This window comes from Macrosteles quadrilineatus, unplaced genomic scaffold, assembly GCF_028750875.1.
Source record: "Macrosteles quadrilineatus isolate MER2022 unplaced genomic scaffold, UCM_ALF_1.0 Scaffold_9__3_contigs__length_116548681, whole genome shotgun sequence".
Lineage (NCBI taxonomy): Eukaryota > Metazoa > Arthropoda > Insecta > Hemiptera > Cicadellidae > Macrosteles > Macrosteles quadrilineatus.
The window spans coordinates 63,140,405-63,194,102 of NW_026542602.1; the positions used below are offsets into that span (position 1 = coordinate 63,140,405).

Here is a 53,698-nt window from a genome sequence, read left to right on the forward strand (position 1 = left end):
ATGGTGATGAGTCTCAAAAATGATGAGTGGGATATGAGTTGGTCTTTACCACTACATTTAGCTCCTCGTCTTCGACTCTTTATTGAAAAAATAACAAATATTAAATAACATAGGACTTTTGTTATGAGACTGCTTTAATTTGATAAAGTTTGCTGACGAGATTTAAAAATGATGAGCAGAACTGGAGTTGGTCCTCACCGCCAAATTCAGCCCATTTTCTTCGATTCCATCCACTTATTGAAAAAATAACAAATATTGAATGATGTAGGACTTTGATATGAGACTGCTTGAATTTGATAAAGTTTTCTGATGAGATTCAACAATAATGAGCAGAACTGGAGTCGGTCCTTACCTTTACACTCAATTCCTCGGCTTTTACTCTATCAGGAAACTTAAAAATAGAAAATATTGAATCGGATAGGAAATTTGTTATGATCCTGCTGAAGCGTGATCAAGTACGCTGATGAGACTCAATGGAAATATTTTAGTATAGTAAAAAATCCAATCACAAGAATATAAATTCGCTTAGTATGCAGGTTTGCTGCAGTGGGGTACTTGTTTCAACCCAATCAGCTTATATTCTAAAAAATAAGAAGATACAAATATAAGAATTGTTCTATGAGGTAGGTAAATAGTGAAGAGAACGACCGAATTGTTTACATTAAGCTGATGAGAGTCAACACGATTAGAGTTTAAGAACTGTTCACTAATTAGCTCTTTCTAAAGACTCGTTCTTCTTCGGATCAATGATTAAGTCTACTTAGCTAGCTCTGGCAGGTCGATAACGAACATGATAAGCTCTCAAAGAACTCACACTCGCTCTACAAATTGGACCTGACAAAACAGCTGTGTTGTGACGTGTTATCACCGATATCAGCTAGTGCTGCCAACGGACAGACTCAATCACCAGGGAAATACCATAGGTCATGTGATGACGTAATGGTACAATAAGGTTGGCAGGATTGTCTATCAGGTAAATTATAGTGAGAAGTGTGGGTCTGCGATTGCGATAGAACGATTTAACCGTTCATTTAAGGAAATCTTTCGTTGTCATCATCCTCGTAGAGCAGAAACGGTATGGGTCATAAACATAAACAAATTACGTCACCAGCACAAAAGTAAACATGTATTTAAAAGTACTTAAATGCAACTGTCAAAAAACGTCCATACCAGCTGTTACGGGCTTAGCATAGACATTCGGGCCAGTGACATCATTTGTTCATTTGTATAATCCATACTACTCTACTTTTTCTGTTCTAATGTTCGTGGTTCGTCCAACATTATGTCGATACCTAAGATTGTAAGACCACGTGGTATTATGTTAACCGGTATATGTGCCTTCGTCATAAGTTTTAGCTCAACAGATAATGAAAAAATCATTTAGTTGTAAAATAAAAAAAAATAAACAAAACATATATTTTTAAGCATTTCCAGACACTTATATCCTTTTCTATGGACTGTTTAGAAACATATAACATCTATAATTCATCTAGGTATCTGTGCTGCAGACTATTTACGATAAAAGCTCAGTCACATAGGTAACCAGTAAAACACTTTTAACGTAGCAATTATTAACTTGGAATCCAAAATCAGATCCCGGTTTAGAAACTGTTGAAAGCCCCTTACTAGTCTCAACGTGTACTAGTGTCAACTATTATTTTAAAGGCCTTTTAAATCCCGAAACAGTAGTATACATATATATGCCTAGAAGTGTGATATTATTACTAAGAATTTTACACCCTTGTCTACGTCATAACCAACAAACCAGAATTTCACTCAGCTAAAAACATATTAAAAACTCATGATATAAAAATTATCATAGCATTTCTCCGTGTTTTTCACTTCCAATACTTTTTTTATATTTTTTTTATATTTTCCGAGTCATCTTTGTTCTGATCTTTGAGACCAATAAAATGTTGGATCGGTAGACAGTTTTGGTCACCTCCGAAGTGAAAGGATTCACATTCGGGTAATCGACCTGTGATCCGTGGATATCCGACCTGTGATCCGTGGATATCCGACCAGTGATCCGTGGATATCCGACATCGACGCCACTGATCCTTTCACTGGTTTCAATACTAAACAGTTTATTTTATGCGGTCAAGATAGTAAAGATTTTGTGCTGAAACAGTGCGATATTGATGAAAAGTGTTTCCAATAATGAAAAACGTGTTTAGTTTCAAACGGGATGGATCCGATGTTTAATTGTACCTTAGTAAATAGCAACTTAAGTAAAGAAGGTTTAAATTTCCCGGTTACTGTCAAAATGATCTGTAGTTTGAACTTCTACAGCTGTTTCATGCTGCGAATTGAGCTCATCACCAGGTCAGAATGTCAGCTGATATTTACAAATTCCTCAAGGTGGAGTTGGTGAAAAGTTTTAAATAACACGAAACATATGAAACGTAAACGTTGATAAGTCTTGTTAAAACTCTATTAGAAGAAGCGAAAAAAGTAAAGCTACATGTAAATTAACAGATAATACGATAATATCGGTAACCTCTTAAAAGTAGAGCATTTTACATTTGAAAGAGTGGCAGGATTTTAAATATTTGGGAGTAAATATTTACATACATAGCATTTTATATATCAGATAGAGTCCCCAAACTTCATCATAGAATAACAACATTATAACAGAGCTTTTTAACTGCCTCCCGTCTATGGTACGATCTCCCTACCTTATTTGCTTTAGGGTTGTTTTTAGCTTTTGTAGATCTGACCAAGTGTGTGATAGTGGTAAGTTTGTTATTTTTATTTTATTTAGAAGTGTATGCTATTTATGTCGTGTATAAATTCAGGTAGAGTAAAAAAGGCTACATGAACAAAAATGGCTCTGTTGAACAAGATTTTTTCATTTCAATTTCTCATTAAATGTTTAATATATTTTACAACTATTGTTAGCCTCAAATGGTAATAGTTTTATTCAATACCTCTTTGCCTGCGAAGGTTTGTCAAATATCTTCCAGGATACAGCCTTTTTATTGTTTATTTAAAATTCTCAAAATCCATTAATCCGTCAACAACCTAAGTCGAGGAAAATTTCAGCCAATTTATCCTTATCCACAGGCACTTACCGTATTTATCGCCTAATCGACTGCTTACGGACACATCCACCACCTTATTGCCCCATCAACATTGTAAACATATAAACTGACGAAAACAGATTAACGACTCAACCTGTGCCCAAACATGCTAATAATCGCCGCGGGCGCCACTTACTGCGGACAGCTGTTGATCAGCTGTTGGTTGGTTTGGAGGGAACCTGATTGGTCGGTATAACCAGTGGCCAATCAATGCTCCAATATTCTGTCATAACAGCTGATCCGATATAGCTTTGGCAGGCTGCTACTAGGCGCGCTACCTGCCATGTCTGCGTGTAAATGTAGTTTAATAATTCTAAAGGTTTTCTAGATTGAAACAATATATTCATTTAAACATGTCTCAGACAATAATGGGTAGAAGTAAGATCAGCTGAAAAGCACTTGTGAAAAGTAAACTTAACCTTACTTAAATATAGAATATCAAGAATCTGTTTCTATGAATTTTAGGATTTTTTACAGAAACAATACACACAGAACAGAAACAATCGTATAGGTAATTGTTCATTGATAATTTTACTCCACATACATTTTGAAATTACAAAGATATTATATATTTATAATTATTTTATTTTTAACTCAATACACTGTGATAACAGGTGTATCAAACTAATATAAGCCATATTAAGTGGAAAAATTAAAAAAATTGTTTATTTAAATGCAATCAGAACAGATAAAACTATAGTAAATATTGATACTAATTAATTATAATCCACGCATGTTATTTTTGAACCTACAAACGTGTAAAACTTTATTGTAGTACTAGCTGAGTACCCGTCCTTCGTACGGGGTTGGCATATAACGATAAAATGCTTATTGCAGTTATAGCTTTGCGTTTGCAATGGGGGGAGGAGACAATTTGATAAAATTCGCTTCTTTAAATTTACGTTATACTATAGTATTACACATTTCCCATAGCTATAACGGTCTACCTCTTCACCTAAACAATAGATAAATATAAATAAAATTATTAAAAATCCGCAAAATATCACAAATTTTCAGGAAATTAAAAACATAAACATAACTGTAAACAATCCTGCTTTACAGTTTTTTGTTGACCCTTAGTTCAAATTAGCTGTTCATAAATGCAAAAAATTATAGTGCTGCACCCTGTTGGTAAATTTTGTAATTTTTTAATGCTTTTGCATATCATAGAACCAATTTTTTTAGTTGAAACAGCTGACTAAATTCATCAATTCCCTTTAAATATGAATACTTATAAGGTTAACATGGGGAACTGAAGAGCCACTGGGGCGGAGCCCGAAAGGATTCTTGAGATAAGAATATGCCTATATGTTAATCGGGAATGTGACGTATCATCATGCCAAATTTCAGCCCAATCCATCCAGTAGTTAATGCGTGATTGAACTTCAAACAAACAAACAAACAAATACACAAACTTTCACATTTATAATATTAGTAAGATTACCGCAACACTCTATTTAAAATAATCCACAATAGACCATATTAAAATATACATACTCTTGTCGCATGTTAAATACTTTAAGTACTAATAGTGTTATGAACCAGCTGGTATTTTAAGGCCTATACGATGGTTTTAATGAAAATTGGGCGTTGAAATGTTTTAAAGGTAACAATCGGGAAAAATCATTGTAATCAAAAACCTATAACTAAATGTTTCTATAACCCGATCTTGCTGGTTCACGAATACATTTAACAGTGTATCCTTTCTACGTCCATGCCAAAATTAATCAAAATCGGACCAAATATTGGATTATCGCGTTCACGAACATACACATACAAAATGTGTATATATTTGGAAGAATCGTTTTTGTTTTGCCTCAGGGCATAAAAACAAAAAAGTAAACTGACCCTGATATCCAAGTTCTATGAGACCTACGGTAATACCTTACCCCTATACAGCAAATTCGCAAAAATTTTGTGAAACTGAAGGAAACAATTTGTCAGTCCGTTGATCCTTAAGACCCACAGTAGCCTAATCAGCCTCAAGTCACTCAGCTGATATACAACGTGTCCTTTCATCTTTAGGTGTCCCATCCCTTTTATGTCAACCACTGTCTTCAACATAACGGTTCCCACCGCCCAAGTTTGGGTTTGAGGAACCACCCCGTAGGATTGAGGTCACTTTCGTCTTCGTTTTTTACCTGCAACCCTAACACTCCTTCGGCCAAAAAAGAGTGCGAATCGGAAACCGTTAGGGGTAGTTTCTGCACGAGATACTAATTAAGTTGTAAAACCAGAGGGTGGAAATCTGGCGGCATCTTTGTCCCTTGAAAAAAGTCACTTGAAGGTCGTTTCTAGATGTTCAAATTGGTCGGACTTTTTTATTTCATATACCGTATTAAATATTTTGTTAGTATTATATGACCTTGATTTTTTAGGTATAACCAAACATTTTTAAATTCGCAACCCGTAAATAGTTCATATCAGTTGTAATTTATATTATTAGAAAATCTGCATAGAATTGTCTCTTAGTTGTTAGAATTAAATTAAAATGCACACTATTTCGACAAAATGGAAACAAAACGACGACGTTATCACAATCTAGTAGAAAATAAATACTTGCTTCACTTGAAGGTAATTTGTATATCATCAGATACATTTTATATTTTGTTAATAACATTAATTTTTTTGAAAATAAAATATAAATATGTTTCCCGTAAGTTCTAAGAAGCATTTTAAAATTTAAAATTGTGATTTTAAATTGTATAAAGAAATTGTAGATAACTTTGAGAAGATTGTGATTTTTTAGTTTGATTTTTGACCAATTTAATTACATATAATGTAACTACTGTATTTCTTATTAACCTATAATTCTGAATTGTTGATCATTGATGACTCTAAATTTCACTCTTTCTTTGAATTACATTTTCTCGTGATCCATTAATTTATTTATTTTCGTTTCCCTATTGATTTTTCCTGTACAAGAAGTTAAAACAAAGGGTCAACTCTACTTTTGAACTCATATTTGATCATAAGTGATGGTATCAGTGGTCATGGAATAATCCTATTTGAAAGAGGAAAAACACATTGTTTTTTGTATTAATAATCATTTATAGCCCTGGTAATATCAAATGTTTTTATATAATTGGAAATATTTCCACTATTATGATCATATTGCCAAAACACTAACTTGTTTACAAAGATTTAGAGATGGTTGAGATAAGATATTTCTCGGAAATTTTAAATATGAACACATTGAATCTGAAAAACAACCAAACGATTTGGGAATTGTATAATTATCCTGCATGATTTGATTCAAATTGATTTTGTAATTCAATACTTTTATTGCCATCACACATATTTAACAATGGCTAAAATATAGAACAATGAATATATAACATGGAAATTGAGCTAAACATGTTAGAATATTGACTCTTAATATGAACATATTTAGATTTTTTTTGCTATTGATAAATGTCTGACACCCAGGATTAAAGTTATATCAGCAGTCAAATCATATTATTTTAGTTTTAGTTATAATAGTTTTATGATTCAATACTCGTATTGTTTTTTATGAGACTCATCAGTATGATTATTCCACTTTTAATTATTTTTAAATTGATGTAAATGAAGCTGCAGATTTAAGTTCAAAATCTAAATCTGGGGTTTATAAATTTACATTTTAACTTTTACTAAACCCATTCAATTATTTGGACCTGGTTGACATAGTCTACGATATATTTTTATCTTGGCTTTATTTCCAGATTGAATAGGCCTACTGATTTTAAAATAGATTTTGACTTATTATTAATTGAGTAGTAACTGGAAAACTGGTAATTGATTTTTTAACTGCGAAATATATAGAAAGATATTTTTGCGAAATAATGACAATAAAAAGGTGCATCTAACTATTTGCAGCTGATTTCCCCCCAAAAACCTGAAAATGTGCATTTTATATTTAGCCTATTTATACTTTTTATTTTTACAAGGCTCCGCTGCAACTTGAAGAATACGATTCATTCATTGTTTGTACATTGTTATTTATGAAATGTTTAACATGACAATATAAAGGACACTAATTAATTATTTTACTCAAACTATAGATTTAATAAATTGGAACTACAGACAAAACAGAAGTTTATTATATACATCAAGTTTCAATATATGATCCATCTTAAGCAAGAAATCCCCAAAACTTCAAGAACATTGATCTTCTTATCATTTATTCATTTTATAAATAATATTTCTGGAATTATTTTATGACTAGCTGTTGTACCCTGGCTTTGCAACGGGAAGAGAACAAAAAATAGAAACATTTTGATCTTTACATCTGTTGATAAAATAGTTACACATAAGCCTTTAAAAAACAAAATTTAACCTTTATGGCCTTTATAGGAGAGATGTTTTCATAAATGTACAAAAATAATAGTACTGTACCCTGTTGGTAACCCTTGTAACTTTTTAATGCTATTCAATATCATAGAACCAACTTGTGTAGTTGAAACAGCTGACTAAATTCTTTAATTCCCTTTAAATATGATTACTTATATGGTTAACAAGGGAAACTCCAGAGCCACTGGGGCGGAGCCCGAAAGGACTTCTGAGATAAAAATGTGTCTATATGTTAATTGTGAATGTGAGCTATCATCATACCAAATTTCAGCCCAATCCGACCAGTATTTTTCGCGTTTACTTGTCACAAACATACATACATCCATACATCCATACTTTTTCATTTAAAATATTAGTAGGATTTTTATAGTTATTATTTTATTTTTATAAATGTTTATAATATAAGTTTTATGTTTTTTAGTTTAACGCAACCCCCCGAAAAATTTAATTATTTTATCTTTCAATGCAATTAAAACATTTATGCTAATAAAAAATAAAAATGTTTTCAATTTGTTTTAATTAATGTTATACATTATTTATTTTAGTTTAATTATCATTCCAACCGTAACCGTAGCTTCCAAGCTTACAAATTTGTAAACGTCTAAAAGGTGAAAACAAAATTTTATATAATTAATAAAAACACAATCGGTTTCTACAGTACAATATTGTCTTATACGATTTTCCAATTAATTACAACCAAAACACCAAACTTTCCTACACAATTAATTTCACAAACAAAATCAACCTTAATCGTATGCATTAGGAAATCACCTTGCAATAGGTCACCACGGACTCTCGGTGGGGGGGTCTCCTTGGCTCCTCCCCTTCCCCCCTCCCGTGGTACATCCCTAACAGCTAACACTACAGTGGCATAGATCAAATACCAACGCGGCGTTGTGGTGAGAGTTGTACACAGTACAGCGTTAGTGTTTGTGATCCCGGGCCTGGTGACCCACTGGGACATGTGCGCCATCTAGTGGACCTCTTGTGCATCTCATTGACTGGACTTGTGATATTGTGTTTGTGTTGGCCTACTTAGCTAAGGTAAGCACTTTTGATATTTAGCCTTTTTTATAGATGAATTAATTTAAGAGATGTCTACTAGCTGCTGATTAAAAGTTCGAATAATTTTATATTCGTGAAAAAATAAATACTATTAAATTCAAGAACCTAAAATTATTACAATCATCTGCTAGCAAACTAAATTGGAGAAATATTTTTTTATTTTTATTTTTGCACTAGACGTTGTCCCCTGGCTACTAACGAACTATAATTTTAATTTTAACTACTAACTTTTAGCGGTAAAACTATTTTTCTATTTGTAAAAGTACCTTACATTTATTTTATTAAAACAACTTGCAAAACTTAAAGGTTTTTGACAAGGTTATTCGTTTGAAAGATAAAATTTAATCAACAAATGATAACATTTCTAAAGTGATTGTATGTGATAATGAATGGAGAAGGCCCGTTAAAATGCAAAATATTTATAAATGTACACCATTTGTTTTATTATTCTAGTGAATAAATACTAGCAAATATCACTTTAGGTACTACTGTAGTTGTACTTTTCGCTGAATTAATATTTTACATTTGATTAGGGTAACAGTATTATTCTTCAAGATAAAACCAAACGTCGTTGCAATTTATAAACCACTAAAGCTGATAAAGGTTTGATATGAGTTCAAGAAAATATTATAGTTTATAAAGATGATTAAAGGTTTATGACTTCAACAATATCCTAATAACTATTTTGTTAACACAAAATATTTATTTAAAAATTGATCCATCATACTATTTAAATATTGGTTAACGATGATGTAAACAATTCTTGTATAGACAACAATTTATTATTGTGTCTGTAAAGTGAATACTATTTATGAGTATTTAAAGTCTTGAATTAACGTTGAAAACTGTTTTATTTGGGTTTCTTATGAAGTTTAATTGTAGACTGATAAATTTAATAGTTAATTATAACCCTTAAATTAACAGCAGTACTGTAAATAAAAATCACAGAAGAGTCAATATTATCAATAACAGAGCGTGATTCAGTTTTTCCATGCGTTGAAGTCTCATTTAACGTAATTTGTGCAAAAGATTGAAGCTATACATTATGTACTTTAGGTAAATATACCGTAAGTTACACTAAATTTGTATACATGTATTTTTGTGAATTTTCTGGATGAAATCGTTTACTGTCGCATTTTGTGGACTTGCAGTTTCAAAATCATTTGGTGCATAATTTATTGTTTTACCACACTCTCGATTAATTTGTGTATTTTCACACCATTTTATGAGTGACCAACCAATTAAATTACATTTGTTCAAATCAAATCATAAGAAAAAAGCACCAAAGAGTTAAAACTATCTTTAAAAAAGGGTTTGCTTCTATTTCTTATTCCGTTTCCATTAATTTAGAATGACCTTTTCATCCACAAACTATGACAGTACGACATATTCGTAACATTTCAAATTGACTCGAATGACGCAATGAGCGAAACAACCAGACCATGTCCACATTTGGCGCCCAATAATGTCCCACATTAACTTAATGAGAAGTGTTAATTACTCAATTACCAAACCTATTAGGTCATGTTCTAATCGACGCATTATCGTGTTATCCGGTTATAGAAGCATCTCTGATTATTGTGAAACCTACCGAAGGATTAGTTCTGCAAACCCATTAGAAGAAAGGCTTTCAGGTGAAACATTTGAATATAGAAGTCATTGTAGTCGACTTAAAGGATTACCTTTAATACGATTACGGAGCTTGTGATTGTTTGAACTATTCCACTATGGGATTACTGGTCTAAATATTTATGTTAATTATAATTAGTTGTAAGGTAGACAGAATTTGTAAAAGAGTAACGAAAGCTCTCAACGAACTAAATAAGTTGGATAAAAGACAGGCTATTGCATTGTCATAAAACTATGTGGTGATCATTGGTTAATAATTTTTGTAGTTCGTACGGAGTTAAATTTATTTAAAAGAATTGGCATTGATTTTTGTATGATTACTAATTTGTCTATCTATATTCGATTACACTGCGAGAGAAAAAATTACTTTGTTCAAATATTATCAATAATGTTAATATTATTATTTGGACTTTTCTAACATTTATTGTATTTAAAATTATAAATACCACGTTTCTGAAGGTGGATCGACTCCTCCCATTTTCAAGTGAAATTACTGCATTAATAGTAATTAGCCCTTAAGATTAATTAAGTAAATAGTAATTTCACTTGAAAAATTGAAGATTTGATCCACCTTCAGAAACGTCGTGTAGTTTAAAACACAAGAAACATTGGAAAAGTCCAGATAATAATATTAACATTTCAGAACCAACCTCATAATGATTTTTTTTACTAGAAGATTGTAGCCAAACAATTATACAGGTTATTTACTACGTTATTTACGTTAATTATACAGGTTATAAACGTAGCGTCACCATAATTATTACTGTACTGTTTTACAATAAGTAACATAGTAATCGAGGAAATAAAATTAATTTACGCGACTTTAAAATATTGCATATTTCATTGTTATGCAATTATCGAAAACTAGAATCGTATTCATCGTGGCTTACAAATTAGTCCAACCCCAACCCATAATGATCTATTTTAATTTTGGAGTACGTTAATTTTACAATCCATTTGCTACTGAGGAAAGTGTCCTGTAGAACTTTGACCCGGTCGGGACGGTTCGCAGAAAGTCGAAGCCCCCAGAGAATACAAATTTTGGAGTACCGTTTTGGAATGTTCACGCCTTTTGCCCAATTGGATCAAAATGTTTCCTTATGCCTACCTGGAAATGTGGGCTCTAGTTTAAATTGCCTGTAGTCCACTCAAATAGTTTTGTATAATAGCATGGTATGTTGTTCGTTTTACTTGTTATGGCATAACTATTAGCACAGATTTATAATCAGAATTTGTTCAGCCAAAAACTCTGAAAGATAAAACAATTCGTTATGCACCAGAAACAATATATTAGTCATTAAAAATCGCAATTTTCACACATACTCTCTTATTGTCTAATTTAATTTGACAATGATTTTACTGTTAAACTCAAAAGTAGTATTTAATTTTTCAATTCAAACTTACAACTGTTAGATTGTTTGCTAATTTGTTTATTGCTTATGGGTTCTCTCATCCCATATCAGGAGGATTTAATTCGTCTCTCCCAAATTTTAGATTATTTAATATTACTTTTTGGGTACATTAAATTACCCTAAGCTCGCTGCAAGGGAGAAATTATGGCTTAGCTTAACGAATAAACCGATTAATAGTGTTTTGGAACGCAATGTAAAGAAAGCGCAACAAAATAACTTTTCTCTAATTTTTCTCAGTCCATAAAATTCCTTCAGAGATGTTTCACGTCAGCTTGCGTGGTGGATCAGGTGTTTGTGGAAGGGGAGGATGTAAAATTACGTCACTTAGAAGTCAAAGGTTCACATTGTCCAAGCCAAGAAGGTCAGCATCGACTGTCGTCCTAAACACAAGTCTTACGTCACCCACTCTTCAAATCATTCTGTATGACCAATAGTTTTTGGGCATTGGATAGTTGGACATTACTCATTTTTCGTTAGCGTGAAATTAATTATTAACTATTTTACGGTAAGATCGACTAAGTTTAAAGGATGGTTAATATTTTTTGGCGAATGTCTTAATATGTTAAAAGTGAAATATGCTATTTTTCTATGGACAAAGTAAAAACTAATGTGTATAATGATATTTTTCTGAAAAAAATGCATTAGCTATATTTATTAGAGTGAAAATCATTACCATTTAATTTAAATGGCTTAAAATAATTAAATAAATTGGCAACTTAACTAAATTAATTAATTAAAATTACGAATTAGCTCGATTATTATTAATTATTGATAACTAAACAAATAAATAAACAATAACGAGGAAATTTATCAAAACTACTTGTTAGACGAGTGTCGAATTATTTTCGTAATTATAATAATTAATTACATGCAACAACAAGTAATTAATTACAAGTTAATTAGCAAACCTAATTAACAACTTTGTTTACAAAATAGCATTAACTAATAAAATAATTAGCGAATTAGTTTTCACAGGCAAACAAACATTGTACCCGTCCCATTCCTTATTTTAGCCAGCTGCCGTTTTTGACAGCCAGCGCTATCAGTCGGCAAAACGTTGAACCATCGCTTTTGCGTAGCATTCGTTATAGTCAACATTGTAACATTTTAATATTCAGAATATTTAAGTCTTGTAGATGTAACGAATTCTCAAACTGAAATGGTAAACATTAGTCACACAACTGACATTATAATTTAGCTAGTTTTTCAATTGTTTTGCTGTCAAAATAATAAATGAATTGACATTAAAGTGAAGATAAAGAAAATGCATTAAACATTCTAAATAATGGGTTTTAAATTATGTTTGCATATTGTAATGCGTTTATTTGAGTTAAATAATTTAATATTTATACCGTTATTTGCATTAAAAGTGCGATTATTTGACATGACTGCGTTAACTTCAAAAAGTGTTTATGCAATTAAAAGAGATTTTTTCAAAAATATTGGGAATTAAAAATCAAATTTGTAGCGTATATTAAATAAATTAATCATATATTAAACTCAATTAACCAAATAAAATGTCGTTTATTAACGCAATTGTTATAAGTTTATAATTATTAAAGAAACAATAATAGATAAATCGGTGATGAATGTGCCAATCAATTAGATTTTAATAGATAAAAATGCAAATCAATCTATTATATTATACTTTCATGACACCGACACGAATGCGTCGAAGACATTCAAGTTTATTAAACACACTAACTCCCAACATATTTAATCTATTTGTATAGTTTGGAATCCCATCCCTTAACACAAATCTATCGTTTTCTCCTAGCTAAGGACGATATATTTTCCACACTATACTTTATATTTTTGATACTTAGAATCCACCCCGTTAACATAAATTGATAGATTTTTTATTGACAAACTTCCCTCACTGAAATAAATTTCAAAATGTTCAAGTAAGCCACAGAGGACCACAGGTGTCCAGCTCTCATTGTCTTCGAGAGTGCGATCGCCGCGCAGATAGCGCTAGTGTCACGATCTCACTATTACACCCTCTATTATTTATACGCACGATCTTCAAAACTAAATGAGTCTGGCGCTCCAGTTCGGCCCCCAATTAGGGGTCAGAGAAGAATGCCCCACGTCAACCCGGGCGTCTATTAATTTTGGGGCTATTTAGACCTTAATTGGATCACGAAGATTATGACGCGCTGGATTTATTGGGATTCTCACAAGTTTCCCTTCTTTTGTTGGAAGATTAATTTTTGTTGTGCGTTAACATTTTGTGGATTTGTATTGGAATTTGTAAATTACCCATATTGAAAGTAGTTTGATTATTGCCGATTATGGATGTAAATAAGGGTTTGCATTTTATTGTTTCCACTTAACTTAGACTTGTTTAGTAGAGTGTGCCCGTGTCAATAATCGAAGACTACTTTTTATTGGTTTGACGCAAAACATTCGATTAAAGAGAATATATTTTCTACCCTTACGTCGTAGAAAACAGGATTATAGTCTACTACCTCACTCTTTACGCGAACGTCAATTTTTAGTAATAGATAGCTTGATGGCTAGTGCAATCCAGAATAATTTCAGCTAAAGCGATTCCTAAAAATTGTATTTTGAAATGCAAATTCTCTTATAGTTTGGTTGCAAAAATAAGTAAAATATTTTTCCAGATAATAAAATGTCGAAAGAAATTGGTACAATACAACATAGACGAAGTCAGATTCCTCATTATATACATTTAATCTATTCTATCTCAAAAGTAATAAGCGTTTTCCGGATAATTATTATGAATTAGTTTTGGAAAACATACAGTTAACGTAGAAGATTTTCAAGATTCCAACGACACATTTCAACTCATTTGCAAATAAACGGGAAATACCAAAACGTTAAATTAAACATGTTAGGTCAAAATCAATACTGTGATTCCATAAATACGATTTCCGAACCGATTCCGATTCCCTGATTCAATTCAATCACCGTCGTGCCCGTGTAGTCGCCCCGACTCACGTTTTTCGGTTCTCACACAAACCCGACAGCTTGGAGTGTCTGGAATCGAGAATCAATTTGCTCGCGGACAACCAGTTCCCTAATGATTGTGATTTGCCTCCGATTATTCACATTACCTTGCTATTCATCGCACGGCGGTCTGCTCTACTTAGCTTATAGCTCATTATTGGCTTATCGGCTATACTTATTGGTCACTTATTGGCTATTCAGCTAATCGATGAGTTATAGTGGACAATTAGCGGGGAATTGACCAATCAGGTGGCCACGCCTACGACTCACGCCCATGTGTGGACGGTTGTATGTTGTATAAGATATTGGAGTTATATGTTTTTTTGGAGATTTTATATAGAGATCATGTAGAGGAGAAAAACAAATGTACATAAAGAAGTGAAGTCTACAACCTTAAAATTTTAAGGGGGATAGAGGTCCAGAGGGAAAGATCGTAAACTATCTTAAGAGTTTACTTGAAATGATGTAGAGTTCGTGATGAAGGTTAAAATATGCCACGACTGCATTTCATTTAATTGTAGGCCTACACCCATATATTTCTTGCCAGGGGAGATAAATACAATTTTGGGAAGAATGTTCCACTTATTGGAAAAACTGAATTGTTCTTAGGGGGTGGGGGGGGGATTCTTTGATGTTAAGCTATAATCCGGCAAAAAATTTTAGCTCACAATCTGTTTTATTGGGCACCGATTTATTCCTAGAATTAACTGACCCACGGCTAGTCATTTATGCTTTGCAACTATTTTACTTTAATTGTTTTACCGGGAAATTCAATTAGGGAACAAAATAAAGCATTTCCGTATCACTAATGATTTAAATTGACGATCACCATCCAAACGATTTACATTTTTTATCATTGCAATGTCAACTGATAAGGATTGCCGAAAACAACCTGGTGCTTTTTAACCTCTTTAGCACACACGGAATGACAAGGCATTGTATCGTAAATGGAACGTCCTTGCAAAAAACGCTCAAGCTGGGAAACGGAGCGTCTTGAACAATGAGCCTGTTATCAGCTGCGACTTTATCGCCCAAGGCCGCAGAGTTGGCCAACAATTCACATTGTGTACTGGGCATCCTGCAGAAACGCCATAACTGCGACGAGGCATTGCCAAACTATCGCTGATGGATACACTTTTATGCTTATAGGCCTGGAATTTTATTGTTTTCCACATTAATTTTGGCTAGGTCAAGAGGTGGTCGTAGACAAATCATCACAAATCCATTTGTGATTGGCAGGATTTGAACCCGTGACCTCGGGGACTGAAGTCCTGTGCTCTACCACTAGCCTAGCTCGCTCCCCTTGGACTTTTATTTGTTTATTCTACTAGGTTCCAGCCTCAAAAATCGATTGGTGATTGGCAAGATTTGAATCCATGAACTCCGAGACCGAAGCCCAACGCTCTACCACTAGACCAGCTTGTTCCTTTTCCTGTATAGGCAAGAGTGGAGATATTTTTTTGTTAGGCGAGCTGTTAAGAGAGATGAGTGAAACCTGCAATGATCTAAAATCAAACTATCGCTGCCATAGGAGAAGCTAATAGATCAGAATATCTACAGGGTGTATATGAGCACAAGAGTAAAAATATTCCGAATTTGTAAGGAGCTGCAAAGAAAATTATAGGTATTAAGGGAGATGACCGAGACATCAAATAAAAAAAGATGTTAACTCGTGTTCGCTATATCAAAAGTTTCAAGTATTTCAGTTACCTACAATATTCAGTTGAATTCCTTTGGCTGGGTTATAAACTAAATGGATACTGAAATCTGATCTGATGATGCCCAGAGATCAATAAAATCCAAAGATATAAGATCAAATGCGGGAAAGTCAATGTTCTACACAACTGTATATCAAACATATTTACGATATTCAATTAATTACTCGTTACCAAATTCAATTTTATTTCTTCCTAGCTGTCTTTAGAATCAAATTGAAAATGGAAATACTTTTAGTGAAGTTACATCCATCTAAACAAAAATAACTGGTGAAATCATGGACAAGAGAGGTTTACACCCGTTATCCTGTATAAAAAGTTCTTGAAGATTTTTCCGACACGCTGAAGTTAACAATCGGAAAAAAAAAGCTTTGGTGTGTGCCGACATCCCAGCCCAACTGGAACCCACAGGTCTTGACCGAAACGATGGGAAACGGCCAGATGGAGCCACAATCATCCCCTGGAGCAAGGGCCAATGTCTAATCTGGGATTTCACTTGCTCTGATATTTACGCAGTGAGTTATATAAATCAAACAAAAAAAACAAACCGGAGCAGCAGCTGAAATGGCCACCCAGAGAAAACATACAAAATAACTCAAATATTACGTCAAAAGGATACCAGTTAATCGTCCTGGGTGTGGAAACTGCTGGGCCATGGTGCAAGGAAGGCAAGAACTGGGTTAATGAAATAGGCCGCAAGCTAATTGAAAAAAACGGGTGACTATAAAGCGAGGAGCTACCTAGTTCAAAGAATTGCCATGGCCATACAAAAAGGAAATGTCACCAGCATAATTGGTTCCTCAGCCGCAGACGACGACCTTTCTTCAATATTTTATCTAAAAAATTATTGTAAAAATTGGTATATTGAAACATTCTCTATTTTGTAAAAGAAAAAAATCACTAGTCTAGTAATAGGAACCACAATATGACAGCCTGAAACTAAAATGTCAAAATTTAGTCACCATGTCAACTACTCTCCTAGATCACTATCTTTATCCCAACAAACTAGATTGACCCTTAACGATAACCGATGTTTGGATACCCGGGGACGTACCGTCTTATGTTATGGATTAAGACATAAACTTGCTCATTATTCCTGACCTTTCGATGAGCCGAGACCCCGTAATCTACTACAAGCGGCCGATGTGCTCGGACCACCCTAATTTTACTAAAAGGTGCTTTCGCATTGAGCACTGTTATTTTGGGAGTAAACGCGCAAGACCATGGGAAAGTCCACGAGGACGCTCCCTGAAAATTGTCTAAACGTGACGAGGTTTTCGATCTTGTTTCGCGGTAATTTTGGAAAGTAGAATTTGTAGGACAAGTGTTATGTCATTAGGAAAAGATATCATAGAGTAACTAATCAACTGTTCTGAAACAGCTGTTTGCAAAGTATGACACTTAGTGTCCCACCTTACCATCTTAGAACGCCCGGAACTGTTTTGCACATTACTTCAGGCTAGTCCTAGAGGGTCACGGCATTATCACATAGAAAAAAATCCAATGTGATTGGGTGGGGACCGAGCTGGTGAAGTGGTTAGAGCTTTTGACTTCGGTCCTTGAGGTCCCGGGTTCAAATCCAGCCAAATCACCAATTGATTTTATCTAGTTTTACCTAGTTCTAGCCTGAAGTAATGTGAAAAACAATCCCGGGCTTGTGCCTAGCCAAGCCTAGCGTCCTAGGAAAATACCCCCGCCGCAGCAAACCTGCCGTCTAAGCGAATTTCCATTTGGCCGAATTGATTTTCAATTGATCTATTTAAATTAAATAACATTAGGTTTAACGAGTACCTAGGTTTGCTGCTACAAGGAAACTAATAAAGTAGTGTGGTTTTAGTAAAATATTGATAGCTTATTATAAAATAAATAAATTTGCCAAGTTTGATCAAAATATATCCATAAACAAGCAAACTACAACATTTTACAATATTCTCCATAAGAATAACATGGGAATTTTAAATTTACAATTTTTTTAGTTTTCTCCGTAACCAATAACCGTACAAAAACACTTTGATATACTGAATTGTTTGTTTTTTTAAGCTCTTTAAGAAGGTTTAGAGAAAAATTGGGAAATTTTGTGTTTTAAGGGTAAAAAGTGAGAAAAACCAATTTTTACCTCATAAAACCCCCCATAAAACCCTGTTCCCATGGACCGATCATGCTGGATCGCGAACTCATTCAAGTTTATCTCGCCTTACACCTTCAAACCAAATTTCATCAAAATCTGATAAAAATTACTCAAGTTATCGTGTTCACGGACACATATATATATATATAAATCTATATATATACCTATATATATATATATACATATATAAAAATTTGAACGAATAGTGTTTTTGGCCTCTGGGGACATTAAAATGAAAAAGTAAATCGGTCCCGGGCCTAAGTCTTACCATGAGACCTACGGTAATAGCTACTTCCCTATAGGGAAATTCGCTAAAAGTTGTGATTGGGTGGATTTGAACCTGGAGCCTCGAGCTCCGAAGCCCCGAGTTCTACCACTAGACCATCTCGCTCCCCTTTGTAGTATGAGACTGCATAGTTCCAAAACATCAACATTAATTTACTAGAGTTTTGAGAAAGTGTCTGTAGATGTATCATGTTCCAATTAAAAACTACTAGGCGATAGGCCTTGTAATAACAAATTCCCGTAGCAATTAATAACACATCTTGCCCAATAAAGGCCAAATTGAAACAGACCATAAAGGCGGTTCCGGGCAAGAGAATTCGGTCCTAAAGTAGATTTTGGATCTGTAATAGCCCGGCGTGGCATTAAGATAACCCCTACATGGACCATCTGATAGCGTACTGTTTACCAAATTATTATTATCATCTATGACATGTAATGGCACAACGGTAGTCGTTTGTTCCTCCGAGTTAGCTGTATCTTGGGATATTTTTTGTCGAACCAGTTTATGATAGTATTTAGGTTGTTATTTTAAACTACTCCTTCCAGTTCCCATTTTAAAAGTACCATTGAGATAGAGATTAAAGATACGTACTAGATAGATAATATGTGATAGCATATTCTTGATTTAAAATCAGGGTTATTTATGTGTTGTAGCACTTAAAGACAGTCAAGGGGTGCGGTTCGCATCTAACAATATGTACAATTCATGGATTTATAAAAGTTTGAATTATGTTGAAGAGAGTTAATGCTAAAAATATTAGGGCAGTAATTATTCATGTTCAGCTTAAGAAATGTAAGTTCTTAATATTTGAAATCATCTAAAAGAATAGTAATGTTTTTTTTTTACTTTGGTTTCGTCACGAAACAACCTGAAGTATTGTGTACATGTCCCTCCCTTCCTCCCGATAATCGATTCAAAAACTGTCTATCTAGAATATCTAATACTAAGTCCTCAGTAGAAAAAATAAATGTATAAAACATTTCATCACTAAATTTACTGGCAGACCTTTACGAGAATTCAAGTTATATCCATCAATTAAAGTATCTAACTACACAACGCAGCAACACTACTTCCAGAGATAATTATAGAGAGCAGAGAAAATGCATCACATTCAACGGCTCACAAACTTCCGCGTCCTTGCCGTGATCTTCTTCCATCTGGAAGCCCGGTTATTCCCGGCGTAGTTGCACAACAGTCAAGGCTTACGCCCAGGAAACTGATTATCCTTTGGGATCACAGGACATCTGAATAGAATCGAGGCTCGTCAGGACTAATTGTTCCTATCATCATATCAATTATGATAAGGCGACCATTCAAGTCAATGCAGGGTCATCCGGCGCTTCATTTGATAACAGATTCGTGTAATGGTTTGTGATAATGCTACGGATTAATTTGATGGATCAAGAGGTCAAGTTTGCTGATGGAGCAGATGGAAATCAAAGGGTGATTTAAATCTGTGAGATGGAATATGTCTCCGACTGGGGTCGACATGGGTACTGGCCAATGGTATGGATGGGGTACGTCCCAGGTAGACGGGTTGAGAGACAGGTTCCACAATACAGACTATAGTCCGAGATGGATAAGTAATATCGACTAAAGTCCCAGTTAAATATGGGAACATAGCTCGTGCCTTAAAACAATTACTGAAATTGTATAATTCAATAATATTACCTCATCTATACTAACTTCCAATTAAAAGAAAATAAAGGAAATGCAAAAGTCCATAGCATTTTCACCAGTTCTTTAGGAATTAGCATGGTAACTTTTCAATTTAATATTTCATAATCAAAGGATTAACTTTACTAAACTTTGAAACTGAAAAATCTCTAGGCCAACAATAAAAATATTTTTTTAACAGAGACAAATAAGTATTTCAAAACAACTACTTCCCTGAAACAATTACTTTAAGTGAAACAAAGTAATAAATGTTCAACCCACATCAAGCGCAGTTACTTTCCACATAAGGCACGTATTAGGAGCAAGTGGCTCAGTGAATTATTACCAGTTACCAAATTAGGACTGGTTTGGATTTCAACGAGAAAAATATCAATAAAGTTGAAAGGAAATCACTGAATAATAGCTTGGTAATCGCAGGAAACAATTACAACTGGAGTAATCAATGTTTCGTCACAGCGTTTTTGCCTACGTCTGGATCAGTGATCTTGTTTGAATTACCTTTCCACTCTCATTAGTATAATCGATGTTTAAACGGTTATTGCAAACAAGAAAATGTTTAACTGGATTGTAATATCACAGTTACTCGAAATCGAGCAGAATTTAAAGTTTAAATAGATAGTAGTTGTTTATAGAAACTACTGAGGATCAAGAATGAACATTTGAATAACCATTACATGGAGAATTAGTAAATTGTCAAATTGTATAAATCATAATTTAAATAATGCACAGAATCATACACGTAGAGAATAATTAATGTTTATTGTGAAACATAACATTTAGAGACTCTTAAAACTAGTATTACTTTAAATAGTATACTTTTTTGTTTTAGTACATGGATATTTTAAAAGAAAAAAATTACAGTCATGTTTTCGTTTTAAATTTATTTCCTTTTACTCAAACTCCTTAAAGTTAATTTTAGTCCACGCCAGCCAAGGACAATTCAACTTAATTAAAACTTCCCGTGAGTCTTTGTCTTTGAGTTGAAACGAATGTAAAATTTTTACTATTTATAATACCTAGAGAAATGTTTCTAATATCGTATATCCTCAAAATAAGAAAAAAAACATTTTAATAATATTTTAATATTGATATGATTTAGGATAGGGAATAAAATATGCATTATTATTTATTTAAAAACTATGGTTGAAGAAAATGCTGTACAATTGTACACCATTAATAGTTTCAAGCCATATCTTCCATATTGATATTCTGACGCAGGGTAATTTAAGATTCCTGTACAATTTATTGTGCTTTGATAGTTCCCGAACATATCTTTATGGGTTGCTTCTAAAAGGGAAATGCAGCATTTATTTCATTTACCGTACTTTCTTGACCTTTGCATTTAACACTGATATCTTTCAACATTTACGGCTTTTCTATACTCATTTACCGGTTGATCTCTACTCGAAGATGTGGGTTTATGGCTCGATTGAATCATCGGTTTGTTACATCTCTACTTCAAAATGGAAATTAGTATGTTGTCAATTGTTTATTATGGTATAATGCAGACCACTTTTACACAAAAATGTCTTTACTTGAAAGGAACACGTAAAATCCTACTCATCCCGTAAACATATCCCCGAGAATTGTGGGTAAAATGTAGAAACTTTTGGCTCTGTGCAAAATATTTCATTCATTCGAAGGTTTGAATCTGGATCTAACCATCCTTGGCCACTTAAGTTTAAATTAATAGCCTTTGAAAAATGTAAAGGATTATCTAAATTAGTAGTATTTTTTTTCTACTTAAATACAAAATATATACACTCCTGATTTACCTAACCATCAATTTTGACAGCGTCACAAGTTGACCAATTAACAAAAAAGGTTTATGAACAATTTCAAACTTTTTACAGAAACCATAATTTCCAGTATTTACACAACCTACACCTTCGTCTACAGATTGGTTCAGGAAGTGAACGTCTGACCAGAGGCAAAGCCTTGCATACAGATGAGAGACGAACCTTTCAAAAAGCGGAGCACAGGGATGTGCGGTGCAGAGCAGGATGAGGACGTAAGGTCACCTCAAGGTCAAGATGAGCACGAGCAGAGAGCGTCGTTTTGTGGATTATTTGTCAAGGCCGAGGAGAAGGCTAACCTGAGATAATTATCTGCAAGTGTGAAATCCACTACACGAGCAGAGACGTCAGATTATTGGGTTAAATCGTTAATGCGGGGGTGCCGATGAGGAACTGACGCAACAGGCGACTCACGCTGGAGACTTGAACGCGCGGTTGTACTGAAGTCGTGGAGCGTCCTCGCGCGTGTGTATGTGTGTGTCGTGTACCTGTATTGTGATTATTGATTGCCTTCCTCTCCAACGTACGATTAAGATGTGCAGATATAAATCAAACATCTACAACGCATTGCTTCATCCGTGACGGAGATACTTAAATAGACTGTGATGTGTCGTGGCGGCCTTGTGCCTTGTTTCTAGTGGCATAATGGATTTGCAGCTAACGTTGTGATGAATTGAAACAGGGAAATTAGTTTGAATGGTTGGGATTTATAATTAACTTCTGATTAGTGCATTTTCTATGTGTGTGAATACTATCCTCAATTCACTTTTTAATCGCTTTGTCAATCTATCATGGCACAATATCCGATTTTTAGCGAATTTCCCATATAGGGAATAAGCTATTACCGTAGTACTCATGGTAAGACCTGGACGCGGGACCGATTTTTTTTTTCGTTTTGAGGTCCCTAGAGGCCAAAAACACCATCCGTTCAAATTCATATATATATATATATATATATATTTATATATATATATATATATGTGTCCGTCAGCACGATAACTCAAGCAAAAATGATCCGATTTTGATGAAATTTGGTACAAACGTGTAAACCTAAGTTTATTCGAACGAGTTCGCGATCCAGCATGATCGGACCATGGGAACGGGTGTTTACGGGGGGTTTTATGGGGTAAAAATAGGTTTTTCCCATTTTTGACCCAAAAAACTTAAAATTTTGCAATTTATTTCCAAACCATTTTGTAGAGCTTAAAAAAACAAATAATTTAGTATATTGAAGCGTTATTATGCGCCTAACGGTTACGGAGAAAATTCCAAAAAATTGTAAATTTAAAATTCCCATGTTATTCTTATGGAGAATAAGTAAACTGTTGTAGTTTGCTTGTTTATGATCATATTTTGATCAAATTTGGAAAATGTTTTTATTTCTTACTAACTATTAACATTTTACAAAAAAAAAAACAATTTTACCCTCCCATATGCAGCAAACCTAAGTACTTGTTAAACTAATTCTATTTAAATCGGGAATAAATGTTAAATTTTTAAGTAGACATTTCAGTGTAAATCCAATCAGTCAAATGGAAATTCGCTTAGTCTGCAGGTTTGCTGCGGCGGGGGTATTTTCATACTTTTAGGACTTCTCTAATAAAATTATCGCTATTAGTAGTATGACATCAACAGTAATTTACAACTATAAGGTTTTACTATGTATTTTTTGTAGAGGGATTTTTTTCATACAAATTATGATCATTTGCAAAAAAAAGTGAAGTAGCTACTGTTGTTTTGTCACCCAAATTCAACAAAAGATCTGATGAACATAATGGATAATGAAGATAAAGTATGAAAACTTCACTTTGATCATGAATTTGTCAGTAATTACCTTTCCTAAAAGCAGTATTACCAGTCCTCCTCACTACCAGTTCTAACTCCTCTTGATTCTCACACCCTCCTGTCTTCACCCTGGACATTCCCTCCCTCCACCTCCTCACACCTGTCCACCTCGGGCTACAGCGGAGGCGTGCGTAGTCCAGTAGCGCTCGTGAATTCCAGTTTACCGTTCCATCCTCTCTTTAACTTTCCATAGTAATGCGAGCCGAAAATTGGTGGCAAAGAGGCGATTTTTATCGGGGTCTTCACCTTTTGATGAGCTGTAATGATACTGTTTACCCCCTGCCACATCAAGTATTCCACTGGAGGTGTGGGAACTGATACCTTTCATCACAACCCCGCGGCCACTCGGTCCTTCAGACACACGATCTGATTTCCACCAAATTACGCATATTAAGATCACGGCTGAATCTCGAATCATTTGATCAGGTCTTACTCGCTTGGGATCAAACATTTTAATTTCTCCGCATGACTTTGAAATGCTAGAATTTCCATGACGAGATTTCTCTAGATGATTAAGAGGTTTTAATCAGACTATGACTTTGCAATAAAAATAACCACTCTATAGGTCTTATTTTTTTTTACTTTACGCAGCTTGGATGTAACGTTGCGAATTACTTGTACTACAGCGGTAAAATCATATTAACTTCGCTTCACCTAAATTGTTTAAAGACCCCTACCCTTAAGATCAGCACAAGTAAATTTACTTGCCCAGCCATAATCATCTTCCGCTACACAGTCAACTAAGAGTGAAGACGAGGAAGAGAAACTTAAAGCGTCTGCAGCTATCACCAGACCGAAGTCGCACGTTCCGCAGACTTGGGAATGCTGCGGCATGACTCGCACCGACTATTGCTCTCACAATGGTCCTGGGGCTCTAAAATTTGAATTTGAAGTCGCCCGCGAACTGTCTGACATTTCAAAACCACTTTCGTCGAGTTCACACCGCCCGCTGCACCGCTCTCTTCCCATTAGCCTCTATGGGAGACGGCAATCGAATCTTTCCTTTTACAAAAGGTCTCGGTAATCGAAACGTCCGCATCGTTTTACCTTTAAAATATTGATCCATGAAATATCCCTGCGGAGTGGTTCTTTTACGTTTTGTTAGGTCCTGCTGAAGTATCTCCCCCTTTTCTGGGCATTTAAATTTCTTGTTAACTCATGTTACTCCCAGAAACTTCTTATTTTTCTGGGGGTATCAAATCTGATTAAATCTTTCTGTTCTTCCATTTAACAGAATTATCACCATTTGTATCTTAAGTAGTGTGTTAGCAGTATTCGGAAAACTGAAAAATAGCTTCAAAAAATTATAGTATTCCTATCACAGTTACATCTTTAACAATCTTGCAAAAGTAAATCACATTTTGTTCACCCACATCGCCAAGCACATTGGTTACTTAGTATTCCACTATTAATCGCACGGCCTTCCGATGTCAGTATGGCAGCTAAACATGTTTACGGTTGCTTATGGCGGTTTATGAGGATGAGCAGCCAGTTAGTATCATTAGTATGCCGAACCTCTCTACCTGTCGACCTTCAAGTTCAAGCCGACTCTTAGACCTTCCTCTCCCAATATTGAAGTTCCAACACTTGCGAGGAATACTGAACAGGCGATTCAAAACTATATAAATGCAAACTAACCTCTGTAATATTAATAGGTCATCCTGATGTTCAGGCTTGTTCATGAGGTGGTGATATTTCTAATACGCATATTGCAAACCTATCATTATATTTTGAATTCATACAATCCTAGAAAGAGATTACGTTGGATCATCTCCGAAATAAACTATTTTCCAACGTCTACGGTGGCAACAAGGACTAGTGCCAAAAATGTAATGTTGGACAAGGAACTTAGCAACGTGTTTGAAAACATGGTTCATTCTTGGGAAAAGATCATTGTTTTGCACTTAAAACTTGACGAAAGGCTATTTTTCAATCTCTCAAACTTACACTCAAATTCTTTATTCGTGATTAAATTAAAACCTTTAGTGTTGACAAAGGTATCCGCATTGTATCCTGTGATCCACCGTTTTTTTCTACTAAGCCTTTGGGTAGCTTCCTGGTCTAGTGGTTAGAGCACGGAACTTCGGTTCCTGAGGTACAGGGTTCAAATCCCGCAGTAATGTGAAAAACAATCCTGGGTTCATACCTAGCATCTTAAGACAAAAAATATTCTCCAAAGCCTCCAGTACGTTTTTTTTCTGTCCCACCTTCTACGGACGCTAGTCCGGAATAAAATTCATTCGCGATTGGTGGGATTTGAACCCAGGACCTCGGGCCCCGAAGCCTAGCGCTCTCCCACTGCTCACTCCGCAGCCTCAGTACACTACGCCACACAACAGTTACACAACACAAGATGGCACTACCATTAGCCATAATTGACGACGTCACTGAGCTTTAATCAGCTGTTGCGTCACCAGATGCTCCCTGAACCTTGGCCTTCGAGGCTGATATGGTGATGGCAGACAGCGCTGTAAGGTGCACAACTTAACGAGGAAGCGTAAACGTGACGCTTAAGTTGTTCCAATTTCAATTCAATGATGCGTCTCAGAAAACTCGTCTATAGATGTGTTTTAATATGTAACCACCAAAAGTACACACGACTTTACAATTAGCTTTTACACAATTTGGATATTGGATCACCCTTTCACTTAGGAAAGCAATAGTACTGTACATAAGTGTGCATCAATAAGCTCATACTAAAGCGAAATGAATAAGAAAATTATCAAATCTTTTTCGTATCTTTAGCACAAGCTCTAGTATGTTGTATCCCATTTTGTGTATTTTTTGGTCCTTCGAAACAGATATCATATTTCCATATATCTTATATTTTCCCAATACTACAACATTACAAATGCATTATTTCTTTCACATTATTTGTCGCCAATCCCAAATAATTGTTTACCATGTTGGGGTATAACTAGTCGAAGGACCAGTTTTTTGGTCCTTCGACCCGGATTCCATACATTTCCATATACCTTATATTTTACATAATAACATTATTGCACTCTTTCAAATGTCACCAACTCCAACTAATTATTTTTCTTCTTGTTCCAGATGAACCAGCTGTGTAAGGTGTGCGATGAACCAGCGGCGGGTTTTCACTTTGGTGCATTCACCTGTGAAGGTTGCAAGGTAATTCGGCACCCACTATAGTGTCTAGGGCGTATTTAGGCCGATACGGTGACAAACTACAATTTGTCCCAGTTCAGTGGTCACTGCATGATTTAATATTTCATTGCTACACATTTCAATATCAAGTGTTTAAAATGAGCCAATGGTTGTCCAAGCGAAGCAATAAAGTGTCATTGAAGCAGGCATTTTATTTGTTTCATGTGTTAGCTTGTTTAGATGATCATAGTAATGTTTTAAATAAATTTCACAGAATTATGGTTTCTGAAAATACTGTATATTCAATTTGTTTGGGTACTGGCACGAGTTTAAACATTTCCAACCGCACAAACTACTGTATTGTAAAATCTATCATTAGCTTCATAACCATATGGCAGTATTTTAATACTAATACACTCGTCTATAACTATTATTATTCGTCATATTACATTTATTCAATTCCCCACGACTATATATTGTTTGTAAATAATTCCACGATTTCAATAAACTTTGCCACAAAAACTATAGGTTCCCTGCACCTAAAACCAATTTGATACTCGACCTCTCCGTGCAGACACAGTTGCAGAAACTAAATAGTCATGTTAATTCGGGTAAATCGGCATGTTCCGCTCGGCGTTGCGCGGCGCATGTTGCCCAACCGGCCTTCAAGGCGCGTGCGCATATGGAGCGGGAACTGCGCCGACTGCGCTTAACTTTCCCGCCAAACCGCGTCGCGGGACCTTCCGATATCGTTCAACTTTGACCCGCGGTCGCTGGCAGTTTAATTGCTCAAAATATTAACTATACAATTTCTTTTTTTGTTCGTATGCTACTCGTTTTCAAGTTAGAGTTGTCATTATTGTGTTGTGCAGCTGTTTACGTATATAATTTCATTTTTATCTTACCGTTGTACCTGTGCTTCACGACAGGGAGAGGACTTAAAGATAAAATTCTGTTCATCAATAATGTTGTACAAAGTAGTTACGCATCTAGCATCGGATTCGGGAATAAAACTTAATTGTTTCTTGGTCCAAACGGTGTCCACTAGGTAAAAATTCAAAGTTAGAATCGTGAAATATTTATTATGCATAATATTCTTTCCAGACACAGTAAATAGTGATATAACATTTCGAGTCTTAGTAAACGGCGGCGTTCTTGTTTATAAGGTTATAGGATATACGTGTACCCACTAACAACTTGCAATAGTTTGATAACCATGCAGCAATGAAATATCTATTCATATATGCATTACATTGATTACGTCTAAATTTGTTAATTTGAGATCTTTTCTCCATATAAAACATGTACTTGCGATATTTTGGATACAAATTTGTGGTCAGTTTGAATTTGTGGGCTATCGGTTGATAATTTTTCGACAGAGCAAAAGTATAGACTTTTGGCAGTATACACAAATCTACAGCTAAATCCAATCGGAACCTGCTCAAGTAAGATCTCCACACCCCACACGGTCCGTTCCGCAGTTCCCCACAGCACCACAGTTCCGGAGTTCCGCAGGACGCGGACCCGGAGGAACAATTAATTACCGTAAGGTCGCGTTGCAGCCGAGAAGTGTCCCATTTAAGCTTGTGCAACAGGCGGTGTTGCGTGCGAGTTATTGTTTACACAATTCTCACTCCGGACCTTGGCACCGCCGTAGGCTCTGTTAAGTCGGTGTCGACATCCGATTCGGGTTAATTGGCGGAGCTTCCCGCCCCGGGAGCCAAAGTCAAGGGCGGCGTTGGGCCACCCGCCCGCCACACTCCGTGGACATCTGGGCTGTGTGACTCACGGTATTGTTTGTAAATGAGGCTCTGTTGTTTTTGTCGGTTTTCGTCATTCATGAAACTCGTGGTGAAGAGGTTGATTTTTCGGTGCTTAAGGCGATCTAGAAGCGCAATCAATTGAACTTGTTTTAGCGAGTTTGAAACTTGATCTCAAATAAAACTTCTAGTCTCTAGAGTTTGTCCAAATAACGAAGGCGGTTAGGGTTGAGGTAAATGAATAAAAACTTTATTTGACCGCATGCAGATCCCATTTCCAACTACCTTTGTTATTTAAACAAACTATAGTAACGTACAGGCAAAACGTGTATGGAAACAGGCCCCCATAATATTTTTCGTTAACAATTAAATCCACCAAAGTCTTCTACTAATATTTTAGTCCTCAGCTCTTGCTAAACTATACCACGAGTAACCTACCCAAACACAAGTTACGTACACTCAATCCCCTCGCCCATTCATAGCGCACCCATAACCTGTAACTGCCCAAGAGTCCACAACTAGACCATTTTTACTACCGCAGACTTTTCTGTGACCTCTGAAAGTCATCAAACTGAAGTAAAACTGCGGTTATTGCCTTTCCCCGCTTACACAATCGGGGTCGTCTTCTCAGAAATACCACAACATAAAATATCCGAAGCGTTATGAGACTTAACTGCTTTCACCTACGAAGTTCTGCCAGGTCTCTCGCCAAAGTGGGCATTTGTTTGAGTAATTATTGAACTAAGGTGATTTGTTTTATAATAATGATTCGAATAGTTGGACTTGAAAATTGAATGAAACGTAAGTTGTTACATAATCTGAACATCACAGCCAGGGCTTAAAAAAGGGTGATCTAAATCAACTCAAGAGAACGGTTCTTTTTTGGGGAGATTACAGAGTTACAGGTAACGAGATCAGAAACAATGATAGTTCAAATTTAGCTTTCCACAACCTAGGCACGACTATCGAACCCAAAGCGAGCATCCATGTTTGAACACTACAACCTCCAAAGTACTACCTAGACGCATGTATAGTCAAATTTCACTCATGAAAGCTTTTCAAAGTAATTACATTTCGAGCATAGTGGTCATAGAATATGCTAAGTCAAATAAGAACTTTGCATTAGTGAATCAGACTTGAAGAATTACAAACGATTGCAATCAAATTCTTCTTATGTTCTCTACATAAATTAGCAATAGTAGGTCTTTGAAATTTGACGCCTATGTTGAAATGTTGATTACAACCAAAAGTAAAGCTATGTTGTTTTGCAAAGTCACTTTGACGTGAAATTCCTCCATAAGCCTTCAGCAACCATAAGCTACGTAGCTCAAACTACCAAATCAACCCCATCCTTTTATGGTGGAAGGCAGTAGACCTTCTTCACGAACAGTTTCAGTCCACTCCAGTTCGGAACCGTGGGAACCCGTGAGTTACAACCACGCAGAACCTAAAAGGGTCGGTGTAAACGGGCAGCACCTCCTTGTAGGGGGGACGGCCAGCAGATGTAACAGCTTCATTTCCCATGTAGGAACAACAGAGTTTATGTGACACCAGGAGTGATGAGGCAGAAACGCATTTTGAATCCGCTCCAATAGAAAATGCAATGAGTAAGTAGGAGCGGATTGGATACGAGTACTTAGCAGAAAAAAATGCATCCTAAATTTCCACCCAAGAAAAATATTTACCAGAAGAGTAAAGCTTAATTTGTGAGGAACATAAATACAATTCAGAAGTATCATCAGGTTTCAAAACCTTTGGTGTCGCTTTCAATGAGTTGCAATGACATATCATGAACCAATATTAAAATCTTCAAGTAATATTCAAGTGATTTTAGTTTTAACCACACAACAGAATACTCCGAAATCGATTTAAACCTGACTGCAGACAAAATAATCTAAACCCCATTAGTAAATTATCACATTGCTCATACTTGAAATATCTGAAACCATCAATACAGTAGGCAATTTCCAACATAATTCCCTATCGACAAGAAGTCCACCGTTATCGACAATTGTTGCAAAAAGCTGCAGCCTCACAACTTTCCCGTCATCAAAGTCCTTGTCGCGGGCGCAATAATTTGTACCCGGCACATGAACATGACCGCGGACTTGTAGGTAGCATTGCGTCGGAATACCTCTGCCGGAGTACACGGTAGAGAGACATCTGACATAGCGACATAACTGCAGCGTCTTCAAGGAGGCGAAAGTGATTCGAACCCGTGACCTACACGCTGATGTAACAGCAACTAGAGCGTAGAGCGTACAGACCGAGCGTAGCGTTAATTGATAACGCCCGCTCTTTTTACGCCATTTAGCCACGGCTTTATGACTCAATAACTGGGAACGCTCGGCTAAGCAAACGCACACAACCTGTGTGAATAGCTGGTGTGTAAGCTTCGACATAAATATACAATTTTGAGGTGAAAGTGTATAGCGTACTCATTGCTGCAAATTTGGACTGTCGGAAACGGCTGAAAATCTCATTTGAAAGTCATGAAACATTTGCATCACTCAATATCAGCGACCACTCATTTTCCAATTTAGGTAACTCCAAAACTCAGTCCAAACCAAATAGTTAATCAGTTCCCTTTTTGTAATATTTATTCACTCCTCAAAGCACTTCTTCCTAACCAATGTTGGAGAGTCTACATCACGATATGTTACGGAGTATTTAAGCAGTTACATACAATATACATTTACCACCATCACGAGGTGCACATAGGAAAACGCAACCCAGCCACATCTGCCTATCTGCATGCATCACACACACACTTACAACTGCACTCAGCTACAAACACAAGTTACACTCACACAGACACAGACACCTGTACCTACATGTACGCGCTACTTGTACATCGCGCTCGCTGAGTTATGTTAAGAGGGTTTGCGCTCTCGAACGAGTCCGTAATAAAATTAACACTGGTTTACGTACCTTCAGATTGAAACCTCCGGTGCGCTTTAGAGCCGTACTCTCGATGGGATGGTTATGTGTTGTGCCGACGTGCGCGTCGTTAACTCGCTGGGAGATCAATTTGTTTAAGGGATTTACGGTTGCATGTTTATCTCTAAGTGGCGTTTAGTAGTTGAGGGAAAGGGTGCAGTGAATTAGTGCAGAGGATGGACGTAAAGACGATAGTGGTTTTATTAGCCCTATTGAGGCTTCGATGAGTTTTGCGTGCCAGTCGTTAATTGTGCGTTAAATTATTGCAGTTTTAATAGTTGATAAGCGAGTCGTGAAATGTGCCAAGAGCAGCATATTTCAGATTATAGGGATTTTTATTTAAAAGGCAGTACCTTAGTGTGATTGAACTCTTAACAAAAGTGATGTGTAGATTACACCAAATCACAAAAATCAAGTCACTAATTAATATTTCTTTGTTTCAGTCATTTTTCGGGAGGTCGTACAACAACATCAACTCCATCACCCCGTGCAAGAACAGTGGCCGATGTGTCATCAACAAGAAGAGCAGGACGTCCTGCAAGGCATGCAGACTCAAGAAGTGCATCAACGTCGGCATGTCCAAAGGAGGGTCACGCTACGGCAGGAGATCCAACTGGTTCAAGATCCACTGTCTGATCGAGCAGGAGCAGAACGAAGCGAGGAGGATGTCACTCGGGAACACGCCAACATCCAGAGCCCACCCTTGGCAGATGGAAAGTCCTTACGAGCAGTACAGACTCCATCAGCAGATAAGTCCCAAAGAAGATTTGGGTTTTGAAGAGTACAAGAATGCAGCTTCTCCGACCATCAGCTCTCCTGAATCTCACAACTCTGACTCTAGTGTTGAGATTGGAGAGAGGGTCAAACCTTTCTCGTACTTCAAGCCCGACTCACCCAGTCTTATCCCCAACCATTACCTGCAGCCCTTCAGTAGCTTCGCATCGCTACAATCGATGTTGCACAACTCACCATTCCCTCCTCCTCTTTTCCCTCTGACATCTCACTTCATATTCCCCAACGCCCCAGTGGTTCCCAAGCCAGAGGTCGCTCCTTCGAGTCCAGAAGTCAGGCACAAGCGACTCCACTTGGACGCGATACTACGATCTCAAAGATCCCCGGAACCCGCCACCGTCCCCGACCACGACTTCCCCATCGACCTCTCCGTCAGACCGTCCTCGCGGTCGTCCAGAGGGGCGGAGTCCTACCACAGCGATGTCCACGAAGAGGACGAAGAGGAACACATCACTGTGGACGGAGACGACTACATAGAAGAGGAGACGAAACTACCATCGACGAGTCCTCTGGACTTGACGACCAAAGTACAATGAAAAGACTTGTAAATATTTAAGGTGTTTGTTTTTGTTAAAGCTGAAATCAAAGTTGACGATTTACCCACAGTTGATGCAATGATCTCTTCGAATGGCATTTTAAGATAAGTTGTTTGTTGTTTACTCAAGACCGTTTATTTTGTTTTGTATATAGTGTAATCGATTTCCCACTACAAGATATTCCTGTATTTGTTTTATATTTTATTGAAATATTCAGCGTATTTTAAATTTTATGAGCTACAGCTAGCAGAGTATATTAGTTCTAAATTATATGTCTACCAGATAATACCAGAAAGAATCGTCACTGACCTGTGATGGAGTTTTTCTCTTGTTTTATAATCTAGAGTTTTTGCATTATTATAAAGTTTTGTGTATGACTTAAAATTAAATTATACAAATTTTATCCAAGTTTTAATCCCATGGCATTGAATATAATTATGTGTCCAAAATCCAACATATTTCAACTAGTTGAAGAAATCTATTCACGCAAGTATGACCATTCCAATAAACAATCTCACTCATAACTCCCCTGTAAAATTCTTTACGACACGGTCCGGGTCCAAGATGGGTTCCATCTGATCCCAAATTCCATCCACGGCTCGGGTCTGCCACCTAGCATTGCGGTACAAAAGCCCAAATCTGAATTTATGAAACTATAACTTCCCAAACACAAGGGACCAAGGTTCGGTCCCGTCTGGTCCAGCATACCGCTTTAGATGCGGACCATACGATAATTTCGATCGAATAAATATCGAACTGGATAAACTAATGGTGTGAATAAATCGGATGGAATTATTGGCGTTGGGGAGAGAGAAACTCTGTTTTATGGAGAGGTCCATTGGTTAGCATTCGATCTGTTATTCAAATTATCTCGGTGTTAAATTTCATTTCAATGCTTGAAAAAGGATTCAGAATTATGTTGGTACCCCTTGAAAAATTTTTGATTTACTTTTTTCCTTACATTATGATTGGTAAACCTGTTGTTTCTAATAACTGTCTAAATCGAGAAAAGTTCGAAAACGTTAATTCATGGGTGTAGTGATCGAATGTAGTTTGAGTACATTACTCGGAAATGTGAAAAAATATTGTGATAGGCAAAATACAAAGTATTCTTATATTTTTTATGCGTTTATACTTTTGCAGCCACTAAACCTGTTACTTTAGATGAAGTGTTCGATTTTACAATTTAGAATGATCAAATCATGCTCATTCGTGTTAGTTATTGTTATTCGTATTATCGATATGTATATAATTGTTATTTAAGCACCGCAATATGAATCGATTGTCAGAGCTACTTTTTCAGAGTGACCTTTTAAATGTTTCTGGGCATTTCTCTTAGCTTTAATTGTCATTGTAATATTTCCAATTCTTAATTCCAATCTGTTGTACAAAACGATAACAGATCACTCTGAAAAACATTGTGTGAGTTTTGTGTTTGGCATTATTGGGACTTAATAGCCAGTACCACTAGTTATGTAATATATAAGTTGTGTAAATACAAGGATTTATTGTAAATATGGATAAATAAATGGCGTTATTTGGTTTTTACATGGACAAATTTATTTTTTCCTTTTCTTGGTAGGTTTAGAAGGAGGGGACTTCCCTAAATCCAAAGTTTAATCAAGTTTATGTTGATTACTAAAATTTAGAAAACATAAACTTAAGATAAAATGTCTAGCAGTTTTAGGAGTCTTATTTATAGAAATATGCAATTATTTATGGTGTCTAGTTACAAAATACTAAAACACATCGGTAACTAAAATAGGATTTACCTGTATACAGCTCAATCCGTTGTAACTTGCGTTACGGTCGTTTCATTTCGTATTACACTTGCATCACCAGACATCGAAGATTCAACTAAAGTAGCGTTATCATAGTCATAACACACAACACAAACTTCATTTAACATTTAAAAAATATATAATAGTTATTTGTGTAACTAGTGGGTGAAGTGGGACAAAGTCAGTTTGCACTCGCGTTACACATTATATTTCTCCTACAGTTACTATAAATCATATAAATAATTAGGCTTTCAAACACTATACACGTTTTTAGGTTAGGTTAGATCCAAACATTAAACGAAAGCGGAAAAGCTAAACCAGCTGATGATAGTCGTAATATCTTTAAGTGTTGCCAACTGATTTTTAAGCGTACACGTATTACGTGCCTAATAAAAGCACGCTGTTTTGTGTCGTTTAGTTATTGATTGGAATACTGGTGTGCGGCAAAAGTAATTAAATGCAGCAATTAGAAATTTTTTTTCTATAATCAGCGCAAGGAAGGCCACTTTATCAGGTGACTATAGGAAATACATTTTCTCCGGCTTAATCTCCTATATCAGCAATATAAGAGTGCACCTGAACGCCAGGCAAAATTTTATGTTCAGGGGCATTGCCATATTGCTAAGGGTATACGGTAGTACAGTTCATTCTTTTATTGTACCAACTCACGCCTTGCCTTTGGATAAAAGTCACACACAGGCTATAGTCCCATGTGGACGAGCAAATGTAATCTAAAAGGCAACCAAACTCTTAAAAAATGACACATGAACGAACTAAAACCCCTATTTAAGAGCTCTTGATAGTGCGTATAACCTGAGACTAACATGTAGAATATATACTCCTTTCTCTTATTGTAACTAACTGTAATTAAAAAGTATTCAGACAAGTTGAGTTTGGCTACCGAATGTTTGCAACTCCTATTTAAATCATGCTAAACTAAAACATCTACTACATGGTAGTCTGCTACGTCTACACTTAGTTTAAGAACAATAATTGTTGTAATAACAGCAATACATATTAGATTATATTTCTCCGAGCCCAAAACACCAGGAGCGTATGAGATGAATGACCAATTAGACCTGAATGAGATGAAAGCTTTGCTATTGGCTACGATCAGCCTGGTCTTATCCAGGACAAATTATTATAACCGGCGTGTAATCAAGAACAGCCTGATCCAGTTTCGAACCATCAAAAAGCTTTACTCAGGATTGAACTGGTAACCTCTTGGTTACCTAGGTTAGAACTGTAAACACTCAGCTATATAATATATATATCATCTATATATTATCATCATATACAAAAAGAATTCAAATATATACTGTCAGCCGTGCTGCGGTTACCATGGTTACCACATGTTGTGGCGTACACCGCTGGGTGCGCCAGAGTTACGTAGTGGGTACGTCGTAACTACATGGCGCTCCCAGCGGTGTGCGCCAGAACCTATGATAACCGCAGCACGGCTGACAGTCCATATTTAATTCTTTTTGTCTATGATATCATATATCACGCCTTACTATACTCCGTTCACAAAATTTAGGCAGTTTAAGGGGAAATTCTCCACTACTTTTTTACTTGAAATATATGGCACATCTGATTAATATTTTGGCGAGCCTCAGCTATTGAGCTATTATTTTAAAGGTAGGTTCAAGAGGATAAGATAGATTTCACCCCCTAAACCCTAAAACCAGCTAAATTTTGTGAACGGAGTTACTCTCGTTATTATGCAGATTCTAATTTTTTCAAGTTCACAAAAATGGGTACAGTGAACAAACATTTTCATTTTGACAATCAGAGTATATTGGCAGTTAACGTCCTAAGTACACTAAGAAACTTCACCTTACTCTGTGTAAGCTGGTAGGTTAAACTTGGATGTTTATTCAATGGTTAGGTCTACGACGAATTACCGCCGATTTCCCCCGCCAAAACCGACCACCTTGTTATCAAGTAATCCGAGTTATGACATGAGGCCTTGTCCTTTGAGCGAGACCTCGTGAGGTTTACAAGCATTGCTAGCCTCTAATTAGCCTTGCGAGGACCTAATATGTGGAACAACCTCATAACTCCGATATAAATATTAACACTAATAACTTTGTATGACTCGCTACAACTTTCAATTTTCTACACAAAGTGAGGATCTGAACTTACTACGCTTGTGGTTAAAATGTAATGCCTTGGTGATTGGCGGGATTTGAACACGGAACCTCAGGGAGCAAAGCCCCGCACTACCTCTACAAACCAGATTACCATGGTGGTAAGTACGGCATTTTCTTGTACTGGCGAATTTCCCACATAGGGAATAACCTTTTACCGTAGGTTTCATAGTAAGACCTGGACCCAGGACCGATTTACTTTCACTTTTTGATGTACCCAAAGTCTAAAATCATCGTTCAAGCATGTGTGTGTGCTTGTGTTAGCACGATAACTGGAATACAATTTTGATGAGATTTGGTACAAAAGTTTAAACTTTCAATTTCAAAAATATAATCGAACGACTTTGCCAACCTGCATTATCGGGCAGTGGAAAATTAATTTATAATGTTAAAATTTTACAAGATTTTACAATTTATTTCTCAGTTAATATATTCTAATTGAATATGGGAAATTGTTTTTTTTTATCATGGATTAACATTATGTTTTTACTCGTACTATCTTAATACAATGTTAAAATTATACCAAAATAAATATCAACTTTTGAGTATTTAGTTATTTATGTTGTAAAAATTATAATAAAAAGTTTATACTGCTTAAGATCTAATTTCAATTTGAACTTTCAAGAAGTAAAAAAACATTAGTTTAATGCCTACAGGTTTCAAAGCATTATTTTTATGTTAAGAAATTTGGAAAATAATGAAACTCTAAACTATTACCATGTACATCGTGTACATGTTTGATTTATTTAATACTTAAATAATATAGGCCTATACTGTAACTAATTCTACAACAACATAGTCCTATAATACATAATACTATTTGGATTTATATTTGTTCACAAAAATCTTCGAAACGAATTTAACAACAAAAGTGTAAAACTTGACAACAAAAATACTTTAACTTACTGATAATAGTACAAATTAATTTTAAATACAAATACGAATGCACAAACAATCGTCTTATGATATAAAAGTTGAGATTATATTTACTGTATTAAGTAAGTTTTCACGGATACAGATTTTCTTATTGTTCTCGGCGCCTGCAAAAAGAAAATACTATTTTCTTACAAGAATGTAAAGATGTTGCTCGCAGTCATTATGAAGGCGTTGACACTTTGGTTTACATGTTGTACATGTTTATAACGTCGTCTTCAGCAGCATACTTGTATGTTAAATCTTGTTAAATTTAATGCATCTGCAGATGATTGTCGACTATTTACAAGAAACACACACATGAAACAAACATTACGATCAGGATATGTGCGCTAGTAATTCTTATCATAGGTTGACTATGTTTGCATTTCGATGAAGTTATTAGTTTTAATTCTGTCAAACAGCTGATTGTAAACAGCTCCCACACAGCACAGGATATTCCCTGGATATCCCGACCAGTTTCCACATCCTACAGAGATCCCAGGATTTGACAATGTCCCTAGGATCACTTTAGGATATTGCACACATCCCACTCAAACAAATGCATTTTGGGAGTTTCCTCAAGACTTCCTATGGATATTCTCTGTAGGCTACATTAAAACATATTTTATAGTGTTGAATATATATATATATATATATATATTTTAGTGCTTAAACGTAACTAAACAAAATTTCTATCTTATTTCGAATTAACATTACCAATGATTTTAAAATTAATCAAGTTTTTGCCGTGATCACATCCATAGGATATCCTTAGATCGGTAGGAATTCCCCATGGGTCAGAGCTCCCAGAATAATTGATTCTCCAATTCAAATTATTCATCTTTCCCTGAATAATGAACTTTAAGTATAAATAAATGTTTCAGCTGAATGAGATTTGTGAGAATAATATGTGCCTATAGGCTTACAGGGTGTTCATTTGAAAACTTTCTATATCTGTTGTGTACAAAGGTAAGGCTTTTAAGTACTTGTTCATTCTCATTTCCCCCTAATTTGGACATGCCAAATCCAATATAATTATTCTCAATTTTGAAAAATGCCCCAAAAGGGCCCAATTTTAGGGGTAGGGATGTTATGTAAGACGATGAGGAAGGATTTAAGAGGTATGTCTAAGAGAACATTAAAAAAACCATGACAGTCTTGAAAGAAACAGGCAGGGGTATTGCTTAGCCTTTCTTTGTCATGTTGTGATCGCCTCCACAATGTACGTGATCTAGACTTATTGCAATATTCCAATCTAAGAAACATTTTAAACATCTGCCATTTCATTAGTAATCAAAAGGTCGCGGGTCGATCCTAAGAAAAGTCAGTAGCTTTTTGATGGTTTGAAAATGGACCCAGCTGTTCCTGATCATTGGGCTTTAAATAAATGATCCTGACTAATGAAACCGCTGATCTTAGTCAGTAACAAAGCTACACAGATCATACACCATTCTACACTCATCCTTCACTCATATTTGGGTTAAAATAAGCACTTTGGTGCCGTCCCCATCTCAATGAATGATAATAAAAATAATTGTTAATTTATTACTGATGCATTGTAATAATTTCCTGCTGTTGCGATTCCAATTTACACCACAATGTTAAAAGTTAAAAATAGGACCAATGCCGCTGACAAAAATGCACTCTAGGCCATTAGAGTATTGGGTTGATTCCCAGTTCCAAACTAAACTCACATACAATTTAACCAGTTGTTTTATTATACTAATAGTTCATCACTTACAGTACATACGGGCAATGTTTCTGAACAAATTGTCACTGTATCTGGCAATTCACTGATGTTAAATTCAAACAGAAAAATAAACATCTCTCTCGGAAAAATAAATATCCCTTGAGGAAGAAATGCAAGTAGAAGCACTGGCACAGCAACTCTCGTAGAACATCCACATGCTTTGATTTTGTTAGGTTGGCACCAACTAGAGAAATCAGCTCATGACTTTATGTATGTACAATCCCACAATTCTTACTTCATTCCTTCATTGTTCTATGAACAATTAAATTCATCCACTATTATTAAATGGTGACTAACATCTTTCAATTCTATCATTCAGTGCTACCTCCAGTTGTATACTAGCTCAGTGCGACTAAAAATAGGTTGGACATAAATACTGTTGATCGATAACAAAAATATGCAGGTGTGGTCACATTTTAGCTCTTTAATGATAAATAAAATCTTAATTTTAAAATAAACATTTATTTACAAACATTACAGCTACATCTATCGACTAGGAGTGGTAGGCTTGGAGTAATGTTGTTGAGCGTAGCCGGGCACTGGTAACCTCAAACCTGGCTTTGCCTCAAAAAATGTGTAAGAAAGAGTAATGTCATCAACATACTCCATCTTTGGGTCATCCGCAAACTCTGAGTCAATGTAGAAGAACACTGGCATATCCACCTGGGAAATAAATATATTTACAAAATGTTAAATGTTTCACTAATAAGAATGTTTAAGTTCTATATCTTATGAGGTTTATATAAACTTGGCAAGTAAGCAACATAAATCATCTATCTATCTATCTATATATTAATAGGCAAGCATGTTTCTTTAAAACCTTTTTTCTCAGCTCGTGTGCATCGTAGGGAAAATCTACGCATACCGTTGGAAAGCTATTTTCCTGTAGGTGTGCAGAATCCCTTTATAAATTTAAATAGGCTCAAAGATAAGCACAAAAAATGAGTTTAAAAATTTGAAAAAATTAACATGGATCTTATGCGTTGCTATGCTGGTTACGAAATAACAACGAAATATAAACAGAAAATCAAAACAAATGGAGGAAACTCCAATCACATGTTTTATTTACAGTGTGGGGTGAAAATAGATAAGTGAGTACATTACATATTTTTGGTCGAGTTTCGACCACTGGACGACCTCTCGTCTATATATTAATAGGCAAGCATGTTTCTTTAAACCAAAACCTTTTTTCTCAGCTCGTGTGCATCGTGGGGTAAATCTACGCATACCGTTAGAAAGCTATTTTCCTGTAGGTGTGCAGAATCCCTTTATAAATTTAAATAGGCTCAAAGATAAGCACAAAAAATGAGTTTAAAAATTTGAAAAAATTAACATGGATCTTATGCGTTGCCATGCTGGTGACGAAATAACAACGAAATATAAACAGAAAATCAAAACAAATGGAAGAAACTCCAATCACATGTTTTATTTACAGTGTGGGGTGAAAATAGAGAAGTGAGTAAGTTTACATTACATATTTTTGGTCGAGTTTCGACCACTGGATGACCTCTCGTACTTATTTAATACGCAAGCAGGATTTTTGTGACAATTACTCCTCCAAAACTACTGAACCGATTGACATGTTTTTGGTGTCGTTGGAAAGAGCGTAACGTGAAGTTGTGCAGGAAACTTTCTTTTTAGGGAAATAATTAGAGAGTGAGGCACTGGGGCCCTTTAAAGTTTCATATTTCTCCATAAGAATAACATGGGAAACAAACATTGTTTTGAAACTCCAGCTGTTGTCAGAAATTAAATATTGATAATTGGTCTCCATAGAAGCATGAGAAAACTCGCAATGTTTACATTACCTTTGACATTTACATGTAAACAACCAGAACTGTCAAATGCCTATTTCACGATTTCAGACAGCTTATCCAAAAAAATAAAACAACTATGTGGTAAGGTTTATTTAATCTTAAACTTTTTGATGGATTATTTATTATAAATCTATTTCAATGATTATGAAACAGATTTTTCCCGTTGTGAAGCAAAAATTAAAAGTGAGAAGAAGAACATATGTTAATTGCAAACATGCAATGTGTAAATAATCTATGTTGTATTAAAATTGTGTATAGTTTTGGATGTTGATTTGTGTTTAATGATAGCCTATGTTATTGGTTATTGAATTTTTATTTTAAGAATTTGGCATATGAATATGCCTATGATAAATAACACCATTTCAGAGTTCTGTCAGTTTTTGCTTAACTCTGTTCTGTACAGTTTAAAGTAGCCTACACCTTATTGTCTACAAATGGCTAAATAACTTAGGTACGGTACATTATAAAAGCTGAGAGCCTTTTTACGTTAACTTAAATTGTAAGCTTACCTTTTCCCGTCCATGGGCAGTTTGATAGTTAAAAATTATCCCTTTAAACTGGAATAGGACTGTTATGTAAATTGCGAGTATTTCCATTAGTTATTAATCTTTTAGCCAACTCTTTTAAAATCATCGGAAATTATGACTGTTGTCAGTTTTTAAACAAGATATTTGTTTATAAATAACTCCCGTACTTCTTTGCAATTGCTCGATTTCGAGCAACATGTACACTAGTATATTCAATTACATAATCCTTAATCTAACTAAAAGAGGTTTAAATTACCTGGTTACTGTCAAAACGATCTTTGGTAGTTTACAAAGACTACAGCTGTTTTGTTCAGCGTATAAAGGTCAGATTGTCACCATATGTTTTAATATTCCTCATGGTAAAGTTTGTCAGAAGTTTGGTACCTATTTGTGTACTAATAGCACACGATAAAAACGAAAAACCACACAAAACTCCACCAGTAGGAATATTAAAACACACGTTGACATGATGTGCTCCATCCTCAACTCGAAACAGCTGTAGTCTTTGTAACCTACCAAAGATTGTTTTAACAAGGTAATTTACATCTCTATTAAAAATTTCAGACGATCCAGAGACCTCTTCATGAAATTGATATAAGTAAAGTGAAAGTAAAAAGTATATAATATTTTGGAATCCATACATTCTTTATATTATAGAGCCTCTTTGATCTAGTATGTACAGTATTCTCTAGCTAATTTGGCAAAATCAGGGTAACCGAGTGGTTATAGTGCTCGACATTGAATCTGAAGGTCGCTGATTCGATTCCAAGCTGTTTGTTGGTGTTGTTGCTGTTAGGCCTTGGGCACATTACGAGCGGCAATCTGAGCGAAACGTATGCGGCGGATGGTTACAATACAAGCAGCAACTTTCTTACAACTCAGTGAATTTCCTACTTTTTCAGTATAGTTCATGATGGTCAACTTTACAGACCCGCAGGACTTATTGCATCTAATGTCTGTCAAAGAAAAACATTGTTTTTTGGCCAAGGAGACGTTTGGGGTACATTCGATTAACAAGAGCAATGCATGGTTTGAAACAAAACTAACAAGCGTGACTCATCTGAGCGGTGAGTGGCAGAGCAGCATTTGGCCGTACCGCTTATCATCCCTCACCGCTAAGATGTATCGTGGTCACCTTAAACAAATCTAAGCGTAATTGGTTGTGGTTGGAAATTTTGTAGTTCGACAAGTTTTTGCCATGGTAAAATAGAGTAGGCTATGAGTTAAAGAACTTTTGAGCAAGCAGTTTAGGGGTTTGAGCAGGGTTGCTTTGGTAAAAGGGCCCCGGACCCAGGAGGGCAAGAGGTTTTTATAGGTTTCTTGGGGTGCAAGGAAAATAAAAATTCCTCGCAATGAAGGGCGGAGGGTGCAATTATTTCTTGGGCCCATTGCCCATCACATGCGAACCGCGGGCCTGTGTTTGAGCACATACAATGTATTTGAGTTGAGGTGGTAAAGGAAGCTCAGAATAGTAGGTATAACAATAACTACCTCTTCATGTGGGTTCAGCATTTGTTCTTCAAAACAAAAACACTGGATTTTGTTGAAATACTGGCCAGCCTCAAACGGCACAACATTGTACGTACTGATTCCAATGACTGGTTTATCTGTGGGATTCTTTGCTGTGTAGAAGGCAAGGGCAGTTTCTCCGGGAAATACCTGTGGACATGTGATAGATCAGTGACAAAGCTTGTGTGTAATGACTACTAGTTTGTAATATCCAGAAGTATAGTCATGCAATCATTGATTATTTAGGCCTAATGTTCTTCTCATTTGATGCAGGTAAAAAAATGGCGTTTTTTATTACACTTTATGGTAAACTACGAAGATTTTAGCATCCATGCATTGAGCCCAATAGGTGACTCATGGCCTGTGTTGGTTAGTCTATGGTAACACATTACCGTACCGTAACTAAAAACCATAAGATACACACAGTAGGATAAGGTTTATTTTAGGTGATGGTTAGTTTAACTTACGTGATTTTAAAGATTATTGCTGATATTTTCCATCACAATTAGGCCTACCAAAAGACAAAGTTTTTGCGAGGTTTCAAGATCTGGAATCTGTCCCGTATTTAGACAAGCAAATACCAAAAACATAACAAGGTTTGGCCTACACTAGCTCAGCTAAAGATGGAAAATCACAATTAAAAAGTTTAAATAGTTTTACTGCAATGCATTTAATTTGTACTAGCTGTGTGGTTCTACGGACGGGATCGTGCAGTCAGTTGAAACCTTCTTATAATCAGAACTGCAGTTGGTTTGCATGTTTAGAGTGCATTTTTCTAGATATGCAGGAAAACTCCGGATAAGGCACTGTTTCAGGGTCTTTTTCCCGGTTACCAAAACTCAAGTACAGTTTGACACACACACACACACACACAGAGAATTTCCGGTTAACGACCTGAATGATGCCTAGAAATTTAATTTAATTTACAGTTACACATTATTGCACTTGCGATTAATTAAATCCCTTATGTAGGCCTATGGCACAACTTTTCAATCTCAATTGGTTTTGTATTTTCTAACAAAACGTGAATGGTTCTTACAAATCTGAAATGGTTGCCGTATTTGTAAACAACATGTAGAAAAAATAATCTGTATACAAACAGCTGTTCGTTATTTTATAGATGTTGTATTCTCCAAACAGATGATTAGTATTTCATAAATAATTACGAATGTGGTAAACCTTGGGAGAAAACTTGACAAAAATCACACAAAATTGAGTTTTTGAATGTCCGTTATTTTATTTTAAAAGTAGTGAGGCCATATTTTAATGGCTAAAGACCCCCTCGCCAATCCAGTGAATACAAAAATAATACAGTAGAGATTAAAAAATCCGAACCAATTGGGACTGTAGGTACCGGTAGTTCAGATTACCGATTTATTAGGATTTTCAAACATAGCCTAGAAATGGCTAATAGACACATAATTAGGCCTACAGTATTAAAAATACAGTTCTAGGATACTGTGAATGAAATAAAAATAATGATTTTTGTATTTAGGTATTTTCGTTATAAGTTATAACTGTAATTCCTTTCTTGAAAAAAATATGTAGAAATTAAACATTAGAAACAAACAAAACACAGACTGGCTCACTCATTTCCCTGCCAGGCTACGACTGTTTGACCCGAAAAATTGTAAAAGAGCTTTTGTCCCTGTTCTAATTCAATATTTTAAAACCCTCAGGAGTGGTTCAGATTTTCGACTCTCTACTGTATTTGAATCCCGATCGATGATCTTGAGAGACCGTGTAAAATGCCTTCTGGGCCGTGACAGACATACAGAAATTGAGATACAGTAAGACTTTTTTCGGCTTCTTTAATATATAAAACGTAAAAATAACCATTAAATATATTAATCGCCTTCAAATATGAAGGACTATTAATTCCATTCAACACAGGTCATAACATATATTTATAACTGGCCAAATATATTCAAATTGATCACATGCATAACTTACCTTTATTTCAACCTGCTGCGGTCTGAAATTCCATTTCATACTAGACGAAACGTCCGCATTAAACTTAACTGTTATTTCTCGATGCTTCACTTTTTTAAGTTTCTCAACATCAGTTCCACTAGCCTCTGCCGTAGCACCTCCATAGCTGTAAGCCTGAAAGTATTTTGATCCTGAATTATTATTTTGAAAACCCCTTAAGTTATTGTGTAGTTAAAGTACAGTAAAGACAACGTTCCACACATATCGTTATTAGGTTTGTGGCCTCTAGATGAAGGATCTAATGGGCAATCTTTTCATTTGTAAATTAAAACTGACAATAGACAGTAAAAACTAAGGAAAAATTGTGAAAATTTAGGAGGCTAGATTAGTAGGCCTACCGTAGGCCCACTAGGTTAGTTAGGTACCTACTAAGTACATAGGAGGCCCAGTATTCAGTCTTTTAAATGACTTATGACTTGTGTTTGATATTTAATTTTGCTTAATTTGTGTCAGTATCGACAATAATGATAACTTAAATTGATTGTTAAAGCAGCAATGCAAATGATTAAACAAACAATACGTATGTTATCTTCCTACAGTTAGGCCTATTAACAAATAATCATTTTGTAGGACTATGCCAAAGAAAATATTAACTTAGACCAACAGATCTGTAATGTGGTTCTAAATACCCCCGCCGCAGCAAACCTGCCGACTAAGCGAATTTCCATTTGTCTGAATTGATTTTCAGTTAAATATATTTTAATAACATTAGGTTTAACGAGTACCTAGGTTTGCTGCTACAAGGAAACTAATAAAGTGTGTTTTTGAGTAAAATATTGATAGCTTAGTACAAAATAAATAAATTTGCCAAGTTTGATCAAAATATATAAACAAGCAAACTACAACATTTGACAATATTCTCCATATAAGAATAACATGGGAATTTTAAATTTTTTTTTTAATTTTCTCCGTTACTAATAATCAAACAAAAATTCTTTTATATACTAAATTATTTGTTTTTTTTAAGCTCTTTAAAAAGGTCTAAAGAGAAATCGGGAAATTTTGTGTTTTGAGGGTCAAAAGTGAGAAAAACCAATTTTTACCCCATAAAACCCCCGTAAAGACCCGTTCCCATGGTCCGATCGTGCTGGTTCGCGAACTCATTCAAGTTTATCCCGCTTTACACCTTTAAAGCAAATTTCATCAAAATCGGACAAAAATTACTCAAGTTATCGCGTTCACGGACGTATATATATATATATATACTAGCTGACCCGGCGAACTTCGTATCGCCTAAGTTATAGGTTTCCCCTAAGACAGACCGATGGAAAGAAAGTACCGTTACGTTTAATTTTCAAGATGATCTTGTTCGCATCGCTCAATCACGTCCTGGTTGAAGTTCGTTCGCTACGCTCACTTGCCTTCAGGTTAGCTCGTTCGCTACGCTCACTCGCCTCCAGGTTGAAGTTCGTTCGCTACGCTCACTTGCCTTCAGGTTAGCTCGTTCGCTACGCTCACTCGCCTCCAGGTTGAAGTTCGTTCGCTACGCTCACTCACCTTTTGGTTGCAAATTAGCTGTTGTCATAAATGTAAAAGAAATAATAGTGCTGCACCCTGTTGGTAATCCTTGTAACTTTAATGCTATTGAACATCATAGAACAGAACCAAATTGTTTAATTGAAACAGCTGTTAAGATTCATTAATTCCATTTCTCATAAGGTTAACATGGGAAACTCCAGAGCCACTGGGGCGGAGCCCTTTTAAGAATTTTGAAACGGGAAATAGTTTACGTCCGATTCGCATACCTACAGAATTTACACACCAAATTTCATAACGATCGGTTAAGTCGTTCCGGAGGAGTTTGCAGACAAACACTGTGACACGAGAATTTTATATATTAGATATATATATATAAGTCTGTATATATATATACATATATAAAAATTTAAACGAATGGTGTTTTTGGCCTCTGGGGACATCAAAATGAAAAAGTAAATCGGTCCCGGGTCTAGGTCTTACCGTGCCACCTACGGTAATAGCTACTTCCCTATAGGGAAATTCGCTAAAAGAAACAAAAGTAATAGCCTACAGCGACTATCCATATGGTCTTACACAACAGTTTTCAATCGGCCTGGGTGCGTTTTTATCTTTTTTAATTTATGTTAATATCCAAGAGGCCACACATAACTTTTATTCTAACCTCCTTAGACACTTACTTGCTAAAAAGAAAAATTATCTCACAAATCATCTGTTGTGGCAATAGCTTAGTCATGTAAACTAGCAAAGGCTACAGACTGTTTGGAACCTGTATATTAAAGTGTGGCCCATTTGCGGGGCTCTCAATTCGACTTTATACTTTTATTTTTATTAGCCTAATTTGCCAATTGATTTAACAAAAATCTTTCAGATTATGTTTACAAGTTGAGAAATGCTCATTACGACTAAAAGCCTATGGTATTAATCGATAATAATACTGAGTGTAAAATCTAAAGTCGTAACAATACAATTAATTAACTTAGGATACAGTGCATGCGAAGGCTTGTAGTAGAATTTAGGGTGTGTTGCTAGCCTATGGTTAGCGTCTCGGACTTTGGTGCGGGAGGGACGAGTTCAATCCCCGGCACATCCACAAAACTTTAAGTTAATGGGTTTGGACCGTTTTCCCATAAAAGCGTTTGACTTCATTACTTCATTTTAAAAATGCAACTGGCGTTGATACAAGAAAAAAAAAGAAAGAACTAAGAGTAACTTACCTAACTTACTGATCATAGGTAACTTAGAAGGCTACTTTGCTAAGCCTACATGATAGCCATTGTGAATGGGTTAACTTAAGGTAGAAGAGGTATTACAATTAACTTAGGCCTACTACATCTGTTGTAGGGTACACATCCATATCTGTTGGCACAAACAACCGAATAAAAATATCGATCGATATATCGTTTGGTTAGTTATGTAAGGTTAACCTAACCTAACTAACCAAACGATAGCCTATATCGAATTAAACAATGGAATAATCAATATTACTCATTCGGTTGTTCGTGCCAACAGATATGAAAGTGTACCCCTGTTGTATTGGTCAGGGTTTCTAATATATTTAATACAAACTAAGCCTAGGCCTACCTGACAAAATATTCTGTACAAAGGAACTGCAGCATAGCTCAAACCTACAACAAGCACTCCTGCAGCTGCTAGATAATACAGAGTTGACTTGGTTTTTAAATCTACTTTTGCACTATAAAATTTGTTCTTTGAAAACAGTTGGTTCGAGTTTGAAAAATAAAGTTTTTGCTTAAAGTTTGAAGCCGTTGGATTAACTTTAGTTAAAACACATCTTGAACTAAGCACTGAGACAGCAGATCTACAAAACATATTTAAATATCTCGAGGATTGAAAAGGGAATAACTAAACACTATCCATTCGTTTTACAGTATAACAAGTTATTATATAAACTACTTTGGTTACATTTTCTTAAATTGTGAAATTAAAATCTTACAGAATACAGACTAAGGTTAGGGTTAGGGTTAGATTGTCTTTTGTTTGTGTCGTCTGCAATTTTTCAAGGCAGTTGATTTTGACATGCAATGAAGCTACACATACTACATACAGACGCGAATTAAACCACAGTACCTGGGGACCGAGCTTTGCTCGGGGAAAATCATTAGTCCACTCTGAAAGCAGTCTTAGTACTGTATTGGAGACACATAAATCCATTCCCAAACTCCACACGGCTCGCCTTTACTACGTCCTACACCATTTCCTACGTCATGGACCTGTTTCCCTCCATTTCCATAGCACTTTAGGATTGTAGATACCTTAATCTAATCGTTATTAACAGTTCCCACACTCCGGACAGCTCGTCTTTACTACGTCCTACACCATTTCCTACGTCATTGACCTGTTTTCCTCCCTTTCCATAGCATTTTTGGATTGCAAATACTTTAATCTAATCATCATAAACAGTTCCAACACTCCGGCCACTCGCCTTGACTACTTCCTTCACCACTTCCTACGTCGCGGACCTGTTTTCCTCCCTTTCCAAAGCATTTTTGGATTGCAAATACCTTAATCCAATCATCATAAACAGTTCCCACGCTCCAGACAGCTCACCTTGACTACTTCCTTCACCACTTCCTTCGTCACGGATCTGTTTCCCTCCCTTCCCATAGCATTTTAGGATTGCCCATACCCTTATCTAATCGTCATAAATAGTTCCCACGCTCCGGACTACTCGCCTTGACTACTTCCTTCACCACTTCCTACGTCGCGGACCTGTTTTCCTCTCTTCCCATAGCATTTTAGGATTGTAGAAACCTTAATCTAATCGTCATAAACAGTTCCCACACTCCGGAAAGCTCGCCTTGACTACTACCTTCACCACTTCCTACGTCACGGACCTGTTTCCCTCCCTTCCCATAGCATTTTAGGATTGCCCATACCTTTATCTAATCGTCATAAACAGTTCCCACACTCCGGACAACTCGCCTTGACTACTTCCTGAACACCTTCCTACGTCGCGGACCTGTTTTCCTTCCTTCCCATAGCATTTTAGGATTGCAGATACCTTAATCTAATCGTCATAAACAGTTCCCACACTCCGGACTACTTGCCTTGACTACTTCCTTCACCACTTCCTACGTCGCGGACCTGTTTCCCTCCCTTCCCATAGCATTTTAGGATTGCAGATACCCTGATCTTATCGTAATAAACAGTCCCCACACTCCGGACTGCTCGCCTTTACTGCTTCCTTCATCACTTCCTACGTCACGGACCTGTTTCCCTCCCTTCCCATAGCATTTTAGGATTGCCCATACCCTTATCGAATCATCATAAACAGTTCCCACACTCCAGACAGCTCGCCTTGACTACTCCCTTAACACCTTCCTTCGTCACGGACCTGTTTCCCTCCCTTCCCATTGCATTTTAGGATTGCCCATACCCTTATCTAATCGTCATGAACAGTTCCCACGCTCCGGACTACTCGCCTTGACTACTTCATTCACCACTTCCTACGTCACGGACCTGTTTCCCTCCCTTCCCATAGCATTTTAGGATTGCCCATACCCTTATCTAATCGTCATGAACAGTTCCAACGCTCCGGACTACTCGCCTTGACTACTTCCTTCACCACTTCCTACGTCACGGACCTGTTTCCCTCCCTTCCCATAGCATTTTAGGATTGCCCATACCCTTATCTAATCGTCATGAACAGTTCCCACGCTCCGGACTACTCGCCTTGACTACTTCCTTTACCACTTCCTACGTCATGGACCTGTTTCCCTCCTTTCCCATAGCATTTTAGGATTGCCCATACTTTTATCTAATCGTCATAAACAGTTCCCACACTCCGGACAGCTCGCCTTGACTACTTCCTTCACCACTTCCTACGTCACGGACCTGTTTCCCTCCCTTCCCATAGCATTTTAGGATTGCCCATACCCTTATCTAATCGTCATGAACAGTTCCAACGCTCCGGACTACTCGCCTTGACTACTTCCTTCACCACTTCCTACGTCACGGACCTGTTTCCCTCCCTTCCCATAGCATTTTAGGATTGCCCATACCCTTATCTAATCGTCATGAACAGTTCCCACGCTCCGGACTACTCGCCTTGACTACTTCCTTTACCACTTCCTACGTCATGGACCTGTTTCCCTCCTTTCCCATAGCATTTTAGGATTGCCCATACTTTTATCTAATCGTCATAAACAGTTCCCACACTCCGGACAGCTCGCCTTGACTACTTCCTTCACCACTTCCTACGTCACGGACCTGTTTCCCTCCCTTCCCATAGCATTTTAGGATTGCCCATACCCTTATCTAATCGTCATAAACAGATCCCAGACTTCTCACTGCTACCCTTGACTACAATGTATCGAGTAATCTTCAGTATAATCTTTGCTAAATGATGTTTTTCCTTTTGTACTGTATTTGTAATTTGCTAGTATACTGTGGGTAGTTGGCTTATTATGAACACATGCTACAACTTCAAGTCTTTTGTTTACTTTTTCCTTGTTATTTAATTCAGCCAACAAGGTTACCTAGCAACCCATAAGACTAATGTTAAAAAAATGTGATTTTCAGTTTCATTTTTCTACGTAATTAGATTTTTGTTGGCAGTTCTAACTGCAGTAAACTCGTTTTTAGGCCAGAATTAAACTATTTACAACATTTGAAGAAAATCGTCGGAACCGTTTTCGAGATCTTTGTGCAAGCAAGCATACATACATACAAGCAAACATTGCTCGTATTAGAGTATAGGAGTACCTGGGGACCGAGCTTTGCTCGGGGAAATTCATTCCCCAACTCTGCGATGCCAGCCTTTACTACTTCCCTCACCATTTCCTACGTCATGGACCTGTTTCCTTCCCTTCTCATAGCATTTACGTATTACAGATACATTAATCGAACTGCCACAAAAGGTTCCCACACTCTGCGATGCTAAACTTTACTACTTCCTACGTCGTGGACCTGTTTTAATCTCTTTCAATACCATTTTAGTATTTTAAATACATTAATCTAATTGCCACAAACATTTACCACACTCCGCACTGCTAGCATTTACTACTTCTTTCACCATTTCCTATGACTTGGACATGTTTCCATCCCTTCTCATAGCATTTCAGTATTTAAATTTCAGATACATAAATATAACTGTTACAATTGGTTTCCAGTTCCCAGACTCCACACTGCTCGCCTTTACTACTTCCTTCACCACTTCCTACGTCGCGGACCTGTTTCCCTCCCTTCCCATAGCATTTTAGGATTGTAGATACCTTAATATAATCGTCATAAACAGTTCCCACACTCCGGACTACTCACCTTTACTACTTCCTTCACCACTTCCTATGTCGCGGACCTGTTTCCCTCCCTTCCCATAGCATTTTAGGATTGTAAATACCTTAATCTGTTCGTCATAAACAGTTCCCACACTCCGGACCGCTCACCTTTACTATTTCCTTTACCACTTCCTACGTCACGGAGCTATTTCCTTGCCTTCCCATAGCATTTTAGAATTGCAGATACCTTAATCTAATCGTCATAAAAAGTTCCCGCACTCAGGATAGCTCACATTTACTACTTCCTTCACCACTTTTTACGTCGCTTGTACGTCGGTCCTGTTTCCTAACCGTCCCACAGCATTTTAGAATTGCAGATACCTTACCATCCTTATGGAATAGCTGAAGCCACTTTTCTTGTTAGTTCTGTCTGGTTTTCTGTAGATGTCATGTTTTGTTTACAATTTGTTTCTATTATTTTAGGGTCATTTTCTCATTATTTGTGTCTCACTGTTTTCTTATATAGCCAACTATAGTAATATAGTCATATAGTACGGTAATATAGTGAACGAGTCTTCGTTTATGATTAAATAGTATTACTTGGTTAAATGAGGTTTTAAATTACTGAAATAACAAGAAACAAATTGTATACAAAGCTCGACATCTGCAGAAAACCGGACAGAACTAACAATAAAATTGGCTTCAGCTGTTCCATAAAAGGATGGGAAATTTACCTTAATCTAATCGTCATAACAGATCCCACACTCTGCACTGCTAAGTTAGCCTTTACTACAATGTATCGAGTAAGCTTCAGTATAATCATTGCTCAATAGTAACAAGTGATGTTTTTGCTTTTGTACTTTATTTTGGAATTTCTAGTATACTGTGGGTAGATGCCTTTACGAACAGATGTGTTACAACTTACAAGTCTTTTGTTTACTTTTTCCTTGTTATTTAATTCTTCCAACATGGTTACTTAGCAACCCATAAGACTAATGTTAAAAAAATGTGACTTTCAGTTTCATTTTTCTACGTAATTAGATTTTTGTTGGCAGTTGTAACTATAGTAAACTCGTTTTTAGGCAAAAAATAATCTATTTACAACATTTGAAGAAAATCGTCGGAGCCGTTTTCGAGATCTTGGTACAAGCAAGCAAGCATACATACATACAAGCAAACATTGCTCGTATTAGATTATAGGATTAAACTGTAGGGCGCCATGATGGAAGGAAAAAAACATGGTAGGGCGCCATACCTTACAATATCATAGCTTATAATTAATTGAGAATTTGTTCCATGATTTAATCGTACATAATTGGCATAGCTTATAATGGAAAATTTAAATTAATTGTTTAATCATACTAATATTATAACTATTATTAATACTACCAAAACTGTTTGTGGTTTGAATCAATTTTAATGCATTTATTTATAAAAATGAGTATATTGCAATTTATTTTAAGT

General features: G+C 36.0%; 2 protein-coding genes across 2 annotated transcripts; one reads left to right on the forward strand and one right to left on the reverse strand.

Annotated features, from left to right (window-relative positions):
• The first annotated feature begins 8,317 nt into the window (after positions 1 to 8,317).
• Positions 8,318 to 34,604, forward strand: LOC129002827 (knirps-related protein-like). Its single transcript, XM_054430906.1, has 3 exons — positions 8,318 to 8,459; positions 26,996 to 27,073; positions 32,193 to 34,604. Exons 2-3 carry the CDS (start codon positions 26,996 to 26,998, stop codon positions 33,075 to 33,077), a joined length of 963 nt encoding a protein of 320 aa, XP_054286881.1. The 5' UTR covers positions 8,318 to 8,459; the 3' UTR covers positions 33,078 to 34,604.
• Positions 34,605 to 40,077: 5,473 nt separating this feature from the next.
• Positions 40,078 to 48,991, reverse strand: LOC129003021 (cytochrome c oxidase assembly protein COX11, mitochondrial). Its single transcript, XM_054431218.1, has 4 exons — positions 48,579 to 48,991; positions 45,480 to 45,632; positions 43,509 to 43,676; positions 40,078 to 40,336 (listed from the first exon to the last, which is right to left on the reverse strand). The coding sequence occupies exons 1-4, from the start codon at positions 48,825 to 48,827 to the stop codon at positions 40,160 to 40,162; spliced, it is 747 nt and encodes a 248-aa protein (XP_054287193.1). The 5' UTR covers positions 48,828 to 48,991; the 3' UTR covers positions 40,078 to 40,159.
• Between the last annotated feature and the right edge of the window lie 4,707 nt (positions 48,992 to 53,698).

Coding starts and splice junctions, on each gene's coding strand:
- LOC129002827 (XM_054430906.1), top strand. CDS start 26,996: ATGAACCAGCTGTGTAAGGTGTGCGATGAACCAGCGGCGGGTTTTCAC. Junction 27,074..32,192: donor TCACCTGTGAAGGTTGCAAG/GTAATTCGGCAC, acceptor TCTTTGTTTCAG/TCATTTTTCGGGAGGTCGTA.
- LOC129003021 (XM_054431218.1), bottom strand. CDS start 48,827: ATGTTTTGTAGATCTGCTGTCTCAGTGCTTAGTTCAAGATGTGTTTTA. Junction 45,633..48,578: donor TGTACAGAATATTTTGTCAG/GTAGGCCTAGGC, acceptor AAATACTTTCAG/GCTTACAGCTATGGAGGTGC. Junction 40,337..43,508: donor TGCTGAACCCACATGAAGAG/GTAGTTATTGTT, acceptor TTTATTTCCCAG/GTGGATATGCCAGTGTTCTT.